General features: G+C 40.6%; 3 protein-coding genes across 9 annotated transcripts in view; 1 reads left to right on the top strand and 2 right to left on the bottom strand.

Annotated features, from left to right (window-relative positions):
* Positions 1–25,583: 25,583 nt before the first annotated feature.
* On the bottom strand, positions 25,584–52,644 carry LOC133648223 (zinc-binding protein A33-like). 2 transcript variants are annotated; one of them, XM_062044098.1, is made up of 7 exons: positions 52,050–52,644; positions 35,073–35,168; positions 30,141–30,374; positions 30,049–30,071; positions 28,530–28,645; positions 26,553–26,968; positions 25,584–25,769 (listed from the first exon to the last, which is right to left on the bottom strand). In XM_062044098.1, the coding sequence occupies exons 1-7, from the start codon at positions 52,578–52,580 to the stop codon at positions 25,752–25,754; spliced, it is 1,434 nt and encodes a 477-aa protein (XP_061900082.1). In that variant the 5' UTR covers positions 52,581–52,644; the 3' UTR covers positions 25,584–25,751. The 2 variants fall into 2 exon arrangements, with proteins under 2 accessions (XP_061900082.1, XP_061900081.1); XM_062044097.1 differs by lacking the exon at positions 25,584–25,769 and having other exon boundaries at positions 25,948–26,968; positions 52,050–52,641.
* A 9,953-nt stretch (positions 52,645–62,597) lies between these two features.
* On the top strand, positions 62,598–67,494 carry LOC133648224 (endonuclease domain-containing 1 protein-like). The gene is made up of 2 exons (XM_062044099.1): positions 62,598–66,426; positions 66,818–67,494. Exons 1-2 carry the CDS (start codon positions 66,091–66,093, stop codon positions 67,421–67,423), a joined length of 942 nt encoding a protein of 313 aa, XP_061900083.1. The 5' UTR covers positions 62,598–66,090; the 3' UTR covers positions 67,424–67,494.
* The window catches only part of si:dkeyp-121d2.7 (zinc finger protein 764), a 10,780-nt gene continuing 5,717 nt past the window's right edge, over positions 67,027–72,089 (bottom strand). For 3 of the 6 annotated variants that reach the window (XM_062044091.1, XM_062044096.1, XM_062044090.1), the window contains 2 exons: positions 69,099–69,213; positions 67,670–69,037 (listed from right to left, as the gene is read on the bottom strand). In XM_062044091.1, coding sequence (XP_061900075.1) covers positions 68,031–69,037; positions 69,099–69,213 — 1,122 coding nt within the window. In that variant the 3' untranslated portion in view covers positions 67,670–68,030. Of the gene's footprint in view, positions 67,046–67,669; positions 69,038–69,098; positions 69,214–72,089 lie in introns of those variants that run through there. The other 3 variants (XM_062044094.1, XM_062044092.1, XM_062044095.1) reach the window with 3 other exon arrangements.

Genomic DNA, 72,089 nt, shown 5'->3' with positions numbered 1-72,089 from the left:
GTGTGCCGTGAGATACAGTCTGGTGTGCCGTGAGATACAGTCTGGTGTGCCGTGAGATACAGTCTGGTGTGCCGTGAGATACAGTCTGGTGTGCCGAGGGAGATGATCTAGTTTCACCTATTTGGGTTACAAATATTTTTTGCAAAGCAGTAATTATAGTCTGCAAATGATGTGTTGTTGTTGAGTGTCGGTGCTGTCTAAAGCTCGGCAGACTTACCACGTTATACTCTTCCATGTCAGTAGGTGGCAGCAGGTAGCTAATTGCTTTGCAGTTGTCGGGAACAGTGTGAAGGTAAAAAGGTGTCTAATACTTAAACCAAAAATAAACAAAAGGTGAGTGCCCCTAAGAAAAGGCATTGAAGTTTAGGGAAGGCTATGCAGAACTAAACTAAAACTGAACTGGCTACAAAGTCAACAAAAACAGAATGCTGGACGACAGCAAAGACTTACTGTGGAGCAAAGACAATGTACATCCCAACATGACATGACAATCAACAATGTCCCCACAAAGAAGGATAAAAACAAGTGAAATATTCTTGATTGTAAAACAAAGTAGATGCGGGAAATATCGCTCAAAGGAAGACATGAAACTGCTACAGGAAAATACCAAAAAAAGAGAAAAAGCCACCAAAATAGGAGCGCAAGACAAGAAGTAAAACACTACAAACAGGAAAACAGCAACAAAGTCCAAATAAGTCAGGGTGTGATGTGACAGTACACCTACTTTGAGACAAGAGCTATAGTGATGGTTATGCTTTAAAGTCATATCCAACAACCACTTTTTACTGCCAACTGAGTTTAGTTGTGTAAAGTTTTCTGCGGGTGGTGTGCCGACGCATTTGTTCAACCCTAAACATGTGCCTTGGCTGAAAAAAGGTTGAAAAACGCTGAAATGGAACATGAGTTGATGTTGATGCCAAAACATGCTCTAGTCTTCCTTTTTCACAAGAAGATGCAGTACAAAAAACATATTCAATAAAAGTTATCCAGATGTATTTTATTGAAGTATTAAATAGTATGTGTTTTCATTTCTAAAATGTTTCAATATAACTATTACAAATGATCGTTGTTTTGGAGAGCAGTAATACAGTTAAAGTAGCAATGATAGTCACACACACACACACACACACACACACACACACACACACACACACACACACACACACACACACACTAGGTGTGGTGAAATGTGTCCTCTGCATTTGACCCATCACCTTGTTCACCCCCTGGGAGGTGAGGGGAGCAGTGGGCAGCAGCGGTGCCGCGCCCGGGAATCATTTTTGGTGATCATATTGTGATGCTACAGCGCTGTGTTTTACGGGGTTTTTTTTAACCAAAAACGCGACTACTGATATCTTTTTGCAGCATGTCCTTAAAAAGAGCAGCAAGCTCTGTCATTCAGAGGATCTTTAACTTTCTTCTTTGCAGTGCATCCGTAAGAATAGCAGGATCTTTGACGACTACGGCTGCAGCTGTCGACTATTTTAGTAATTGAGTAATCCGTTGATGACTTTTGGATGAATCGAGTAAGCGGATAGAAGCCAATTTATAGCCTCAATTGTGTATTTTATGGAAATAGTTGAACTAAACAAAATATTTTCTGTGTGCCAAAACCTTCATTCTTAAAAAAAAAAAAAAACAACTCAATATTAAAATTGCACTTTTATCATGTATGCATTAGTAAAAGTTTAAAAAATATATATCTATTTTTTTCCGCCACACAGATCACAGCACACGCGCCACCGCTCTCATGTTCGCTCTATTGCATGAAACTATGTCCACATATTCAAAGTTCTGTGCTCGCCTTGATTTGAACTTGTTTTTTATTACTTTCACTCATTTAACAATTAATTGAAGAAACATAATATAATACTCCATATGGTTTGAATTTGAACAATTTTCAAACAATTAATTAAAGCAACAAATACAAATCAGAGCTTTTTTCTAATCTAATTAATGGATTTAATTGATTTATTATTGCAGCTCACTGGGTTTTTTTTTTAGCATTAACATATTGCTTGGTAATACTATCATTATTATTGTTATTATCAATTATTAATGAAGTCAAATTGTTAATGTGACATAATAATAGAATAATAGTGGAGGCATTTTTCTGAAAAAATATGTCCCCCAGAGTAATTTAGCGGACTATTAACAGTTTTAATTTGAGCTCTGTGAATTCTGCCTAGCAACAAGCGGTCAATCAAATACCGTATTTTCCGCACCATATTTCGCACCGGATTATAAGGCGCACTGCCAGTGTGTGTGTGGGTTTATTCAGGTCTATTTTCATACAAAAGGCGCACCGGATCATAAGGCGCATGAAAGGAGTCACATTATTATAATGTTTAGTTTCTAAATGTAAAAGACTTCCTTGTGGTCTACATAACATGTAATGCTGCTTCTTGGCTCAAAATGTTGACTAGATGATGTTTTACTCATCATCTTCAAGCCGCTTCAGGATGCGCCGTTTTGTGGGCGGTCTTATTTACGTGCCTCCACTTGGACAGCGTCATTTTGTTGTAGCGGTGTAGCGTGCAAGGACGGGAGTGGAAGAAGTGTCAAAAGATGGCGCTAACTGTTTTAATGACATTCACACTTTACTTCCATCAATAACGGAGCAGCATCTCCTCATCCGGAAACAACAACAACACCCGGAAATGTGTCCCGTGAAAAAGCGTCCAACCGGAACTCTCTAATAACTAAAGTTCTTTGGGTGGATAATGTAAACTCACTATACCGGTATGTTTTAGTGCTTCCATGGTGAGTTTACTGACAGATATAAGTAAGAACTTGACACTACTTTATATTAGAAATGGCAACATGAATGTCACATAACAAGAAGATAGAGAAAAATAAGTTATTTTCATAACTTATGCAGATCCCAAATACACATCAGAAGGTAAGAAAAGTTGCTTTTGCATAATATTGCGAAACAAAGCGGCAGATAATAAGTCTGCTAATGGGTGCTGCTATGCACACACCATAGTAATGCTGGTATCTCTGACTACGCTAGCTGTAATGCTCCAACAATCCATCAAGCGGTGTGGCTTCAAAGCTCACCAAAGTCGTACTAAAAACATTTTGACGTATTTTTGAGCGCCGTGTAATGTTCTTTATTCTCAAAGGAACTGTTCAAGTTTTGGTGTTGTTTACTGGCGTCATATTGCAGTGTCCTGGCCATGACGTTAAAGTGGAGGCTCCTCTATGGGGTCTTGGGCCACTAGGAGGTGAACCCCTTTACCACTGTCACCCCAGGTGGGCCTTGGCAAAGATCTAGTACCTGACTGACCCCCAGCCAGGGATACGGTGAAGACCTCAACGGCGGAGCATAGCAGGCGGAAGACGGTAGACGTAAGAACTACCACAACGGCTGCGATGGCGGAAGAAGGCTGCAGCAGAAAAGGGTCCCCAGTGGTCTTGGACTCCATGCCACTAGACCCTGACCCCATTCTGGCAAGGATGGTGTGGTGACTGTCTGTGCACCAGTCTCCCCACGTAAAACTAAGTCACGCACAGGCATCCTCCATAAAGGGATACACCCTTACCAGGAGGATTGTCAAAGACTCCATCAGCACCACCAGGAAACCATCTTCTAATCAAGTAGAGCTGCTTCTTCCTTCCACTTCCTGCTTCTAATCAAGTACAGCTGCTTCTTCCTTCCACTTCCTGCTTCTAATCAAGTACAGCTGCTTCTTCCTTCCACTTCCTGCGTCTAATCAAGTAGAGCTGCTTCTTCCTTCCACTTCCTGCTTCTAATCAAGTACAGCTGCTTCTTCCTTCCACTTCCTGCTTCTAATCAAGTAGAGCTGCTTCCTCCTTCCACTTCCTGCTTCTAATCAAGTACAGCTGCTTCTTCCTTCCACTTCCTGCTTCTAATCAAGTACAGCTGCTTCTTCCTTCCACTTCCTGCTTCTAATCAAGTACAGCTGCTTCTTCCTTCCACTTCCTGCTTCTAATCAAGTACAGCTGCTTCTTCCTTCCACTTCCTGCTTCTAATCAAGTACAGCTGCTTCTTCCTTCCACTTCCTGCTTCTAATCAAGTACAGCTGCTTCTTCCTTCCACTTCCTGCTTCTAATCAAGTACAGCTGCTTCTTCCTTCCACTTCCTGCTTCTAATCAAGTACAGCTGCTTCTTCCTTCCACTTCCTGCTTCTACTCAAGTACAGCTGCTTCCTCCTTCCACTTCCTGCTTCTAATCAAGTACAGCTGCTTCCTCCTTCCACTTCCTGCTTCTAATCAAGTACAGCTGCTTCTTCCTTCCACTTCCTGCTTCTAATCAAGTACAGCTGCTTCTTCCTTCCACTTCCTGCTTCTAATCAAGTACAGCTGCTTCTTCCTTCCACTTCCTGCTTCTAATCAAGTACAGCTGCTTCCTCCTTCCACTTCCTGCTTCTAATCAAGTACAGCTGCTTCTTCCTTCCACTTCCTGCTTCTAATCAAGTAGAGCTGCTTCCTCCTTCCACTTCCTGCTTCTAATCAAGTAGAGCTGCTTCTTCCTTCCACTTCCTGCTTCTAATCAAGTAGAGCTGCTTCCTCCTTCCACTTCCTGCTTCTAATCAAGTAGAGCTGCTTCCTCCTTCCACTTCCTGCTTCTAATCAAGTACAGCTGCTTCCTCCTTCCACTTCCTGCTTCTAATCAAGTAGAGCTGCTTCTTCCTTCCACTTCCTGCTTCTAATCAAGTAGAGCTGCTTCTTCCTTCCACTTCCTGCTTCTAATCAAGTAGAGCTGCTTCTTCCTTCCACTTCCTGCTTCTAATCAAGTAGAGCTGCTTCTTCCTTCCACTTCCTGCTTCTAATCAAGTACAGCTGCTTCCTCCTTCCACTTCCTGCTTCTAATCAAGTACAGCTGCTTCTTCCTTCCACTTCCTGCTTCTAATCAAGTACAGCTGCTTCTTCCTTCCACTTCCTGCTTCTAATCAAGTACAGCTGCTTCTTCCTTCCACTTCCTGCTTCTAATCAAGTACAGCTGCTTCCTCCTTCCACTTCCTGCTTCTAATCAAGTACAGCTGCTTCTTCCTTCCACTTCCTGCTTCTAATCAAGTAGAGCTGCTTCCTCCTTCCACTTCCTGCTTCTAATCAAGTAGAGCTGCTTCTTCCTTCCACTTCCTGCTTCTAATCAAGTACAGCTGCTTCCTCCTTCCACTTCCTGCTTCTAATCAAGTAGAGCTGCTTCTTCCTTCCACTTCCTGCTTCTAATCAAGTACAGCTGCTTCCTCCTTCCACTTCCTGCTTCTAATCAAGTAGAGCTGCTTCTTCCTTCCACTTCCTGCTTCTAATCAAGTACAGCTGCTTCCTCCTTCCACTTCCTGCTTCTAATCAAGTAGAGCTGCTTCTTCCTTCCACTTCCTGCTTCTAATCAAGTACAGCTGCTTCTTCCTTCCACTTCCTGCTTCTAATCAAGTACAGCTGCTTCCTCCTTCCACTTCCTGCTTCTAATCAAGTAGAGCTGCTTCTTCCTTCCACTTCCTGCTTCTAATCAAGTAGAGCTGCTTCTTCCTTCCACTTCCTGCTTCTAATCAAGTACAGCTGCTTCCTCCTTCCACTTCCTGCTTCTAATCAAGTACAGCTGCTTCTTCCTTCCACTTCCTGCTTCTAATCAAGTACAACTGCTTCCTCCTTCCACTTCCTGCTTCTAATCAAGTACAGCTGCTTCTTCCTTCCACTTCCTGCTTCTAATCAAGTAGAGCTGCTTCTTCCTTCCACTTCCTGCTTCTAATCAAGTACAGCTGCTTCTTCCTTCCACTTCCTGCTTCTAATCAAGTAGAGCTGCTTCTTCCTTCCACTTCCTGCTTCTAATCAAGTAGAGCTGCTTCTTCCTTCCACTTCCTGCTTCTGCAGACTCTCTCCCACTCCCTCGGCATCACTGCCGACGTCAGGCTTGCATGTTCCCGCTGACGTCAGCACGTAATCGTCATCCTCGGGTTGACAAATATCAGAATGACTCACGCAGGCTATCTTCATCTCCCGCCTTGTGGTTTTGTGTTTCTTTGCAGCCGCTCTGCTCTGCTGTGTGAGCCTGTGATGGTGTCCATGTCTCCCAGGATGTGCGATACGGTGCACAAAGGCTGCCGGGGATACGGCGATATCATTGCATCTCTGGCCGCCCGTGCCCGCTATCTGTTACGGATTACACTTTCCTAATGTTTCCTAAAGTAAAGGAGCTTAAATCCTCTCAAACACACGCTATCTCATCCTCAGCGTTGATGCTCCTGCTACTCCCAGCATGCACTCTGGGTAAATAGAAGCTGCGTATTAAATGCAGCTTTCTTCTGCTACTTCCAATGACATGTAGGAGATGCACGTGGTGGACTTCAATGTAGCAACTGAGGCTTCCCAGTAAAGGCAGAGGACTGCAAGCTTGCAGGCTTCAACGCAACAGTAGTGGAGATAAGGGGCACCAGGGGATAATGACCCTCCACATACAGCAGAGGGCGCTACTCCTACCCGTTGTATCCTATTTGGAAAGAGAGCAGCGATTCAGTTCAAATAAAACATGTCAAACTGTTTTTGGCAGTAGTTTTAAGTACTGGAGTTTTCCGACTATAAGACGCACTTCAAATCCTTTCATTTTCTCAAAACTTGACAGTGCGCCTTAGAACCCTTGAAACGCCTTATGGTGGACACAATCACTTTAGTTGTACTTACCCACCTCGAAGCACTTCTATTCAGTACATGGTGGAACGATAAGTGTGACCAGTAGATGGCAGTCACAATAAGAGATAAATGTAGACTGCAATATGATGGCAGTCACACATAAGAGATACGTGTAGACTGCAATGTGATGGCAGTCACACATAAGAGATACGTGTAGACTGCAATATGATGGCAGTCACACATAAGAGATACGTGTAGACTGCAATATGATGGCAGTCACACATAAGAGATACGTGTAGACTGCAATATGATGGCAGTCACACATAAGAGATACGTGTAGACTGCAATATGATGGCAGTCACACATAAGAGATACGTGTAGACTGCAATATGATGGCAGTCACACATAAGAGATACGTGTAGACTGCAATGTGATGGCAGTCACACATAAGAGATACGTGTAGACTGCAATATGATGGCAGTCACACATAAGAGATACGTGTAGACTGCAATATGATGGCAGTCACACATAAGAGATACGTGTAGACTGCAATATGATGGCAGTCACACATAAGAGATACGTGTAGACTGCAATATGATGGCAGTCACACATAAGAGATACGTGTAGACTGCAATATGATGGCAGTCACACATAAGAGATACGTGTAGACTGCAATATGATGGCAGTCACACATAAGAGATACGTGTAGACTGCAATATGATGGCAGTCACACATAAGAGATACGTATAGACTGCAATATGATGGCAGTCACACATAAGAGATACGTGTAGACTGCAATATGATGGCAGTCACACATAAGAGATACATGTAGACTGCAATATGATGGCAGTCACACATAAGAGATACGTGTAGACTGCAATATGAAGGCAGTCACACATAAGAGATACGTGTAGACTGCAATATGATGGCAGTCACACATAAGAGATACGTGTAGACTGCAATATGACGGCAGTCACACATAAGAGATACGTGTAGACTGCAATATGACGGCAGTCACACATAAGAGATACGTGTAGACTGCAATATGACGGCAGTCACACATAAGAGATACGTGTAGACTGCACTATGATGGCAGTCACACATAAGAGATACGTGTAGACTGCAATGTGATGGCAGTCACACATAAGAGATACGTGTAGACTGCAATATGATGGCAGTCACACATAAGAGATACGTGTAGACTGCAATATGATGGCAGTCACACATAAGAGATACGTGTAGACTGCAATATGATGGCAGTCACACATAAGAGATACGTGTAGACTGCAATATGATGGCAGTCACACATAAGAGATACGTGTAGACTGCAATATGATGGCAGTCACACATAAGAGATACGTGTAGACTGCAATGTGATGGCAGTCACACATAAGAGATACGTGTAGACTGCAATATGATGGCAGTCACACATAAGAGATACGTGTAGACTGCAATATGACGGCAGTCACACATAAGAGATACGTGTAGACTGCACTATGATGGCAGTCACACATAAGAGATACGTGTAGACTGCAATGTGATGGCAGTCACACATAAGAGATACGTGTAGACTGCAATATGATGGCAGTCACACATAAGAGATACGTGTAGACTGCAATATGATGGCAGTCACACATAAGAGATACGTGTAGACTGCAATATGATGGCAGTCACACATAAGAGATACGTGTAGACTGCAATATGATGGCAGTCACACATAAGAGATACGTGTAGACTGCAATATGATGGCAGTCACACATAAGAGATACGTGTAGACTGCAATGTGATGGCAGTCACACATAAGAGATACGTGTAGACTGCAATATGATGGCAGTCACACATAAGAGATACGTGTAGACTGCAATGTGATGGCAGTCACACATAAGAGATACGTGTAGACTGCAATATGATGGCAGTCACACATAAGAGATACGTGTAGACTGCAATATGATGGCAGTCACACATAAGAGATACGTGTAGACTGCACTATGATGGCAGTCACACATAAGAGATACGTGTAGACTGCAATATGATGGCAGTCACACATAAGAGATACGTGTAGACTGCAATATGACGGCAGTGACACATAAGAGATACGTGTAGACTGCAATATGATGGCAGTCACACATAAGAGATACGTGTAGACTGCAATATGATGGCAGTCACACATAAGAGATACGTGTAGACTGCACTATGATGGCAGTCACACATAAGAGATACGTGTAGACTGCAATATGACTCAAGTAAACAACACCAAAATTGTATATGTTCCATTGAAAATATAGAACATTACACACGGCGTATCAAAAGTCTATCAAAATGTTTTAGTAGGACTTTGGTAAGCTATAAAGCCACACCACTTGATGGATTGTACTGTGCTTCAACATAGGAGTATTATTATGCTGTGTGTAAGACATATTATCTGGCGTTTTGTTTCACAATATTATGCAAAAGAAACTTTTCTTACCTTCTGGTACCTGCTGATCTGTATTTGGGATCTGCATAAGTCCTGAAAAAATGCACGCGTCCGCCTTTATAGTCTATGCGGACACCGTAGTTGATAAGCTTCTTCTTTTTCTCTATCTTCTTGTTATGTGACATTCATCCTCCACTGTTGCCATTTCTAATATAAAGTAGTGTAAAGTTCCTACTTATATCTGTCAGTAAACTCACCATGAAAGCACTAAAACATACCGGTATAGTGACTTTACATTATTCACCCAAAGAACTTTACTTAATAGAGAGTTCCGGTTGGACGCTTTTTCACGGGACACATTTCTGGTGTTATTGTTGTTGTTGTTGTTTGCGGATGAGGAGATGCTGCTCCGTTATTGATGGAAGTAAAGTGTGAATGTCATTAAAACAGTTAGCGCCATCTTTTGACACTTCTTCCACTCCCGTCCTTGCACGCTACACCGCTACAACAAAGATGACGGGGAGAAGACACTGTCCAAGTGGAGGCACGTAAATAAGAGCGTTTCAGAAAGCGACTTGAAGATGATGAGTAAAACATCATCAATCAACATTTTGACCAACATTTATTTTGTATTTTTTTATTTATGTATTATTTATTTTTTTTGTCATACAAAAATACAATCATGTGTGCTTACAGACTGTATTCCTTGCAGACTGTATTGATATATATATATATATATATATATATATATATATATATGTGTGTGTTTTTTATGTTGATTTAATACAAATAAATTGTTATTTTTTATTTGTATTAAACTGGTGTCCACCATGATCATATCCAGATGGACATTAATATACCACCAGCAAACTTCTCTGCCTTCTTTTCACGCCTACTCAGACTTGTTGTTTGGCTCGCCTCCGCATCGCCAAACTACAGCTTCAAGTATATAGAGGATTTTTTTTGGTGTGTTTTCATATTTTTTCAATATATTTTTATTCTCACTCATATTCATTTAATTCAGCCACAAAAAGAGTGCAGATGTGCGGCTCTAATCAGGTCTATTTTCATACAAAAGGCGCACTGGATTATAAGGCGCATTAAAGGGGTCATATTATGATTTTTTTCTAAATGAAAAACACTATCTTGTGGTCCACATCAGTGTTTTTCAACCACTGTGCCGCAGCACACTAGTGTGCGGTGAGATACAGTCTGGTGTGCCGTGGGAGATGATCTAGTTTCACCTATTTGGGTTCAAAATATTGTTTGCAAAGCAGTAATTATAGTCTGCAAATGATGTGTTGTTGTTGAGCTCGGCAGAGTAACCGTGTAATACTCTTCCATGTCAGTAGGTGGCAGCAAGTAGCTACTTGCTTTGTAGGTGTGGGAAACAGCAGGAGGCAGGGTGCAGGTAAAAAGGTGTCTAACGCTTAAACCAAAAATAAACAAAAGGTGAATGCCCCTAAGAAAAGGCATTGAAGTTTAGGTAAGGCTATGCAGAACTAAATTAAAACTGAACTGGCTACAAAGTAAATAAAAACAGAATGCTGGACAACAGCAAAGACTTACTGTGGAGCAAAGACAATGTACATCCGAACATGACATGACAATCAACAATGTCCCCACAAAGAAGGATAAAAACAAGTGAAATATTCTTGATTGCTAAAACAAAGTAGATGTGGGGAATATCGCTCAAAGGAAGACATGAAACTGCTACAGGAAAATACCAAAAAAAGGGAAAAAGCCACCAAAATAGGAGCACAAGACAAGAAGTAAAACACTACACACAGGAAAACAGCAACAAAGTCCAAATAAGTCAGGGTGTGATGTGACAGGTGGTGACAGTACACCTACTTTGAGACAAGAGCTATAGTGATGGTTATGCTTTAAAGTCATATCCAACAACCACTTTTTACTGTCAACTGAGTTTCATTTTTGAATGATTTGTGCTGGTGGTGTGCCGCCGCATTTTTTCAATGAAAAAAATTACCTTGGCTGAAAAAAGGTTGAAAAACACTGATCTACATAACATGTCATGCTGGTTCTTTGCTCGAAATGTTGCATAGATGATGTTTTACTCATCTTCAAGTAACCAGCCGTCTACTAATAATTAAAGTTCCGTGGATGAATGATGTAAACCCACTACAGTTTTTAGAGCTCTCATGGTGAGTTTACTGACAGATATAAGTAAGAACTTTACACTACTTTATATTACATATGGCAACAGTGAAGGATGAATGTCACATAACAAGATGAATGTCACATAACAAGATGAATGTCACATAACAAGATGAATGTCACATAACAAGATGAATGTCACATAACAAGATGAATGTCCCATAACAAGATGAATGTCACATAACAAGATGAATGTCACATAACAAGATGAATGTCACATAACAAGATGAATGTCACATAACAAGATGAATGTCACATAACAAGATGAATGTCACATAACAAGATGAATGTCACATAACAAGATGAATGTCACATAACAAGATGAACGTCACATAACAAGATGAATGTCACATAACAAGATGAATGTCACATAACAAGATGAATGTCACATAACAAGATGAATGTCCCATAACAAGATGAATGTCACATAACAAGATGAATGTCACATAACAAGATGAATGTCACATAACAAGATGAATGTCACATAACAAGATGAATGTCACATAACAAGATGAATGTCACATAACAAGATGAATGTCACATAACAAGATGAATGTCACATAAGAAGATGAATGTCACATAACAAGATGAATGTCACATAACAAGATGAATGTCACATAACAAGATGAATGTCACATAACAAGATGAATGTCACATAACAAGATGAATGTCACATAACAAGATGAATGTCCCATAACAAGATGAATGTCACATAACAAGATGAATGTCACATAACAAGATGAATGTCACATAACAAGATGAATGTCACATAACAAGATGAATGTCACATAACAAGATGAATGTCACATAACAAGATGAATGTCCCATAACAAGATGAATGTCCCATAACAAGATGAATGTCCCATAACAAGATGAATGTCACATAACAAGATGAATGTCACATAACAAGATGAATGTCACATAACAAGATGAATGTCACATAACAAGATGAATGTCACATAACAAGATGAATGTCACATAACAAGATGAATGTCCCATAACAAGATGAATGTCACATAACAAGATGAATGTCACATAACAAGATGAATGTCACATAACAAGATGAATGTCACATAACAAGATGAATGTCACATAACAAGATGAATGTCACATAACAAGATGAATGTCACATAACAAGATGAATGTCACATAACAAGATGAATGTCACATAACAAGATGAATGTCCCATAACAAGATGAATGTCACATAACAAGATGAATGTCCCATAACAAGATGAATGTCACATAACAAGATGAATGTCCCATAACAAGATGAATGTCACATAACAAGATGAATGTCCCATAACAAGATGAATGTCACATAACAAGATGAATGTCACATAACAAGATGAATGTCACATAACAAGATGAATGTCACATAACAAGATGAATGTCACATAACAAGATGAATGTCACATAAGAAGATGAATGTCACATAACAAGATGAATGTCCCATAACAAGATGAATGTCACATAACAAGATGAATGTCCCATAACAAGATGAATGTCACATAACAAGATGAATGTCACATAACAAGATGAATGTCACATAACAAGATGAATGTCACATAACAAGATGAATGTCCCATAACAAGATGAATGTCACATAACAAGATGAATGTCACATAACAAGATGAATGTCACATAACAAGATGAATGTCACATAACAAGATGAATGTCACATAACAAGAAGATAGAGAAAAAGAAGAAGCTTATCGACTACGGTGTCGGCACAGACTACAATGGCGGACAGGCGCAAGTTTTCAGGATTTATGCAGATCCCAAATACACATCAGCAGGTACCAGAAGGTAAGAAAAGTTGGTTTCCGATATTATTGCAAAACAAAACGCCAGACAATATGTCTGCTAATAGATGCCTGTGGAGGGGGGCGTGGTCAGCGCGCCTCCTGCGGGAAGGGAGTGTGTATGACAGGTGAGTAGATTGCCCAGCTGGGGCAGGTTATCTAATCTCCTTTATCAGCAGCGTCTGAGGCCATGAGGAGAGAGAGGCGCAGGCACGGACGAGCGAGCAGGAGGCCACATTAGAGACTTCCACAGTGCCATTTTGCGGTCCACCATAGTAATACTATAATAATAATAATACTATACCATAGTAATACTGGTATATTTAATGGGCCAACAAGCGGTGTGGCTTCAAAGTCATACTAAAAACATTTTGACATATTTTTGAGTGGCGTGTGTAATATTCTTTATTTTCAATGGAACATTTCAAGTTTTGGTGTTGTTTACTGCCGTCATATTGCAGTCTACACCTACCTCTTGACTGCCATCTACTGGTCACACTTATCATTTTGGCCTTATAGTCCAGAAAATGGTGTACATATATTAAATGTGGCTGGTAAATCATGTTGTTGATGTAGAAGATTTATATTTGCTGCACTTTACAAAAGAGAAATGTTGGATATTTCTCTTCTTGCCTTTTTTGGATTTGACTTTATTAAATGTTTGGCTAGATTTTCAATTAAAAAAAAGAGTTTTCTTTTAAGTAATTTGGAAATGTATCAGAGCTGTTTGTCTATTTTATGGAGAAATGTAGTTAATTGTAGAACTGGCAATGTTGTTTTTATTAAGTATTGATTTTGAATTGAGAATCTATTCTGAATTGAATCATTACCCCCAAGAATCCACTCGTGTGGCACCCAAACAATATGGACCTCGCTCTGATTGTGCTCCTTTGTGATGTTTCAATTATAATTATAAGGTTTGACACACACACACACACACACATACACACACACACACACACACACACACGCACACACATTACCTGTCCAAACACAGAGTCCACGAGAGGCAGCAGGTCAACCGGCGCCGCCTCCTCTCTGACCTTGTCTCTTCTCTGTGGTCCCTCCATCATCTCCTCCACCCACTGCCCGTGGTCGTCGTGGTCGTGGTCGTCGTCGGAGGACACCTGTGGGATGTGGACGCTTCTGTGAGTGGGGCCGGGCTGCGGCGTGGACACCTGGATGTCTTCTCTCTGCTCGCTGGTGCGCTTCCTCCGCTTCTCCACCTTCTTCTTGATGGCGGCCTGTACCTGCAAAGTCAAGTAGTACAAAGGTCCAAAGATCAGATTCACCTAATTCAGGGGTGTCAAAGTGGTTTTCACTGAGGGCCACTTCAAAGTTATGGCTGCCATCAGAGGGCCGCTTTTAACACTGAATAAAGTATGAATTTGCCACTGGATTTCATTAATAATTATATATATATATGTATTTTTTTCCATTTACCATAAAATGTTGTAAAAAATACAACAGTATATTTCACAGTAAAATGTTGTAAATTTTTGTTTTTACTGTAAAATCAACAGTCTACTTAAAAAAAAATGTTTAAATACATATATATATATATATACTGTTTATTGTTTTTAAAGTAGACTGTTGATTTTACAGTAAAATTTTGTAAATTTTAGTTTTTCCCAAAAAAATATATATATATATATATATATATATATATATATATATATATATATATATATATATATATATATATATATATATATATATATATATATATATATATATATATATGTATTTTTTTAAGTAGACTCTTGATTTTACAGTAAAAACAAAAATTTGCTAAATTTTACTGTAAAATATAGTGTTTATTTATATATACATATATATATATTTTTTTTTTTTTTTTTTTTAATTTTTTTTTAAGTAGACTGTTAATTTTACCGTAAAAACAAAAATTTACAAAATGTTACTGTAAAATATAATGTTTTATATATATATATATATATATATATATATATATATATATATATATATATATATATATATATATATATATATATATATATATATATACATTTTTTTTTTTTTTTTTAAGTAGACTGTTGATTTTAGAATAAAAACAACAATTTACAACATTTTACTGTAAAATATAGTGTTTTTTAATTTATTTTTTACAACATTTGACGGTAAATGGAAAAACCATACCACTGTTTTTTGGGAGTTGTTTTACAGAAAAATCTGGCAGCTTAGTTGCCAGAATGTTACTATTAAATTGACATTAGTTTTTACAAGTTCATGGAAAAACAGTACAAGTTCTTTTTTTTATTCTGACAACTTAGCTGCCAGTTTTTCTACCGTAAAAACAAATGTACCGTTTTTCCATTTACAGTAATACACCATTAAAAACAACAATTGTACATTTTACAGTCAAAAACTGGCAGCTCAGTCAACAGAATTTTAATGCAAAAAACAGTAGTAGTTTTTTTTTCAATTTACAGTAATATGCTGTAAAGAACAATGTATAATTTATTGTAATTTGTATTAATTTGATGAGTAGTTTGCTGTAAAGTATTTTTATTTAGACAAAAACATGTTTGGAAAGTATGATAATATTCTATAATATTTGTTGCAATATAGGATACTATTAAAGTTTAAAAGGTATGCAATTTCAAGCAGTACATATATTTTTTCTGTCAAAATAAAAAAAATCAATTAGATTTAGTGAGAAAATATGAAATACTTTATTGACACGTATCATTTCCAGGTGTTGCGGGCCAGATAAAATGATGTGGCGGGCCTTGAGTTTGACACCTGTGACCTAATTGGTAAGCATCATTTTTCAAGTGTACATTCCATGTTTTTTTTATAAATCTGTTGACTAAATTGACTAGAAAGCAACATAATTTAAAATAATTATTTGAACCAAAAAAAATGTGCACAAAATAAATAAATAATTGGGTCATTTTTCTCCTATATTTATAATTTTATCAACTAAATCAAACTGAGGAATATGTGCTCAATACAATGTGTCGTTTCTAAACTTTTATAAATAATAAAAATACTGGTCAGATGAAATTGATACTGATAATGTCTGATATCGTCACCAGTTCATGCTTATTATGCGTATAGTGCAGAACTGTTCATACTGAGAGGTGTTTCTAATATTTTGATGCTTTTTCAAACTTCTCCCAAACATAGTAACAAAACAAAAAATACTACTAAGGTGCAGCCTAAATATGCTTTATTGTGGCATAACAATGTTTGTCACAATAAAGTCCAGCTTTGTTAAAAATGTTGAAACAGTATTGAAATCATTTTCAAAGCAACATCATTCAAATAACTATTTGAATCAAAACAAATGTGCACAAAATAAATAAACAATTGGGTCATTTTTTTCCTGTATGTATAATTTGATCAACTAAATGAAAGCGGGGAATATGTGCCCCGATGCAATGTGTCAGTGTAAACATTTAGGAAAATAAAAATACTGGTCAGATGAAATTGATACTGATAATGTGATATTGTCACCAGTTAATATCTTCATTATGCGTGTAGTGCAGAACTGTTCATACGTCATACTGCCTACGTGGCAAAGTCAAGACCCGCGGGCCAGATCCGAATGATCTATGGCCCCCCGGGATGATATTTGATTAGTATTTTAAAAATGGAGTCCCACGGTAAATCTTTGGTGTCCCACTTTTTTGTACGCGTTTTGAAAACAAGAACTACAAAGCGGAGAGAAAGCAGGATCTGACCAAGTTCCAGACACCTCTTGTTTGAACTGTTTTACGACCTTTTCTTTGAACTGTTTGTAATCAAAGGCGATGGCTGTTTACGACCCCCCGGCCCTTAGAAACAGCTGTTGCTATGTAATCAGGGAAAGTCCAAATAAAAGAGGAGGCGTACAATCTTTCGCCAGAGCGTGTTGAGACATTGTACAAGGGTACAGTGTCCAGGCGTCGCTCCTCAATTCAGCCAAATTTAATTCTGTGTCTGTTTAATTCCTTGCTTCTTTGTCTGTTTAATAGATGTCATCAGTGTTTGAACCTGACAGGATGCATTTACCTGTTTTATCTCACATTCTATATTGTTTTGGAAAAAGGTTGTCATAAACGTTACTTCATTCATTCAAAAAAATAATACAACAGAAAACAAATGTTTCTGCGTATGTAAATGTGTTCAGTCATAAACATTCATTCACTTTCTTCTTTCCTTCATGGATCTAAACATTACCGCCGCCGGTAGTTTTTTCTATATTTTTATTGAAATATTTTCAGAATGTGTTTGTTCTATTTTTGGCCAAAGTAAGACAAAGAAAACAGTCTAAAGTTGTCTTTATTCTTTTACTTTTAATGCCATGATTTGAATAGTCCGGCGCGTGTGTGCACACATTTCCGTCCATGAGCTAAAAGGACTTTGACAACACATACTGAGAGGTGTTTGTAATATGTTGATGCTTTTTGAAACTTCTCCCAAACATAGTAACAAATAAATGATTAGTAAGTGTCAGGTTCAAACACTGATGACATCTATTAAACAAGACACGAAGCAAGGAATTAAACAGAGACAGAATAAAGTTTGGCTCAATTGAGGAGAGCGCGTACACCTGTACCCTCGTACAGTGTTCCACCACGCTCGGACCAAAGATTGTACGCCTCCTCTTTTATTTGGACTTTCGCTGATTACATGACATTAGCTGTTTCTAAGAGACGGGGGTCGTAAACAGCCATTGCCTTTGGTTACAAAACAGTTCAAAGAAAAGGTCCCTGGAGGGGAGTCAGGTCCTGCTTCCTCTCCACTTTGTAGTTCTCGGGTCAAGACAAAATCTTTCTGTGGATTACAATACATCAAAGAAACAGAACGCCTTCATGTTGCTTCCCATCCTACACAGTGGAGTTTTACAAGCCTTCTTCTTGGTGGGATCAAAGACAGCCTTTGTCCTCCCGCCGGGAACTCACGGCAACAACAAGTTTTGTGATAACGGAGATACAATTATTGTGACAGTAAGTAGTGCAGTGAATAATCCGTGACATGCTTATCAACAAACATCTAAAACTCCATCTTGTCTTTCCTTTCAAGTGCAGCCTTGACATGATTTACTGTTGCGTAACAATGTTTGTCACAGGCTTCTTATAACAGCCATTAAACTGTTGAAACATTATTTCAATCATTTTATTAAGGACCTTTTTTTAAATTTATTTTTTTGCATCACACACAAATCTATTTATGTGAAACACCAATCTATTTATCTGAAACACCAATCTATTTATCTGAAACACAAATCTATTTATGTGAAACACAAATCTATTTATGTGAAACACCAATCTATTTATCTGAAACAGAAATCTATTTATCTGAAACACCAATCTATTTATGTGAAACACAAATCTATTTATGTGAAACACAAATCTATTTATGTGAAACACCAATCTTTTTATCTGAAACACCAATCTATTTATCTGAAACACCAATCTATTTATCTGAAACACCAATCTATTTATATGAAACAGAAATCTATTTATCTGAAACACCAATCTATTTATCTGAAACACCAATCTATTTATCTGAAACACCAATCTATTTATGTGAAACACAAATCTATTTATGTGAAACACCAATCTATTTATCTGAAACAGAAATCTATTTATCTGAAACACCAATCTATTTATCTGAAACAGAAATCTATTTATCTGAAACACCAATCTATTTATCTGAAACACCAATCTATTTATCTGAAACACAAATCTATTTATCTGAAACGGTAGTTCTGGTATCTGGTAGTGTTTGCGGTGCATAATGAATGCAGGCGGGATTTAATAACAGCAATGCACAATAAAGAGCAAGCTTAAAAAGTGCACACACACACACACACACACACACACACACACACACACACACACACACACACACACACACACACACACACACCTGTTTGGTGGTGCGCTCGTGTGGCACGCTCATGGCTGTAGCAGCGCCTCCTGCCGCCGCCGACTCTCGAATGATCATGAACATCTTGATGGGACACAGGCGCTCTCTCGCTCTCTCTCTCGCTCGCCCTCCCCCTGCCTGGCTCTGAGCCTCTCTGTTGTGTTGTGTTGTGTTGTGTTGTGTTGTGTTGTGTTGTGTTGTGTTGTGTTGTGTTGTGTTGTGTTGTGTTGTGTTGTGTTGAAACACACACAAATGTTGTGTTTGTGTTGAAAGACACACAAATTGTGTTTGTTGTGTTTGTGTTGAAAGACACACAAATGTGCAGGATGAACCACAAAAAAGGTGACAAAGGTCACTGGATGTCACCTCCTTCAAATGTTGCTCAGTCCAGTACAAATAAAGTCGAGTGTCAAATGTTGTCGGTGCTATTGAGGCATGTTCCAATCCGATCCTGTCCTGGCTGCTGCTGCTGCTGCTGCACCTTCTTTCTTTCAGGGGTTTTTATCATCTGAACTTCCTGCACTCGCTACCTCTCAGCCCTTTAGGTGACACCCTATACCTGTCAGGCTTTACGTCTTACCCTTTTCTACCTGCTCCTTCACTTCCTGCACTCGCTACCTCTCAGCCCTTTAGGTGACACCCTATACCTGTCAGGCTTTACGTCTTACCCTTTTCTACCTGCTCTTCTTTCCAACATGGCCATGTGCGGTTATCTCTCACTCCTCTCAAGGCCTGCCTTTTCTCCTGCCTCTAAACCAGGGGGTCTGCAACCCGTGGCTCTGTAGCGCCGCCCTAGTGGCTCCCTGGAGATTTTTCAAAAATGTATGAAAATGAAAAAATCTGTTTTAATATTGTTTCTTTAAAAGGACAAACATGACACAAACCTTCCTAATTGTTTGAAATCCAACTGTCAATCACAATCACAAATACTTCAATAATCCCCAAATTAAAATGTTCAGCACAATCAAGATCAGACAAACATTACAGGGAGACAGAACAGGATCAAACATTACAGGGAGACAGAACAGGATCAAACATTACAGGGAGACACAACAGGATCAAACATTACAGGGAGACAGAACAAGATCAAACATTACAGGGAGACAGAACAGGATCAAACATTACAGGGAGACAGAACAGGATCAAACATTACAGGGAGACACAACAGGATCAAACATTACAGGGAGACAGAACAGGACCAAACATTACAGGGAGACAGAACAGGATCAAACATTACAGGGAGACAGAACAGGATCAAACATTACAGGGAGACAGAACAGGATCAAACATTACAGGGAGACAGAACAGGATCAAACATTACAGGGAGACAGAACAGGATCAAACATTACAGGGAGACAGAACAAGATCAAACATTACAGGGAGACAGAACAGGATCAAACATTACAGGGAGACAGAACAAGATCAAACATTACAGGGAGACAGAACAGGATCAAACGTTACAGGGAGACAGAACAGGATCAAACGTTACAGGGAGACAGGACAGGATCAAACATTACAGGGAGACAGAACCGGATGACTGATGGGTCTGCCAACTTCTGGCGCCCCTTACAGAAAAGGTGAGATACAGGTAAACAATGAACCAATGAACAAACCTTTTTTTTTTAAATGTAATGTTAAACATGCTTCACTGATGAGAGTATTTGGCGAGCGCCGTTTTGTCCGACTAATTTTGGCGGTCCTTGAACTCATCGTAGTTTGATTACAAGTACAACTTTCTCTGATGCTGCCACAGAAGGACGTGTTTCATGCCACTCCTTCTTTGTCTCGTTTTGTCCACCAAACTTTGTATGCTGTGCACAAAGGTGAACATTGTTGACTTGTGCTAATCAGGTCACTGCAAGTGTGCTAGAAAGTCTGAATCTTAAACAGGAACAAAAGAGAATTTACCACAAGAGTTGTACTTACCCATCATCAAACGGTACAAGGTTGGATTGAGTTGCCATGATTACAGACACTTTTCTCCGGAGAAAAAGAAAGAGCTCCCTCTAGCAGGGACAAAAAGGACAGATCCTGAATCCTGCCCCTGGACTTGGTCTACTTGTCTGTTTCCCTGGTGGTTGTGAGTCCTTCCAACGGGGAGCTGCTGGTTTTGGATCAACATTGTTGGATGTCTTTGCCAAAGAAGACATCTTGTACAATGTCAGTGTGTCTGTCGTCCTCCTTCATGCTTCTCCACCTCCTTCTCTCAGGACAAACAACAACACATGGTACAAAGATCAGAAAGTCCACTACACATGCTAACATGCTATTTAGGCTAGCTGTATGTACATATTATGCCTCGTTTGTAGCTATGTTGGAGTTCATTGACTTATGTGTATTTATGACACATTATCTCTATGTAACATTGGATGCATTTCTCAGAGTTGTTTGTGTGCCATGTTGTTCCAGACCACAGCAAACGTTACCCGGCTTGCAAAGATTGTAATAAATTCCTTAGAAGACCTCCTGCAGTTTTCTTAGACACACTATAACTTCAGCCATTGTGAGACAGTCATTACCAGGAGTTATCTCACCCTCGGAGTAGTCTCTGTTTTACTAATGTTGTAAAAATGTGTAGAATAAATTTTACATTTTAATATTTCCGTCAACGAAGATTTGTGTCAGCCGACACATAGTCATTTTGATAGTAGGCTAATATAGACACTTACATCATGTGTTGCCTTCATTATAACACTTATATAAGACTTTTAAAGTCATTTTGATAGTAGGCTAATATAGACACTTCCATCATGTGTTGCCTTCATTATAATACTTATATAAGACTTTTAAAGTCATTTTGATAGTAGGCTAATATAGACACTTACATAATGTGTTGCCTTCATTATAACACTTATATAAGACTTTTAAAGTCATTTTGATAGTAGGCTAATATAGCTAATATAGACACTTACATCATGTGTTGTCTTCATTATAACACTTATATAAGACTTTTAAAGTCATTTTGATAGTAGGCTAATATAGACACTTACATCATGTGTTGTCTTCATTATAACACTTATATAAGACTTTTAAAGTCATTTTGATAGTAGGCTAATATAGACACTTACATCATGTGTTGTCTTCATTATAATACTTGTATAAGACTTGTAAGTTTTTGTGGCTCCAGACAGATGTTGTTTGTGTATTTGTGGTCCAATATGGCTCCTTCAACATTGTGGGTTGCTGACCTCTGCTCCAAATCCAAATGTTAGGCACAATTTCCTCCGCCACCATCTTGTTCATCATTTCCCCCTGACGGTAATCCTCCTGCTTCTCCTGCTTGTCCCTCCTCTCGCTTCCTCTGTCTGTCCTCAATCCCCTTTTCATATCTGAAATCAAACAAATTGGATTCTTTCCCATTCGTCCAGGTCAGCAATTAATTTAGTGCTGGGTTTATTTGCCTTGAAAATGCGTGACTAGGATGAAAACATTTGAATGCATCGTTCACCTCATGATTCTCCTGCATGCATAATCTCATCCAGCAAGCACCAATAAGCACACAGGTGGGCCTTTCACATCTATTTTTAGGTGAAGCATTCTTTTTTGCTCTCACGCATTATCTCTATATAGGCCAGACCTGGACAAATGAAGGCCGGGGGCCACATGTGGCCCCTGAAGCTTTTCACCTTCACATTCATATTTTGCTGTGTTTGTTGCGTTTGGCTTGATTGTAAAATATGTGTATGGAGAGGGGAGTGACCTTCTTATGTTGTCAATATTCACTGTTTTATCCTTCATAGTTCATATTGTAACATTCTTTATTTTCATGTACATTCTGAGTGTCTCATTCAGTACAAATATTTAAAATTCCATTCTTTTTTTTAAGGTGTTCTGTCAGAACGTTTTTAGCATTCAATCAGACATTATTGTGAGTTCTTGTATTAGTCTTACTAAAAATAGGACCCAAGCACACATACTGTACAGCAGATTGTCACAGTTTACATATATATATGTGTGTGTGTGTGTGTGTGTGTGTGTGTGTGTGTGTGTGTGTGTGTGTGTGTGTGTGTGTGTGTGTGTGTGTGTGTGTGTGTGTGTGTGTGTGTGTGTGTGTATATACAAACCCTGTTTCCATATGAGTTGGGAAATGGTGTTAGATGTAAATATAAACGGAATACAATGATTTGCAAATCCTTTTCAAGCCATATTCAGTTGAATATGCTACAAAGACAACATATTTCATGTTCAAACTCATTAACTTTATTTTTTTGTGCAAATAATAATTAACTTAGAATTTCATGGCATACACACACAATGTATCTCCAAAGTATGCACATACACACACAATCACACAATGTATCTTCAAAGTATGCACATACACACACAATCACACAATGTATCTTCAAAGTATGCACATACACACACAATCACACAATGTATCTTCAAAGTATGCACAGAGCAGTAGACAAAAAGGTGCAAATCCCTGAGGTGCTCAATCTCCTCATTGATTATTGAAGAGGCAGGTGAGGTATATTGATTATTGAAGAGGCAGGTGAGGTATATTGATTATTGAAGAGGCAGGTGAGGTATATTGATTATTGAAGAGGCAGGTGAGGTATATTGATTATTGAAGAGGCAGGTGAGGTATATTGATTATTGAAGAGGCAGGTGAGGTATATTGATTATTGAAGAGGCAGGTGAGGTATATTGATTATTGAAGAGGCAGGTGAGGTATATTGATTATTGAAGAGGCAGGTGAGGTATATTGATTATTGAAGAGGCAGGTGAGGTATATTGATTATTGAAGAGGCAGGTGAGGTATATTGATTATTGAAGAGGCAGGTGAGGTATATTGATTATTGAAGAGGCAGGTGAGGTATATTGATTATTGAAGAGGCAGGTGAGGTATATTCCTGAGGCAGGCAAAGAAAAGAGATCCATTTACAGCAGAAAGATGACGCAATACGTGCTGACGTTCAGAGCTGGAGGTGATATTTTTAGCAGGTCTTCTTTGTATCAGAGCTTACATGAGGGGGAACTACAAGCTCCTGGAAATCATCGTCCTCTGCAGTGGACATTTGTTTCTCAGCCATTTCCCTCTTTTGCACAACACTAATGTCCATTGCAGAGGACAAGTTCAGGTCTCACACCTGGATGGTGCTACAATGTTGGATACAACGATGCCAAAGTATCAAATCATACAGTGCAGCCAGAAAGTATTCACAGCGCTGTCCTTTTTCCATATTTTGTTATGTTACAGCTAGGGATGTCCGATAATGGCTTTTTGCCGATATCCGATATTGTCCAACTCTTTAATTACCGATACCGATATCAACCGATACCGATATCAGCCGATATATGCAGTCATGGAATTAACACATTATTATGCCTCATTTGGACAACCAGGTATGGTGAAGATAAGGTACTTTTTTTAAAAATTAGTAAAATAAGATAAATAAATTAAAAACATTTTCTTGAATAAAAAAAGTAAAAAATATAAAAACAGTTACATAGAAACTAGTAATGAATGAAAATGAGTCAAATGAAGTGTTAAAGGTTAGTACTATTAGTGGAGCAGCAGCACGCACAATCATGTGTGCTTACGGACTGTATCCCTTGCAGACTGTATTGATATATATTGATATATAATGTAGGAAGCAGAATATGAAACAACCCTTTTGTGTGAATGAGTGTAAATGGGGGAGGGAGGTTTTTTGGCTTGGTGCACTAATTGTAAGTGTATCTTGTGTTTTTTATGTGGATTTAATCAAAAAAACAAAAAAAAACGATACCTATAATAAAAAAACCTGATACCGATAATTTCCGATATTACATTTTAACGCATATATCAGCCGATAATATCGGCAGGCCGATATTATCGGACATCTCTAGTTACAGCCTTTTTCCTAAATGAAAGAAATGTTTCTTTTTCCTCAAAATTCTACACACCATACCCCATAATGACAATGTGGAAAAAGTTTTTGGTTTTTTTTAGATATTTCAACAAGTGTATTAAAAAAGAAAAAGTAAGAAACCACATGTACATTAGTATTCAGACCCTTTGATGCAGCAATTACAGCCACAAGTCTTTCAGAATACGATGCCATAAGCTTGGCACACCTATCTTGGGACAGTGTCGCCCATTCCTCTTTGCAGCCATGAGATGTTTGCTGGTATTGAAGTGTGAGCTCTGGCTGCGCCCCTCAAGTGAAGTGTGGGCTCTGGCTGGGCCCCTCAAGTGAAGTGTGGGCTCTGGCTGGGCCCCTCAAGTGAAGTGTGGGCTCTGGCTGGGCCCCTCAAGTGAAGTGTGGGCTCTGGCTGGGCCCCTCAAGTGAAGTGTGGGCTCTGGCTGGGCCCCTCAAGTGAAGTGTGGGCTCTGGCTGGGCCCCTCAAGTGAAGTGTGGGCTCTGGCTGGGCCCCTCAAGTGAGGTGTGGGCTCTGGCTGGGCCCCTCAAGTGAAGTGTGGGCTCTGGCTGGGCCCCTCAAGGACATTTACAGACTTGTCCTGAAGTCATTCCTTGATATCTTGTCCTGCTAAAAGATGGCAGGCTTTTCTTTTTCTTTGTATTCTTGCCTGATTTAGGAGAAGAAATCATTTGTCTTACCTGCACACTGCTTCCGGAGGGTGGGGAAATGATCCGTGCATTGGTATGCGACCCAACCGTAACAATGTGTTTGTTTATGTGGTATAGTAGCGAATATGATTCATTAGTATAGTACCGGTATACCGTACAAGCCTAGAGCACACTGAACAATACCACGATGATCATTTGGGTCAGGATAACAGTGGTACGTACAGTAGTGGTGACACCCAATCATTGAAAATGGAGGAAATAAAAGCTTCCACTTGTGCGGGAAGACTTTGATGGCGAGTGAATGTTGTGCTGGGATGAATAATGACGTCAAGTTGGACTCTCCTCCCCTGACCAATGGCTGTTAGTCCCTCCAGTGTATCTGGGAACAAAGGTGAGGCAGAATCAGCGTCACCTTAGCCGTGACCTGGTATTGTGTTACTGCGTGTTTACCATCCTGCAATAATATCTAATTACACATCAGCACACTTGAAGTCACCCATGAATAATAAATACTTTTATTCAGGTCAAATCTTCTCATAATTTATTAGTTTGTAATGGAAGTGCGACACCGTCAGTCCATCAAAGTGACAAAAAGAAAGACTATCAGCTGATGAAGTGGAAATAGATATTCACTAGGTTTACTCCAGGTTCATTTCAAGGTCACGCCGTGTCCCAATGTTGTCTGTTTTTGGGTTTTTTACACATAAAGAATATGATAAGCATTGTGCTAAATTGCTAGCTTCTTAAAATATAATAATACAACTTATTGAGGAAGTATAGTAAGTCATTTAAGTGTAGAAAGTCAGAAATGTAACTACAGCAGCATTAGTGGGCATTGGCGCCCTCTTGTGGCAAAAGATAGCAATTGCAAAAATCATTCCGCTTCTTTAGGACAGTGACATTTAGCAAAACATTTTTATAATTAATCAAATATATATTACAGCTAACTTTTTGGTCTTTTTTTATGTTACAGGTAAATACTTTTTGCTGAATAAAATAATCCATACGTCTAATGCCAGTGCGGCGTGACGACGGTGAGCGGCTCCCGGTTGTATCCGTTCATAATAGGCCAGGGGTTGAAGTAAGGGAAAACTGGCTCTTTGAATTTGGCATCGTAAAAGGTAAACAGGTGGCTCATGTCCCCGGCGTCATAAAAGCCCACCTCTCCGCGGCCGTAGTCCAAAAAGAGGCCCACCCGCCGAGGAGGCTTGGAGGGATACAACAAGCCGTCCTCCTCCGAGTCCATGCAGGCTTCGTACTCGCACGTGCCGTCTCCGTTGTCCCTCAGCACCACAGTCCAGAAACCGTCCTCGGGGCAAAGGTTGACCTCCTCCTTCCTGTTGACGGAGGCTTGAGCCACGCCGAGACCCCACGCCGTCTTGGAGCCCACCTCCACCTCCCAGTAGTGTCGGCCCGCAGAGAAGGCCTCGGTTCCCAGGACGATGTTGTAGCGGGTGAAGCGCTCCGGGTTGTTGGGCAGGTTAGGCTGAAGTTTGCCCACCTGGACGCTGGTGCCACACGAGGAAACCCACAGGCAGGGGTAGGCCGTGTCCGGGTCCAGGACCACTGCAGTCACAGCTGGGATGGCAGCACAAAACAACAAACTATTATCAGCTTTTTCAAGTGTGGTGAGCGCAGAGTTGGGTGGTCCCCATACCAATATGTTGGTACCGGGACCAAAGTGTGTTTCCATACTTTTCTAAATAAAGGGGACCACAAAAAATGGTATTGTTGTCTTTATTGTAACAACAAATGTTAGTGTACATCAAACATATGTTTATTATTGTACTTTAGTCCTTCAATAAAATAGACAACTTGTCTTTTAGTCGTAAGTAAACAAACAAAGACTCCTAATTAGTCGTATGCAGTAACATATTGTGTCATTTATACACCTATTATTTTCTACACATTATGAGGGACAAACTGTAAAAATGGATTATTAATCTACTTGTTCATTTACTGTTAATATCTGCTTATTTTATGTTTGAACATGTTCTATCTACACTTCTGTTCAAATGTAATAATCACTTATTCTTCTCTTCTTTCATACTTGACATTAGTTGTGGATGATACCACACATTTAGGTATGGATCATGTCGATACCAAGTACTTACAGGATCATACGTTGGTCATAATTTAAGTTCTCATGTGTCCAGGGACATATTTACTGACTTTATAAACATAATATACATTAAAAAAATTTAAAAAATAAAATGTGTGATGCTAAAAAAATATTGATGTAATCATAGTAGTATCGACTAGATACACTACTGTACTTGGTATCATTACAGTGGATGTCAGGTGTAGATCCACCCATGGCATTTGTTGACATTGTGACGGTGGTGAGCTATTGTTTTTTGATTGATTGATTGAGACTTGTATTAGTAGATTGCACAGTGAAGTACATATTCCCTACAATTGACCACTAAATGGTAACACCCCAATAAGTTATTAGTAGATTGCACAGTGAAGTACATATTCCCTACAATTGACCACTAAATGGTAACACCCCAATAAGTTATTAGTAGATTGCACAGTACAGTACATATTCCCTACAATTGACCACTAAATGGTAACACCCCAATAAGTTTTTCCACTTGTTTAAGTCCACGTTAATCAATTCATGGTAAAAAAAAAATCATGGTATCCTCCTACGGTGTGTAGTGAAGCATGTTTAGCTATTCCTCGTCCTGCAGTGATAATGATACTTGTAAGAAACTCACTTTATTTGTCGCCATGGAGGCGAGAATTAGTGATTTGGAAGTAGCTAAAACACTGTGGATGGATGTTAGCCGCTAACTAGCTAGCCATGTGTTAAAGCAGCTCTTCCTGAGGGTGTTTCAGTGTTACAACTTCACCTTTATCTTGACTTTTTACGCCAAAATGCGTCCATTCTCCCTTTTCTGTCTACACACTGTGTCTGCTTGTAAGTACTCTGTGTGTGTGCGCTGCCCAACATGCTCCCCAGCAATGTCACCACGTGACGACAACGACTCACCGTCATGCGCGTTAAAAAAAGGCGGGGAGGGTGGGACCGGTACTTTTTAGAGGCGGTATAGTAGCGAATATGATTGATTAGTATCACGGTACTATACTAGTACCGATATACCGTACAAGTCTAGTGCGTAGGCATTTGTACCTGGCTGGAAAACCTGGCTCATCTTCCTCCAGGTCCTGTACTGCAGAGGTCCAAGAATCTGTCCTGACTGCAGATCCACACTCACCTCTGGGGGGCGCTCAAACAAACTCTCAGCCCTGTAAAGACACAAAGAGTGGCTGAGTCACAACAATTGAGGTACATTCCTATTAATAAAGAAAAGCCAATGATAATCTTATTATTTCACTGTTAGCGTCCTTTACAGCAGGTTTAGTGCAGATTGTTGGACCTGGGGGCCACATTGGACTAAAATAATCTGGCACAATGTGTGTGTGTTGACATATAATAATACAATGGATCTATAATGAATCATTATAATTGAATATTAAGAGTATGTTCAACTTGTTTACTTCCGTGACAACCTCTTTAAAGCTTGTTCATCAATCACAAATAACACACAGCTAAAAATAATCTAACTACTTACAATGGATTGAAATATATATATATACATATGTGTGTGTATATATATACATATGTGTGTGTATATATATGTACAGTATATGTTGTATATATATATATATATATATATATATATATATATATATATATATATATATATATATATTTATATATATGTGTGTATGTATGTATATATATGTATATATATATATATATATATATATATATATATATATATATATATATATATATATATATATATATATATATATATAGTACATTTAAAGGTATTTATTAACTGTCAATTATTCTACAGTTGCAATAAATTTTATTATGTATCTTATGTACTATATCTATATTTCAAAAAATAAAAATAAATTTAAAAAAAAATATATATATATATATATTTACTGTATATCTATAAATATATATATTTAATATATATTACAGTATATAAGATATATAATAAGTTTGATTGCAACTGTAGAATCATTGATAGTTAATAAATGACTACATTTAATTCATACTTCTAATTAAACAGTTTAAAAAAAAATAATTAACAATAACTGACGTGTTACAATATTTGCAACATTAACAAACAAATGATCTGAATAATTAATATTTAACACCAATTTAATATATATTTTTTCTTATCGACCATCATTGAAAATGTGTGTATTTTGTAAATAAACTTAAATAATTGATAGTTAATAAGTACCTACATTTAATTCCTACTTCTAAGTAAACAGAATAGGATTTTTTTCAAAAGAGATAAAGTAATAAGGATGGATGTAAACATAATTTGTCCGGGCAAATAATATATGGTACAATTTTTGTTTTACATTGTGTGGGAGTATAATAAGTGTCATTTTCTCACACAGTTATCATTTAAACATGATTTATTTATTGCCATTTGTAAGTCTGCCCTCTAGCGGCAAGTCAGTCACACTACAAGTAAAGTTGATCATTAAGATAATTAAATGTTTCACGGATTGATTGCTCTTTCCAAAAGTCAGACAAAAATGAGACAAGGTAAATATGAGAGAACTATAAATGAAAAATAATAAGCCACATATTCTTTGACAAGCTGGTACTCACTCACCCTCCAATGAAGTCTTTAATCCCCTAAAATACAAGAAAACTTGCATCATTTTCCATGAGCTCATCATGTTCCTTCATGATGACATCACTCACCTTCAGTTGCTCAGGGTTGTCTTCCTCCATCAGTTTGAGTTGGAGCTGCTCCACCGTGTTCTCCAGCCGACTACTTTGCTGCGTGGCCTCTGTGAGCGCGTCCTCCAGCTGCCTCACTTGCTCCTCTTTCTGCTTCTGCACCTCCTCCTTCACACGCTCCTCCTCCTCCTGGAGGAACTCCCTCAGACCACCAAACTCCGCAGTGATCTGCTCATCCAAATCACCAGCTCGCTCCTGACGGCAAACTTTTTATTACTTTTTTCACCTTCTAAGGACATGATAGCGCACACCTGGGCAAAATACGTCCGGCGGGCCACATGCGGCCCGTTAAGATTTTCAATGCGGCCCGCCGGACGTTCTACATCATGTTTTTTAGACCTTTAACCCCAAAACTGTAGCCGCCATTATGATGTGCAGTGCTGGTTTTACATGAGCGTACGTCTTCAACTATACGAAGTATCTCAGTGGTCCAAATCTGTGCTTGTGGGAGGTTTTATGGGACTTCTTAGGGTCATCTAATCTACGTCACAGCAGCTCAGACCAGGAACAAAGCAGAGTGGGCGGGGCTTGTTTTCAGAGCAGCCAGCCCAAAAGCGTGTGTCAGGAACAGATGCGGAAGCAGATTTTTACGTGATAATATTTCATATTGTAGGTGATTATTACACTTTGCATTCATATTTTGCTGTTTTTTTACATTTTTGTTGTGTTTTGCTTGATTGTAAAAGATGCAAAACTATCGAGGAGATGGTCCGAGAAGTAATAGAGGAGCGACGTTCATATGTTGTTGATATTCAGTGTTTTATTGTTCATAGTTAATATTGTAAATCCCACATAAAAGAGGAGCGACGTTCATATGTTGTTGATATTCAGTGTTTTATTGTTCATAGTTAATATTGTAAATCCCACATAAAAGAGGAGTGATGTTCATATGTTGTTGATATTCAGTGTTTTATTGTTCATAGTTAATATTGTAAATCCCACATAAAAGGAGTGATGTTCATATGTTGTTGATATTCAGTGTTTTATTGTTCATAGTTAATATTGTAAATCCCACATAAAAGAGGAGTGATGTTCATATGTTGTTGATATTCAGTGTTTTATTGTTAATATTGTAAATCCCACTTTCTTTATTTTCATGTACATTTTGGGTCTCCCATTTAGTAAAAAAATGCAAAATTCCATTCTGTTTTTTTGAGGATGTCTATCATAACTTTTTTAGAACTCTATGGGACTTTGTGACTTTTGGTATTAGTGTTCCTGACAAAAAGGGCCCCCAACACACATCCTGTACAGCAGATTGTGTATATATTATTTATACACACATTGGCCCCCCGGACACATTTTCTCTCTCAATGTGGCCCCCAAGTCAAAATATTTGCCCTAATCTCTAAATCCAACATAATCTGTTCTGTGATGCGAGTAAACTTGTCATTTGTTCAAAGAAAGACATTTTCCATAATGAGATGATTATAATTAGAGGGCCATTTTACATCCTTTATTAGCAGTGCAGACATTTCTAAGTTCATTTAGAACACTTGCAACTTTCATTTAAGAGTAAAAATAAGATTACTACAACTAATATGACATTGTAATAACCAATAAAACCCTCAAACCTAACTTTAAGGACAAAGATTAAAGATGAAAATGATTCACATCACACCTACGTCTCTTTTTAACATGATTGTTTGTGTAAAAGTGCATTTCTAAAAGTGTAAAGAAATGTAATGTAAAAACAACCTAATATGATAAAAACAAGTTTCAGTGAATTATGATGAAATGTTTAGGGACAGAACAGAAAGGTCTGCCTACTTCACTTCTCATGTAAAGGTGTGCACCACTTTTCTTGCAAAAATGTCATGAAAACCCAAATAAAAACCCCAAAATGTTCAGAGTAAGCATTTTTTTAAATCCACTAAAGTCCCAAGTGGTCATTTAATGAAAACAAAATAACATCCTAGAAGTATTCTGCTGGAGATCTTTGCCGAGCTGATGGTAGTCCAAACTCACACGTTGTGCTGTTTTTCCCAGTGTGACACCAGTGTGCTGCATTCCCTCCTGATTATACAAAGTAGAGAAGTGTGACACCAGTGTGACACCCTAACCCACGGGTCAGCAACCCGCGGCTCCGGAGCCGCATGCAGCTTGTTGACCACACTGATGCAGCTCAGGTACATACTTGCGTGCCTTACTAGCACTGCAGTAATTGTCCTCTAAAGGACTTACAATCAGCGTGCCAGCCCGGCTACATGTTGCATGTTGTTATTACTTGCACACACAGGAGACAGCAAAGCATACTTAGTCATCAGCCACACAGCTTACACTGACGGTAGCCGTATCAAACAACTTTAACATTGTTACGTTACAAATATGCGCCACACTGTGAACCCACACCAAAAAAGAATGAAAAACACATTTCTGGAGAACATCCCACCGTAACACAACATAAACACAACACAACCATTACCCAGAATCCCATGCACTTGAACTCTTCCGGTCTACATTATACCCCCCCCCCCCCCCACCACCACCAAATCCCCCCACACATCAACCCCTCCCTCTCCGTGCGTTGGTTGAGCGGAAGAGTTAGGGCTGCATGGGATTCTGGGTATTGGCACCGTCAGTGTAAGATGTGTGGCTGCTGATCTAGTACGCCTTGCTGTCGCTTAAGTGAGCAGGTTGAAACTGCATTCTACATGTGGTCGATTAGGTGCACTGTTAGGGCGGACTGTAGAGGGCATCAAAAGCAGTGCCATCACGCTCTGATGTTTGGGAGACTCCTGGCAATAATAAGAGGGATGGCAAGTATGACTCTATCAAGCTCCATTCATTCAAGCTCCACTCTTTCAAAACTCGCGGGCTGCACTAACATCACATTTCCACATTAGAGTTTGTGCTTGTGATTAGAGTGCTTCCATGGTGTGTTGAACCCTTGGTTTTATAAAACTAAGCATTGTATGCGGTGTTTTCTTTTAAAAAAAGTCGTGAAACTTTCCAAAATGGCTCTTTGAGTGGTGAAGGTTGCCGACCCCTGCCCTAGGTAACCCGCAGCTCCGGAGTCACATAGGTCTCATTAACCACCCTGAATAATCCTATTTTCACTCTACTTATTACTAAATTAAGGGTGTGCCCTTATTGCACTGCAGCAATTGTCCTCTATAACATTTTGTAACAGCATGCTAGCCCAGCCACATGTTGCATGTAGCTTTAACTTGCACACGTAGGAGACAGCAAAGCATACTTACTCATCAGCCACACAGCTTACACTGACGGTAGCCGTATCAAACAACTTTAACATTGTTACGTTACAAATATGCGCCACACTGTGAACCCACACCAAAATAGAATGACAAACGCATTTCTGGAGAACATCCCACCGTAACACAACACAACCAATACCCAGAATCCCATGCAGCACTAACTCTTCCGGTCTACATTATACACCCCACTACCACCAAATCCCCCCACACATCACCCCCCCCCTCTGTGCGTCGGTTGAGCGGAAGAGTTAGTGCTGCATGGGATTCTGGGTATTGGCTGTGTTGTGTTTATGTTGTGTTACAGTGCAGATGTTCTCCAGAAATGTGTTTGTCATTCTTTTTTGGTGTGGTTTCACAGTGTGGCGCATATTTGTAACGTAACAGTGTTAAAGTTGTTTTTGTACGACTACCGTCAGTGTAAGATGTGTGGCTGTTGAACTAGTACGCCTTGCTGTCACTTATGTGAGCAAGCTGAAGCTGCATTCTGCATGTGGCAGAGCGGGTACTCTGTTTGGGCAACCTATAGAGGGCGCCAAAAGCAGTGCTATCATGCCCTAATATTCGGGAGCCTCCAGGTAGCAATGAGAGGGTTGGCAAGTTTGAAGTTATCAGGTACCACTCATTGCAAGTCGTGTCCATATTGAAATGCGTGCGGTGCGTGTGTCTGAGACCCCTGGTGTGTCTGAGACTCCTGATTAACAAAACATTTAAGCTTTGTATGTGTGTTTTTCATTTTAAATTTTCAAAAAAATTCTGTCGCTCCTATTATTGTCTTTAATTTGTGAAACTTTCCAAAATGGCTCTTTGAGTGGTGAAGGTTGCCGACTCCTGCCCTAACCCATTCCCTCCTGATTATACAAAGTAGAGAAGTGTGACACCAACGAACACTAAATGTGAAAGCCGCAGAAAGGAAAAGGACAATTAGCTAACTTCCCCTCCAATTTGTTTACTCACATCCTTTCACACAGAAATAGAATTGAAAATGAGTGAATGTGCACTAAAAGTGGCTCAACCACAAACGAGGCTGCATATATTTAGCATTTGTCTTCAAAACACTTACAAAAAAGTGGGACCCTAAAAATGTACTGTGGCACCCCATTTTTATGACTTGATGGGGCCCCTGGGACCCCATTTTGAACGTTCCTAGCGCCAACACTGGTTTTTATACGTATACAATTTAGGTTTTTTTTTAAAGGCACATTTCATGTTAAAACTGCTCGATTTCAATTAATTTCAATGTGAGATGTTTCAAGTGTTCTGCGTTAAGATGATCAAGTGTATTGATAAAAGCACACGGCCTTATCTGATACAACAACCTTGTAAACAAGCTGCTGTCATATCTGTGTTTAACACAGCTCTATTCTGGAGGGCAGTGGAAAAGGCTCTCTGCAGCTTGCTAGGCGTGCGAGCTCTTCTAAATGTGTGTGAGAAAGACAAACATGACATGACGTGTCTGTGCACCACCTCCAGGCGTCATGTCTTAGCAGCCATTTGCATTTTGCAAGGGAGCTCTTGTTCAAAGTGTCTTGTGCTGTGCGATCGCCAGCTATTTCAAACCTTGCGTAATCACAAGTTGCCAGACGACGTGAAGTTAAAGGTGGCCTATTGCAAAAGCACAATTTCTACTTCTGTTTTTTTCTCCCCCAGACATGCACATGAATACAAAGACGCATACCTTGATGAGAAGGATTTTCTCATTGGTTTGTTTTTGGAAAAGTGAGGCATCCTCTGACTGGAGCTGAACTCTCTCCAGAGCCACAGACAGCTGATCCTGCAGTAGGAAAAACAAGATTCTAATCAAAAGATGAGCTCACGGTTTTTTCTGCTCCACCTTAATGGGACTCATAAGACACACGCCCTCCACTTATTGAAGTCTTGGACCCACAAAGTCAAACAAAAGTCCAGTAAAAGCCACTTTTAACCGACTGAGTAGTTTTTAGTGCTCACACTGGCATGGTGAAGTCTTGTTCAAAAACAAACTGTTCCCAAAGGCTGCAAAGAGCAAAACATACATTCCAACCATGCCAGAGTTTATGAAAGTCACCACACAAAGTTGTTACAGCAAAGTTTGTGTAATCACACAAGTAAGACAGCTTTTCATTTGGAGAGCAATACAACACCCCTTTTCATTTGATATAGACAATACTGTATACAAGTCATGGGAGTGTATTCTAGTCAGGTGTTATTGCATGACACCACACTACATGGGAGTGTATTTTAGTCAGGTGTTATTGCATGACACCACACTACATAAGAGTGTATTTTAGTCAGGTGTTATTGCATGACACCACACTACATGGGAGTGTATTTTAGTCAGGTGTTATTGCATGACACCACACTACATGGGAGTGTATTTTAGTCAGGTGTTATTACATGACACCACACTACATGGGAGTGTATTTTAGTCAGGTGTTATTGCATGACACCACACTACATGAGAGTGTATTCTAGTCAGGTGTTATTGCATGACACCACACTACATGGGAGTGTATTTTAGTCAGGTGTTATTGCATGACACCACACTACATGAGAGTGTATTCTAGTCAGGTGTTATTGCATGACACCACACTACATAAGAGTGTATTTTAGTCAGGTGTTATTGCATGACACCACACTACATGGGAGTGTATTTTAGTCAGGTGTTATTGCATGACACCACACTACATGAGAGTGTATTCTAGTCAGGTGTTATTGCATGACACCACACTACATAAGAGTGTATTTTAGTCAGGTGTTATTGCATGACACCACACTACATGGGAGTGTATTTTAGTCAGGTGTTATTGCATGACACCACACTACATGAGAGTGTATTCTAGTCAGGTGTTATTGCATGACACCACACTACATAAGAGTGTATTTTAGTCAGGTGTTATTGCATGACACCACACTACATGAGAGTGTATTTTAGTCAGGTGTTATTGCATGACACCACACTACATGGGAGTGTATTCTAGTCAGGTGTTATTGCATGACACCACACTACATGGGAGTGTATTTTAGTCAGGTGTTATTGCATGACACCACACTACATGGGAGTGTATTTTAGTCAGGTGTTATTGCATGACACCACACTACATGGGAGTGTATTTTAGTCAGGTGTTATTGCATGACACCACACTACATGGGAGTGTATTTTAGTCAGGTGTTATTGCATGACACCACACTACATGAGAGTGTATTTTAGTCAGGTGTTATTGCATGACACCACACTACATGGGAGTGTATTCTAGTCAGGTGTTATTGCATGACACCACACTACATGAGAGTGTATTCTAGTCAGGTGTTATTGCATGACACCACACTACATGGGAGTGTATTTTAGTCAGGTGTTATTGCATGACACCACACTACATGGGAGTGTATTTTAGTCAGGTGTTATTGCATGACACCACACTACATGGGAGTGTATTTTAGTCAGGTGTTATTGCATGACACCACACTACATGAGAGTGTATTCTAGTCAGGTGTTATTGCATGACACCACACTACATGGGAGTGTATTTTAGTCAGGTGTTATTGCATGACACCACACTACATGGGAGTGTATTTTAGTCAGGTGTTATTGCATGACACCACACTACATGGGAGTGTATTTTAGTCAGGTGTTATTGCATGACACCACACTACATGGGAGTGTATTTTAGTCAGGTGTTATTGCATGACACCACACTACATGGGAGTGTATTTTAGTCAGGTGTTATTGCATGACACCACACTACATGGGAGTGTATTCTAGTCAGGTGTTATTGCATGACACCACACTACATGGGAGTGTATTTTAGTCAGGTGTTATTGCATGACACCACACTACATGAGAGTGTATTTTAGTCAGGTGTTATTGCATGACACCACACTACATGGGAGTGTATTTTAGTCAGGTGTTATTGCATGACACCACACTACATGAGAGTGTATTTTAGTCAGGTGTTATTGCATGACACCACACTACATGGGAGTGTATTCTAGTCAGGTGTTATTGCATGACACCACACTACATGGGAGTGTATTTTAGTCAGGTGTTATTGCATGACACCACACTACATGAGAGTGTATTCTAGTCAGGTGTTATTGCATGACACCACACTACATGGGAGTGTATTTTAGTCAGGTGTTATTGCATGACACCACACTACATGGGAGTGTATTTTAGTCAGGTGTTATTGCATGACACCACACTACATAAGAGTGTATTTTAGTCAGGTGTTATTACATGACACCACACTACATGAGAGTGTATTTTAGTCAGGTGTTATTGCATGACACCACACTACATGGGAGTGTATTTTAGTCAGGTGTTATTGCATGACACCACACTACATGGGAGTGTATTTTAGTCAGGTGTTATTGCATGACACCACACTACATGGGAGTGTATTTTAGTCAGGTGTTATTGCATGACACCACACTACATGGGAGTGTATTTTAGTCAGGTGTTATTGCATGACACCACACTACATAAGAGTGTATTTTAGTCAGGTGTTATTACATGACACCACACTACATGGGAGTGTATTTTAGTCAGGTGTTATTGCATGACACCACACTACATGAGAGTGTATTTTAGTCAGGTGTTATTGCATGACACCACACTACATGGGAGTGTATTTTAGTCAGGTGTTATTGCATGACACCACACTACATGGGAGTGTATTTTAGTCAGGTGTTATTACATGACACCACACTACATGAGAGTGTATTTTAGTCAGGTGTTATTGCATGACACCACACTACATGGGAGTGTATTTTAGTCAGGTGTTATTGCATGACACCACACTACATGGGAGTGTATTTTAGTCAGGTGTTATTGCATGACACCACACTACATGGGAGTGTATTTTAGTCAGGTGTTATTGCATGACACCACACTACATGGGAGTGTATTTTAGTCAGGTGTTATTGCATGACACCACACTACATGAGAGTGTATTTTAGTCAGGTGTTATTGCATGACACCACACTACATGGGAGTGTATTTTAGTCAGGTGTTATTGCATGACACCACACTACATGGGAGTGTATTTTAGTCAGGTGTTATTACATGACACCACACTACATGGGAGTGTATTTTAGTCAGGTGTTATTGCATGACACCACACTACATGGGAGTGTATTTTAGTCAGGTGTTATTGCATGACACCACACTACATGGGAGTGTATTTTAGTCAGGTGTTATTGCATGACACCACACTACATAAGAGTGTATTTTAGTCAGGTGTTATTACATGACACCACACTACATGGGAGTGTATTTTAGTCAGGTGTTATTGCATGACACCACACTACATGAGAGTGTATTCTAGTCAGGTGTTATTACATGACACCACACTACATGAGAGTGTATTTTAGTCAGGTGTTATTGCATGACACCACACTACATGGGAGTGTATTTTAGTCAGGTGTTATTGCATGACACCACACTACATGGGAGTGTATTTTAGTCAGGTGTTATTGCATGACACCACACTACATGGGAGTGTATTTTAGTCAGGTGTTATTGCATGACACCACACTACATGGGAGTGTATTTTAGTCAGGTGTTATTGCATGACACCACACTACATAAGAGTGTATTTTAGTCAGGTGTTATTGCATGACACCACACTACATAAGAGTGTATTTTAGTCAGGTGTTATTACATGACACCACACTACATGGGAGTGTATTTTAGTCAGGTGTTATTGCATGACACCACACTACATGGGAGTGTATTTTAGTCAGGTGTTATTGCATGACACCACACTACATGAGAGTGTATTCTAGTCAGGTGTTATTACATGACACCACACTACATGAGAGTGTATTTTAGTCAGGTGTTATTGCATGACACCACACTACATGGGAGTGTATTTTAGTCAGGTGTTATTGCATGACACCACACTACATGGGAGTGTATTTTAGTCAGGTGTTATTGCATGACACCACACTACATGAGAGTGTATTTTAGTCAGGTGTTATTGCATGACACCACACTACATGGGAGTGTATTTTAGTCAGGTGTTATTGCATGACACCACACTACATGGGAGTGTATTTTAGTCAGGTGTTATTGCATGACACCACACTACATGCGAGTGTATTTTAGTCAGGTGTTATTGCATGACACCACACTACATGGGAGTGTATTTTAGTCAGGTGTTATTGCATGACACCACACTACATGAGAGTGTATTTTAGTCAGGTGTTATTGCATGACACCACACTACATGGGAGTGTATTTTAGTCAGGTGTTATTGCATGACACCACACTACATGGGAGTGTATTTTAGTCAGGTGTTATTGCATGACACCACACTACATGGGAGTGTATTTTAGTCAGGTGTTATTGCATGACACCACACTACATGAGAGTGTATTTTAGTCAGGTGTTATTGCATGACACCACACTACATGGGAGTGTATTTTAGTCAGGTGTTATTGCATGACACCACACTACATGAGAGTGTATTTTAGTCAGGTGTTATTGCATGACACCACACTACATGAGAGTGTATTTTAGTCAGGTGTTATTGCATGACACCACACTACATGGGAGTGTATTTTAGTCAGGTGTTATTGCATGACACCACACTACATGGGAGTGTATTTTAGTCAGGTGTTATTGCATGACACCACACTACATGGGAGTGTATTTTAGTCAGGTGTTATTGCATGACACCACACTACATGGGAGTGTATTTTAGTCAGGTGTTATTGCATGACACCACACTACATGGGAGTGTATTTTAGTAAGGTGTTATTGCATGACACCACACTACATGGGAGTGTATTTTAGTCAGGTGTTATTGCATGACACACCAGGGCCCGAGCAAGGATATTAAACCAAGTATTAATACGATTCATTGAGTGTTCACATGGTACAAAAAAAAAGAAGAAGAATAATAAATATCTTCAACCTTTAAAAAAATGGATAATCTAATTCGTCTCCAAGGTCGGGGGTTGGAGTCGCATGCTGGCCATTCTAAGACCGTCATTTCCAGGAATGATCTCACCTTCTGATTTACTAATGGTTTCTAATGTTGTAAGAATGTGTAGAATAAATATTACATTTCAAAATTTCTGTCAACAAAGATTTGCCTCCGCCTGCGACACGTAGTCATTTTGATAGTAGGCTAATATAGCTAATATAGACACTTACATCATGTGTTGCCTTCATTATAACACTTATATAAGACTTTTAAAGTCATTTTTATAGTAGGCTAATATAGCTAATATAGACACTTACATCATGTGTTGCCTTCATTATAACACTTATATAAGACTTTTAAAGTCATTTTGATAGTAGGCTAATATAGCTAATATAGACACTTACATCATGTGTTGTCTTCATTATAACACTTATATAAGACTTTTAAAGTCATTTTGATAGTAGGCTAATATAGCTAATATAGACACTTACATCATGTGTTGCCTTCATTATAACACTTATATAAGACTTTTCATTTTTTGCGGCTCCAGACAGATTTGTTTTTTGTATTTTTGGTCCAATATGACTCTTTCAATGTTTTGGGTTGCTGACCCCTGTCCTCGGTGAACCATAAATGACTTTACTATTTAATTACGATAACTTTAATTATTGTGTGTATGTCTAATAGTGATGTATTTAATATTTGTTTACTTCCTTATTGTACATTAATTTATTTATTCACTGTTCTGTTACAAATGGAGAACAAACACATGGGACAAAACTGCTTTGATACGAAAAGGGGTAGGATTAAATAAGCTCTGCTTCTTCCTACTCCTTTTCGGACAGTGAAACAACTGGAAATATGTGATGTATTATGTTGTAATTGTATTGTATGTTTGAAATGAACTGAAATACTTCATATATTTCCATTGCACGGACATATGCTAAATAATTAAAGACAACGAGCCCTTTTGTCAAGACAATGTGTGCCATACTTAGTAGCTACTTAACTACAGGAAATAACTATATAAAAAGGTCATTGTGGGAGATGTCCTAAACTTTGCCCACCAAATGCCGCACACTGAAAAGTCAAAAGCATGCAGGGGTCATTTTGATATGTTTTTATTTTGTTAAAAAAAAAAAAAAAGTTTAAGAAAAGACAAAACGTTTTGTCAGTTGTCTGTTAAAATGACAAAGTGTTAGTATCAATATTTAAGTTTTTTATCATTTCATAGTCTTTTTACTTGTATTTTTCCTGTTTTATGTTTTGATTTTATCCCGACAATATTCTGTGAACACGCCTGTCCTAAACTATTTGATTATTACAATTAACTTAACATTAATATTAATTACTAATTAATTATTATTAATTACATATTATTAACATTAATACAACATTAATAAATCAGCTAAATATCTAGTTGGCTATGTAAATACAATAAACAAAAAGGTGGCTATATAGGTGGCCAGATGTAAATACAATAACTAGATGACGACATATATTTGTGTAAATCAGGGGGGTCAAACTCTTTTTAGCTCAGAGGCCGCAGGGAGGAAAATCTATTCCCAAGTGGGCTGTAATCATGGCACGATAACTTAAAAATAAAGACAACTCCAGGTAGTTTTCTTTGGCCAAAAAAGCACATTATGAAAACGTACAAATCACAAATAATCCTCTGGACAAAACACTTCAAGTTTGTTGAAAATTCTGAAGAAATTGGTGCAGCTTGAAAAACACAACGAGCTTAGACTTCAGTCTCAGTGTTTCTACGAAGCCAGGATGAAACTTGAAGTCTTTCTGGGATTGAATCCGGTGCTAACTCAACAAACCACAAGAAACGGAGGTCAAAACTATTCAAAAGGGTTAAGTTCACTTTTCTTGTGTTTGACAGACATTTTGGGGCGAGGAGGGTGACGAATAACTTTGTGTTCAAAGTGGAAGACATAAAACGACAGGTTTGAAGTTTCATGTGGGTGAAAAACCTGTTTGCGGGCCTGATCCCGCCCTGATGACACCCCTGGTGTAAATGCAATACAAATACACCTTTGTCTCCACCAGGCTAGACTACTGCAACTCACTCGTTGTGGGGATCCCCAGCAAGAAGATCCAGAAGCTGCACTACTTACACAATAGTGCTGCTAGGACACCTAACCCCAGCAAGAAGATCCAGAAGCTGCACTACTTACACAATAGTGCTGCTAGGACACCTAACCCCAGCAAGAAGATCCAGAAGCTGCAGTACTTACACAATAGTGCTGCTAGGACACCTAACCCCAGCAAGAAGATCCAGAAGCTGTAGTACTTACACAATAGTGCTGCTAGAACACGTAACCCCAGCAAGAAGATCCAGAAGCTGCACTACTTACACAATAGTGCTGCTAGGACACCTAACCCCAGCAAGAAGATCCAGAAGCTGCATTACTTACACAATAGTGCTGCTAGGACACCTAACCCCAGCAAGAAGATCCAGAAGCTGTAGTACTTACACAATAGTGCTGCTAGGACACCTAACCCCAGCAAGAAGATCCAGAAGCTGTAGTACTTACACAATAGTGCTGCTAGAACACCTAACCCCAGCAAGAAGATCCAGAAGCTGCACTACTTACACAATAGTGCTGCTAGGACACCTAACCCCAGCAAGAAGATCCAGAAGCTGCAGTACTTACACAATAGTGCTGCTAGGACACCTAACCCCAGCAAGAAGATCCAGAAGCTGCACTACTTACAGAATAGTGCTGCTAGGACACCTAACCCCAGCAAGAAGATCCAGAAGCTGCATTACTTACACAATAGTGCTGCTAGGACACCTAACCCCAGCAAGAAGATCCAGAAGCTGCACTACTTACACAATAGTGCTGCTAGGACACCTAACCCCAGCAAGAAGATCCAGAAGCTGCACTACTTACACAATAGTGCTGCTAGGACACCTAACCCCAGCAAGAAGATCCAGAAGCTGCAGTACTTACACAATAGTGCTGCTAGGACACCTAACCCCAGCAAGAAGATCCAGAAGCTGTAGTACTTACACAATAGTGCTGCTAGGACACCTAACCCCAGTAAGAAGATCCAGAAGCTGCAGTACTTACACAATAGTGCTGCTAGGACACCTAACCCCAGCAAGAAGATCCAGAAGCTGCATTACTTACACAATAGTGCTGCTAGGACACCTAACCCCAGCAAGAAGATCCAGAAGCTGCATTACTTACACAATAGTGCTGCTAGGACACCTAACCCCAGCAAGAAGATCCAGAAGCTGCACTACTTACACAATAGTGCTGCTAGGACACCTAACCCCAGCAAGAAGATCCAGAAGCTGTAGTACTTACACAATAGTGCTGCTAGGACACCTAACCCCAGCAAGAAGATCCAGAAGCTGCACTACTTACACAATAGTGCTGCTAGGACACCTAACCCCAGCAAGAAGATCCAGAAGCTGCACTACTTACACAATAGTGCTGCTAGGACACCTAACCCCAGCAAGAAGATCCAGAAGCTGCACTACTTACACAATAGTGCTGCTAGGACACCTAACCCCAGCAAGAAGATCCAGAAGCTGCACTACTTACACAATAGTGCTGCTAGGACACCTAACCCCAGCAAGAAGATCCAGAAGCTGCATTACTTACACAATAGTGCTGCTAGGACACCTAACCCCAGCAAGAAGATCCAGAAGCTGCACTACTTACACAATAGTGCTGCTAGGACACCTAACCCCAGCAAGAAGATCCAGAAGCTGCATTACTTACACAATAGTGCTGCTAGGACACCTAACCCCAGCAAGAAGATCCAGAAGCTGCAGTACTTACACAATAGTGCTGCTAGGACACCTAACCCCAGCAAGAAGATCCAGAAGCTGTAGTACTTACACAATAGTGCTGCTAGGACACCTAACCCCAGCAAGAAGATCCAGAAGCTGTAGTACTTACACAATAGTGCTGCTAGGACACCTAACCCCAGTAAGAAGATCCAGAAGCTGCAGTACTTACACAATAGTGCTGCTAGGACACCTAACCCCAGCAAGAAGATCCAGAAGCTGTAGTACTTACACAATAGTGCTGCTAGAACACGTAACCCCAGCAAGAAGATCCAGAAGCTGCACTACTTACACAATAGTGCTGCTAGGACACCTAACCCCAGCAAGAAGATCCAGAAGCTGTAGTACTTACACAATAGTGCTGCTAGAACACGTAACCCCAGCAAGAAGATCCAGAAGCTGCACTACTTACACAATAGTGCTGCTAGGACACCTAACCCCAGCAAGAAGATCCAGAAGCTGTAGTACTTACACAATAGTGCTGCTAGAACACGTAACCCCAGCAAGAAGATCCAGAAGCTGCACTACTTACACAATAGTGCTGCTAGGACACCTAACCCCAGCAAGAAGATCCAGAAGCTGCATTACTTACACAATAGTGCTGCTAGGACACCTAACCCCAGCAAGAAGATCCAGAAGCTGCACTACTTACACAATAGTGCTGCTAGGACACCTAACCCCAGCAAGAAGATCCAGAAGCTGTAGTACTTACACAATAGTGCTGCTAGGACACCTAACCCCAGCAAGAAGATCCAGAAGCTGCAGTACTTACACAATAGTGCTGCTAGGACACCTAACCCCAGCAAGAAGATCCAGAAGCTGTAGTACTTACACAATAGTGCTGCTAGAACACGTAACCCCAGCAAGAAGATCCAGAAGCTGCACTACTTACACAATAGTGCTGCTAGGACACCTAACCCCAGCAAGAAGATCCAGAAGCTGTAGTACTTACACAATAGTGCTGCTAGAACACGTAACCCCAGCAAGAAGATCCAGAAGCTGCACTACTTACACAATAGTGCTGCTAGGACACCTAACCCCAGCAAGAAGATCCAGAAGCTGTAGTACTTACACAATAGTGCTGCTAGAACACGTAACCCCAGCAAGAAGATCCAGAAGCTGCACTACTTACACAATAGTGCTGCTAGGACACCTAACCCCAGCAAGAAGATCCAGAAGCTGCATTACTTACACAATAGTGCTGCTAGGACACCTAACCCCAGCAAGAAGATCCAGAAGCTGCACTACTTACACAATAGTGCTGCTAGGACACCTAACCCCAGCAAGAAGATCCAGAAGCTGTAGTACTTACACAATAGTGCTGCTAGGACACCTAACCCCAGCAAGAAGATCCAGAAGCTGTAGTACTTACACAATAGTGCTGCTAGGACACCTAACCCCAGCAAGAAGATCCAGAAGCTGTAGTACTTACACAATAGTGCTGCTAGGACACCTAACCCCAGCAAGAAGATCCAGAAGCTGTAGTACTTACACAATAGTGCTGCTAGGACACCTAACCCCAGCAAGAAGATCCAGAAGCTGCACTACTTACACAATAGTGCTGCTAGGACACCTAACCCCAGCAAGAAGATCCAGAAGCTGCACTACTTACACAATAGTGCTGCTAGGACACCTAACCCCAGCAAGAAGATCCAGAAGCTGTAGTACTTACACAATAGTGCTGCTAGGACACCTAACCCCAGCAAGAAGATCCAGAAGCTGCACTACTTACACAATAGTGCTGCTAGGACACCTAACCCCAGCAAGAAGATCCAGAAGCTGCACTACTTACACAATAGTGCTGCTAGGACACCTAACCCCAGCAAGAAGATCCAGAAGCTGCATTACTTACACAATAGTGCTGCTAGGACACCTAACCCCAGCAAGAAGATCCAGAAGCTGCACTACTTACACAATAGTGCTGCTAGGACACCTAACCCCAGCAAGAAGATCCAGAAGCTGCATTACTTACACAATAGTGCTGCTAGGACACCTAACCCCAGCAAGAAGATCCAGAAGCTGCAGTACTTACACAATAGTGCTGCTAGGACACCTAACCCCAGCAAGAAGATCCAGAAGCTGTAGTACTTACACAATAGTGCTGCTAGAACACGTAACCCCAGCAAGAAGATCCAGAAGCTGCACTACTTACACAATAGTGCTGCTAGGACACCTAACCCCAGCAAGAAGATCCAGAAGCTGTAGTACTTACACAATAGTGCTGCTAGAACACGTAACCCCAGCAAGAAGATCCAGAAGCTGCACTACTTACACAATAGTGCTGCTAGGACACCTAACCCCAGCAAGAAGATCCAGAAGCTGTAGTACTTACACAATAGTGCTGCTAGAACACGTAACCCCAGCAAGAAGATCCAGAAGCTGCACTACTTACACAATAGTGCTGCTAGGACACCTAACCCCAGCAAGAAGATCCAGAAGCTGCATTACTTACACAATAGTGCTGCTAGGACACCTAACCCCAGCAAGAAGATCCAGAAGCTGCACTACTTACACAATAGTGCTGCTAGGACACCTAACCCCAGCAAGAAGATCCAGAAGCTGTAGTACTTACACAATAGTGCTGCTAGGACACCTAACCCCAGCAAGAAGATCCAGAAGCTGTAGTACTTACACAATAGTGCTGCTAGGACACCTAACCCCAGCAAGAAGATCCAGAAGCTGCATTACTTACACAATAGTGCTGCTAGGACACCTAACCCCAGCAAGAAGATCCAGAAGCTGCACTACTTACACAATAGTGCTGCTAGGACACCTAACCCCAGCAAGAAGATCCAGAAGCTGCACTACTTACACAATAGTGCTGCTAGGACACCTAACCCCAGCAAGAAGATCCAGAAGCTGTAGTACTTACACAATAGTGCTGCTAGGACACCTAACCCCAGCAAGAAGATCCAGAAGCTGCACTACTTACACAATAGTGCTGCTAGGACACCTAACCCCAGCAAGAAGATCCAGAAGCTGCACTACTTACACAATAGTGCTGCTAGGACACCTAACCCCAGCAAGAAGATCCAGAAGCTGCACTACTTACACAATAGTGCTGCTAGGACACCTAACCCCAGCAAGAAGATCCAGAAGCTGCATTACTTACACAATAGTGCTGCTAGGACACCTAACCCCAGCAAGAAGATCCAGAAGCTGCAGTACTTACACAATAGTGCTGCTAGGACACCTAACCCCAGCAAGAAGATCCAGAAGCTGTAGTACTTACACAATAGTGCTGCTAGGACACCTAACCCCAGCAAGAAGATCCAGAAGCTGTAGTACTTACACAATAGTGCTGCTAGGACACCTAACCCCAGCAAGAAGATCCAGAAGCTGTAGTACTTACACAATAGTGCTGCTAGGACACCTAACCCCAGCAAGAAGATCCAGAAGCTGCACTACTTACACAATAGTGCTGCTAGGACACCTAACCCCAGCAAGAAGATCCAGAAGCTGTAGTACTTACACAATAGTGCTGCTAGGACACCTAACCCCAGCAAGAAGATCCAGAAGCTGTAGTACTTACACAATAGTGCTGCTAGGACACCTAACCCCAGCAAGAAGATCCAGAAGCTGTAGTACTTACACAATAGTGCTGCTAGGACACCTAACCCCAGCAAGAAGATCCAGAAGCTGCACTACTTACACAATAGTGCTGCTAGGACACCTAACCCCAGCAAGAAGATCCAGAAGCTGCACTACTTACACAATAGTGCTGCTAGGACACCTAACCCCAGCAAGAAGATCCAGAAGCTGTAGTACATACACAATAGTGCTGCTAGGACACCTAACCCCAGCAAGAAGATCCAGAAGCTGCACTACTTACACAATAGTGCTGCTAGGACACCTAACCCCAGCAAGAAGATCCAGAAGCTGCACTACTTACACAATAGTGCTGCTAGGACACCTAACCCCAGCAAGAAGATCCAGAAGCTGTAGTACATACACAATAGTGCTGCTAGGACACCTAACCCCAGCAAGAAGATCCAGAAGCTGCACTACTTACACAATAGTGCTGCTAGGACACCTAACCCCAGCAAGAAGATCCAGAAGCTGCACTACTTACACAATAGTGCTGCTAGGACACCTAACCCCAGCAAGAAGATCCAGAAGCTGCACTACTTACACAATAGTGCTGCTAGGACACCTAACCCCAGCAAGAAGATCCAGAAGCTGCATTACTTACACAATAGTGCTGCTAGGACACCTAACCCCAGCAAGAAGATCCAGAAGCTGCACTACTTACACAATAGTGCTGCTAGGACACCTAACCCCAGCAAGAAGATCCAGAAGCTGCATTACTTACACAATAGTGCTGCTAGGACACCTAACCCCAGCAAGAAGATCCAGAAGCTGCAGTACTTACACAATAGTGCTGCTAGGACACCTAACCCCAGCAAGAAGATCCAGAAGCTGCACTACTTACACAATAGTGCTGCTAGGACACCTAACCCCAGCAAGAAGATCCAGAAGCTGCATTACTTACACAATAGTGCTGCTAGGACACCTAACCCCAGCAAGAAGATCCAGAAGCTGCATTACTTACACAATAGTGCTGCTAGGACACCTAACCCCAGCAAGAAGATCCAGAAGCTGCAGTACTTACACAATAGTGCTGCTAGGACACCTAACCCCAGCAAGAAGATCCAGAAGCTGCAGTACTTACACAATAGTGCTGCTAGGACACCTAACCCCAGCAAGAAGATCCAGAAGCTGCACTACTTACACAATAGTGCTGCTAGGACACCTAACCCCAGCAAGAAGATCCAGAAGCTGCATTACTTACACAATAGTGCTGCTAGGACACCTAACCCCAGCAAGAAGATCCAGAAGCTGCATTACTTACACAATAGTGCTGCTAGGACACCTAACCCCAGCAAGAAGATCCAGAAGCTGCAGTACTTACACAATAGTGCTGCTAGGACACCTAACCCCAGCAAGAAGATCCAGAAGCTGTAGTACTTACACAATAGTGCTGCTAGGACACCTAACCCCAGCAAGAAGATCCAGAAGCTGTAGTACTTACACAATAGTGCTGCTAGGACACCTAACCCCAGCAAGAAGATCCAGAAGCTGTAGTACTTACACAATAGTGCTGCTAGGACACCTAACCCCAGCAAGAAGATCCAGAAGCTGTAGTACTTACACAATAGTGCTGCTAGGACACCTAACCCCAGCAAGAAGATCCAGAAGCTGCACTACTTACACAATAGTGCTGCTAGGACACCTAACCCCAGCAAGAAGATCCAGAAGCTGTAGTACTTACACAATAGTGCTGCTAGGACACCTAACCCCAGCAAGAAGATCCAGAAGCTGTAGTACTTACACAATAGTGCTGCTAGGACACCTAACCCCAGCAAGAAGATCCAGAAGCTGTAGTACTTACACAATAGTGCTGCTAGGACACCTAACCCCAGCAAGAAGATCCAGAAGCTGCATTACTTACACAATAGTGCTGCTAGGACACCTAACCCCAGCAAGAAGATCCAGAAGCTGCACTACTTACACAATAGTGCTGCTAGGACACCTAACCCCAGCAAGAAGATCCAGAAGCTGTAGTACTTACACAATAGTGCTGCTAGGACACCTAACCCCAGCAAGAAGATCCAGAAGCTGCACTACTTACACAATAGTGCTGCTAGGACACCTAACCCCAGCAAGAAGATCCAGAAGCTGCACTACTTACACAATAGTGCTGCTAGGACACCTAACCCCAGCAAGAAGATCCAGAAGCTGCACTACTTACACAATAGTGCTGCTAGGACACCTAACCCCAGCAAGAAGATCCAGAAGCTGCACTACTTACACAATAGTGCTGCTAGGACACCTAACCCCAGCAAGAAGATCCAGAAGCTGTAGTACTTACACAATAGTGCTGCTAGGATCCTGATGAGAGTGTGGAAATACGACCACATCACACCAACTCTCAAATCCCTTCACTGGCTTCCTGTTCCACTCAGGATTGAATACAAAGTCTCAATACTAACCCACAGAACTGCTCACCCCCAAATCCTCCACACGACACCTCCGCTCCGGACAGGCTAACCTCCTCCAACCTCCGAGGACACAGCTGTGAGTTATATTTATATAGCGCTTTTCTCTAGTGACTCAAAGCGCTTTACATAGTAAAAAGCCAGTATCTAAGTTGCATTTAAACTGTCATGTCTGTGTTGGTCATGTTTTTGTTTGGTTTTTGGACACTTTTTAGTTTCACTCCCTTGCTTTGTCACCATAGTAACCATTAGTTTCACCTGGTTCACATCCTCATGTCACGCACCTGTCTCACGTTTTCACATTTTGAGTCACGCACCTGCTGTCACTAATCATGTTTAAGCTCCCAGTTGCCATCACCTTCTCCACACTTGATGATAACTCTGTCACCCGTGCTTCCATAGTCCATGCTGATCTTCTCATGACAAGTAAGTTTTTGTTTAATGTTTATAGTTTTTGTGCCCGCGTGCAAGTTTTTTGTTTTCATAGCCAAGTTGTTTTACCTCCGCTGTGAGCGCCTTTTGTTTATACCGTTTTGAGCTTAGTTAGTGTAAAATAAAATCATGTCCTTACCTCCACGCCATGTCCGCTTCAGTTTTGAGCTTAGTTAGTGTAAAATAAAATCATGTCCTTACCTCCACGCCATGTCCGCTTCAGTTTTGAGCTTAGTTAGTGTAAAATAAGATCATGTCCTTACCTCCACGCCATGTTTGCTTCAGTTCCTTTGCATGTCGGGAAAGCAACACCCGCAGGAAACTACCCCATAGTCCATGTCCTGACATAAAGCAGTGTGGGTGGCACTGGGAGCAGGTGGGTAAAGTGTCTTGCCCAAGGACACAACGGCAGACACTAGGATGGCGGAAGCGGGAATCAAACCTGGAACCCTCAAGTTGCTGGCATGGCCACTTTACCAACCGAGCTATGCCGCCCCAAGCTCCGAACTATGGGAGACAGGGCTTTATGCTCCGCAGCTCCCAGTCTGTGGAACGCTCTCCCTGACCACCTGAGGGCACCACAGACTGTGGATGCTTTTAAAAAAGGCTTACAAACCCTTTTTTAAAAAGCCTTTTTTTTTAGATATATGCATGCTAGTTCTAGCTATTAGGCTGTTCTAGTTTTTATTTTTATTTATATTTATTATATTTTTATTTTTGTAACACACTGTAGCACTTTGAGGTTGTTTGCTCAATGTAAAGTGCTTTTTTACAAATAAAATCTTATTATTATTATTATTATTATTATTACAAAGATGACTTAGGTCCTCCGAGGACAAAGCTCCAAACTATGGGAGACTGGGCTCTCTGCTCCGCTGCTCCCAGTCTGTGGAACGCTCTCCCTGACCACCTGAGGGCACCACAGACTGTGGATGCTTTTAAAAAAAGGCTTAAAACCCTTCTTTTTTTTAAAAAACATGTTTTTAGATATGTGTGCTAGTTCTAGCTAGTAGGCTGTTCTAGTTTTTATTTTTATTTATTATATTTTTATTTTTGTAACACACTGTAGCACTTTGAGGTTGTTTGCTCAATGTAAAGTGCTTTTTTACAAATAAAATCTTATTATTATTATTATTACAAAGATGACTTAGGTCCTCCGAGGACAAAGCTCCAAACTATGGGAGACCGGGCTCTCTGCTCCGCCGCTCCCAGTCTGTGGAACGCTCTCCCTGACCACCTGAGGGCACCACAGACTGCGGATGCTTTTAAAAAAGGCTTAAAAACAAACATGTTTTTAGATATATGTGTGCTAGTTCTAGCTATTAGGTTGTTCTAGTTTTTATTTTTTTAAATTATATTTTTATTTTTGTAATACACTGTAGCACTTTGAGGTAGTTTGCTCAATGTAAAGTGCTTTTTTACAAATAAAATCTATTATTATTAAGATGACTTAGGTGGCCAGATATATGCCTGTGTAAATACAAGAAGTAAAGAGGTACCTTGTAGTTCTCAAAGGCCTCGTTGATCGGGATGACGTTGTGCGTCTTGTGGTCCCTCGACATGCCGCAAACCAGACAGATGGGCAGCTGGTCGTCCTCGCAGTAAAGTTTCAGTTTCTCCTCATGCTCCTCGCACACGTCCGGCCCATAAAGCCGCGGCCAGAGTCCGATGGAAGAAGCCACGCTGCCCATGCTCGAGCCGGCCTCCCGCTCCTCCAGCTCCTCGGCCACACCATCCGGGTCATCGCAGCCGGGCGGCAGCGCGACCCCGGCGGCGTCCATGGCCCGGCCTCGACGAACACTATCCACCACGTTGCGCAGGAGCGAGTTGGGTCGCAGTTTACGGCCGCAAGTCTTGCGGCACTTGGGACAAGAAGCGAGTTCGTCCGCCTTGGCCTCCCAGCAATGGACGATGCACACCTGGCAGAAATGGTGGCCGCACTCCAAGATGACCGGCTCAAGGAAGAGCTCCAAGCACACCGGACAGGTGAGTTCTAACTGGAGTTCTTCAAGAGCGCCGGCCTCCGCCATTGTGCTCCGGTGCGCTCATAGTCCTGGCACACAAGAAGCGACTCGACTTTGACGTCTTCCACTCCTCGCTAAAGGGGGCGTGGCCTCAGATGGAGACATTTTCCTGTCTTTCACGAGCAAATACCGGAAGAAGACGTGCTGCAACAGGCTTAGCGACAAAACACACCGAATAGCAGAGGTGTGGACTCGAGTCACGTGACTTGGACTCGAGTCATGAATTTGATGACTTTAGACTGGACTTGACAAAATGTAAAGAGACTTGCAACTCGACTTGGACTTTAACATCAATGACTTGTAACTTCACTTGGACTTTAACATCAATGACTTGTGACTTCACTTGGACTTGAGCCTTTTGACTTGACAAGACTTGCTGCTTTCCCTAAAACCCACAGCTTAAAAAGTTATTTGGGAGCGCTCCGTATCTTTTATTTTGTACGTGTGTGTGTGTGTGTGTGTGTTGTGTGTGTGTGTGTGTGTGTGTGTGTGTGTGTGTGTGTGTGTGCGTGTGTGTGTGTGCGTGTGTGTGCGTGTGTGTGTGTCCGCGTGTTGTTCCTGTCAGCTGATGTGCTCTCAGTACAACAGCCAATCAAATGACATCTACGTTGTTTTCATCACACAGCATTCAGCCAATCAAATTGCAGGACAACCAATGAACAAGAGTTGTCAAACAACGCGTAGGGATGGGCGATACCACACTTTTAGGATTCGATACGATACCGATACTTTTTCTTGCATTTTCATCGATACCGATACCATTAATTTCTTATTGGCAATTTTTGTCAGTCAAAAATATTATTACTATTATTATTCAAGACAAACCACAAGACAAATACAGACCATTTATACCACATGTATTATGGTCAATATATAATAAAAGTACAATTAAAATAAATAATATAAATATGAAAAATAAATTACATATTATATATAATAATAATTATATATAATAATAATTAGATATTAGGGCTTTCCAATTAACTGTCAAATCCGAATTGCAAGAAGCTGCAGTTATTTTTTAAAGTTTGTGATATAATTAGCAATTAATGAAATATGAAATAGGCTAATGTTTTCAAAATGTAAGAAATCATGTCACAGATTAAAACCAAAATCACATTCAATCATATATTCAAGATTTTCTTGGAAAAAAATAAAACTGTAATGCAAAGATGAAGAATCTCCAAATTGTATCTCTTTCTTATCTTGTTTTAAATACTCAAGCAATTTTCAACTAACAGTAAATTCCCCTGTGTGGAAATTATTTGAATTTAGGATAATCATTTAAACAAAAATATTCAGTAAACATTACTAAAAAAAAACAAAAACAATGCCTGTTTTAAGTCAACAATTGGACAACACTGGATATGCCTGCATGGCTGCATCGCTGTCGGCTGGCTGTGTGTGTGTGTGTGTGTGTGTGTGTGTGTGTGTGTGTGTGTGTGTGTGTGTGTGTGTGTGTGTGTGTGTGTGTGTGTGTGTGTGTGTGTGTTGCACGTTGACCACGCTCATTGGCTGTCTCCTGTCACGTGACTGGGCCAGCTCTATACTCTGCCAGGTACAGGTGTGTCCCAGCACATAGGAAGTTAAGTAAGTCATCAAAAACATCTGAAAGTGATGCTTGCACCCCCCACACGCCCTTTTTTGCTTTATATCCATACTTTTTTCAGAAAAGTGATGCCAAATGAGTAGCGTGTGAGTATCGATATATCGATACCACAGGATTGATACGCACATCCCTAACAACGCGCCAGTGAGAAAAAGTGATACCAAAGTTGGTTTCGTTCGGGTATAAAAACTACGACTTGGTCAACAAAAAACGAATTGCCGTATGCAAATCACGCAGTTGGAATATTACAGACGGAGACGCAACAACTTCCAACTTCGTTCGACATTTGAAGTTGCCCAAAGAAGGGTAAGTTTTGAATGTAAGATAACGTTTATTGGGTAAGTAACATGACTTTTATTTGCTGTGTAGTTCAATCAGTGAGGCTGTAAACTCACTGCTAACGTTATAACCATAGACATCTTCTAAGGGTAAGCAGCATGGAGCGCTACTGCCTACTGGCGCAGACGAGACGCGGGGCCGCCATCTTGGAGTGGTGATCAGTGCAATTCATTTGGCAGGAGCAATGAACTGTCAGCGCATTTCATTCGTTTATCAATAACAATAAACGCTCCAAAAGGAGGGAGAAACTATGGCCATAAAACTTCTTCACTGTCTCTTGTCTAGAAAAATAGTTAACAAAGTAAAAGTCCTCAAAAAATTGAGGACTTCTGAAAGTGCGCGTCCTTTCTGATTTCAATGCGTAAAAAGACACAAAAAGTGTGTTAACGCCAACACTGTGACTCTTTTGATGGCTCTCAAAAAGTGTGTTAACGCCAACACTGTGACTCTTTTGATGGCTCTCAAAAAGTGTTAACGCCAACACTGTGACTCTTTTGATGGCTCTCAAAAAGTGTGTTAACGCCAACACTGTGACTCTTTTGATGGCTCTCAAAAAGTGTGTTAACGCCAACACTGTGACTCTTTTGATGGCTCTCAAAAAGTGTGTTAACGCCAACACTGTGACTCTTTTGATGGCTCTCAAAAAGTGTGTTAACACCAACACTGTGACTCTTTTGATGGCTCTCAAAAAGTGTGTTAACACCAACACTGTGACTCTTTTGATGGCTCTCAAAAAGTGTGTTAACGCCAACACTGTGACTCTTTTGATGGCTCTCAAAAAGTGTGTTAACGCCAACACTGTGACTCTTTTGATGGCTCTCAAAAAGTGTGTTAACACCAACACTGTGACTCTTTTGATGGCTCTCAAAAAGTGTGTTAACACCAACACTGTGACTCTTTTGATGGCTCTCAAAAAGTGTGTTAACGCCAACACTGTGACTCTTTTGATGGCTCTCAAAAAGTGTGTTAACACCAACACTGTGACTCTTTTGATGGCTCTCAAAAAGTGTGTTAACGCCAACACTGTGACTCTTTTGATGGCTCTCAAAAAGTGTGTTAACGCCAACACTGTGACTCTTTTGATGGCTCTCAAAAAGTGTGTTAACACCAACACTGTGACTCTTTTGATGGCTCTCAAAAAGTGTGTTAACACCAACACTGTGACTCTTTTGATGGCTCTCAAAAAGTGTGTTAACGCCAACACTGTGACTCTTTTGATGGCTCTCAAAAAGTGTGTTAACGCCAACACTGTGACTCTTTTGATGGCTCTCAAAAAGTGTGTTAACGCCAACACTGTGACTCTTTTGATGGCTCTCAAAAAGTGTGTTAACGCCAACACTGTGACTCTTTTGATGGCTCTCAAAAAGTGTGTTAACGCCAACACTGTGACTCTTTTGATGGCTCTCAAAAAGTGTGTTAACGCCAACACTGTGACTCTTTTGATGGCTCTCAAAAAGTGTGTTAACGCCAACACTGTGACTCTTTTGATGGCTCTCAAAAAGTGTGTTAACACCAACACTGTGACTCTTTTGATGGCTCTCAAAAAGTGTGTTAACACCAACACTGTGACTCTTTTGATGGCTCTCAAAAAGTGTGTTAACGCCAACACTGTGACTCTTTTGATGGCTCTCAAAAAGTGTGTTAACACCAACACTGTGACTCTTTTGATGGCTCTCAAAAAGTGTGTTAACGCCAACACTGTGACTCTTTTGATGGCTCTCAAAAAGTGTGTTAACACCAACACTGTGACTCTTTTGATGGCTCTCAAAAAGTGTTAACGCCAACACTGTGACTCTTTTGATGGCTCTCAAAAAGTGTGTTAACGCCAACACTGTGACTCTTTTGATGGCTCTCAAAAAGTGTGTTACCGCCAACACTGTGACTCTTTTGATGGCTCTCAAAAAGTGTGTTACCGCCAACACTGTGACTCTTTTGATGGCTCTCAAAAAGTGTGTTAACGCCAACACTGTGACTCTTTTGATGGCTCTCAAAAAGTGTGTTAACGCCAACACTGTGACTCTTTTGACGGCTCTCAAAAAGTGTGTTAACGCCAACACTGTGACTCTTTTGATGGCTCTCAAAAAGTGCGTTAACGCCAACACTGTGACTCTTTTGATGGCTCTCAAAAAGTGTGTTAACGCCAACACTGTGACTCTTTTGACGGCTCTCAAAAAGTGTGTTAACGCCAACACTGTGACTCTTTTGATGGCTCTCAAAAAGTGTGTTAACGCCAACACTGTGACTCTTTTGATGGCTCTCAAAAAGTGCGTTAACGCCAACACTGTGACTCTTTTGATGGCTCTCAAAAAGTGTGTTACCGCCAACACTGTGACTCTTTTGATGGCTCTCAAAAAGTGTGTTAACGCCAACACTGTGACTCTTTTGATGGCTCTCAAAAAGTGTTAACGCCAACACTGTGACTCTTTTGATGGCTCTCAAAAAGTGTGTTAACGCCAACACTGTGACTCTTTTGATGGCTCTCAGATCAATCCTAGCTGCCATTGCTTAACACCATAAGTAATGAATCATTCCGCTGGTAATCACGGTGTTAAATATTCCGCTGGTAATCACGGTGTTAAATATAACGTTCAAAATATAAAACATTCTCATGCATTTTAATCCATCCATCCGTTTGCTACCGCACCTGTTCAAGAAGTTGTATTAATGGTAAGAAGGATTTTTATTTATTATTGGTTAGCTTCAGAATAACTTAGACTTAGACTTCCTTTTATTGTCATTCAAATTTGAACTTTACAGTACAGATAAGAACAACATTTGGTTGCATTAGCTCATGGTAGTGCAGGATAAAAGAGCAATAAGGTGCAGATATAAATAAATAGATTACTGTACAGATAAATATATTGCACTTTTGCATATGCATCCACGTTTATGGATGTATGTTATATTGTCTTTATATTCCAGCCACTTAATCCATTTTTGGGGGGAATTGAGGGGATTATTTTAATGCGTTCAAGAGTCTTACAGCCTGAGGGAAGAAGCTGTTACAGAACCTGGAGGTTCTGCTGCGGAGGCTGCGGAACCTCTTTCTAGAGTCCAGCAGTGAAAACAGTCCTTTGTGGGGGTGGGAGGAGTCTCTGCAGATTTTCTGAGCCCTGGTCAGGCAGCGGCTTTTTGCAATCTCCTGGATAGGAGGAAGAGGAGTCCTGATGATCTTTCCCGCCGTCCTCACCACTCTCTGGAGAGACTTCCAGTCTGAGGCCCTGCACATGCACGCAGTACTTGGTAAATACTTTCATTCGGGGGCCACATTGAGAGACAAAAAAGTGTCTGGGGGGCCAATGTGTATGTGTGTATAAATGATATATATATACAAATTTAGCTGTAAAAATCTGCTGTACAGTTTGTGTGTTTGGGTCCCTTTTTTTTTAGGAACACTAATACCAAAAGTCACAATGTCCGAAAAAGTTATGACAGACCACCTCAAAATAACGGAATGGAATTGTACAGTTTTTTACTGAATGGGACACCCAAATTGTACGTGAAAATAAAGAAAGTGGGATTTACAATATTAAAGTCCTACTGAAAGCCACTACTAGCGACCACGCAGTCTGATAGTTTATATATCAATGATGACATCTTAACATTGCAACACATGCCAATACGGCCGGGTTAGATTAGTAAAGTGACATTTTAAATATCCGGCGAAATATCCTGCTGAAAACGTCTCGGTACGATGACGTTTGCACGTGACGTCACGGATTGTAGCGGACATTTTGGGACAGCATTGTGGCCAGCTATTAAGTCGTCTGTTTTCATGGCAAAATTCCACAGTATTCTGGACATCTGTGTTGGTGAATCTTTTGCAATTTGTTTAATGAACAATGAAGACAGCAAAGAAGAAAGCTGTAGGTGGGAATCGGTGTATTAGCGGCCGGCTGCAGCAACACAAACACGTAGCGGCTACGTCGTAGCCGGTGTTACATTGTTTACATTCCCAAACGATGACAGTCAAGCTTTACCATTGGCCTGTGGAGAACTGGGAGAACAGAGACTCTTACCAGGAGGACTTTGAGTTGGATACGCATGCTTGTGGAGAACTGGGACAACAGAGACTCTTACCAGGAGGACTTTGAGTTGGATACACGGTACCGTGAGTACGCAGCTGCGGCTTCCAAACATTTGATGGCTTGCCCGTACGTGCGTGCCGCTATGTGCATGTCACGTACGTAACTTTGGGGAAATATATGTGCTGTATGAACTTTGCGGAGGTGAACGCTACTTTGGGCTGTGGGATTGAGTGTGTTGTGCGGGTGTTTGATTTGTATTGGTGGGTTATATGGACGGGAGGGTGGAGGTGTTTGTTATGTGGCATATTAAATATATTGGTGGGTTATATGGACGGGAGGGTGGAGGTGTTTGTTATGTGGCATATTAAATATATTGGTGGGTTATATGGACGGGAGGGTGGAGGTGTTTGTTATGTGGCATATTAAATATAAGCCTGGTTGTGTTGTGGCTAATAGAGTATATATATGTCTTGTGTTTATTTACTCTTGTAGTCATTCCCAGCTGAATATCAGGTCCCACCCGCCTCTCACAGCAACATCCCTATCTGAATCGCTTCCACTGCCCTCTAGTCCTTCACTCTCACTTTCCTCATCCATGAATCTTTCATCCTCGCTCAAATTAATGGGGAAATCGGTCCGAATGGCTCTCGCTGCTGGCGTCCATGATTGTAAACAATGTGCAGATGTGAGGAGCTCCACAACCTGTGACGTCACGCTACTTCCGCTACAGGCAAGGCTTTTTTATCAGAGACCAAAAGTTGCCAACTTTATCGTCGATGTTCTCTACTAAATCCTTTCAGCAAAAATATGGCAATATCGCGAAATGATCAAGTATGACACATAGAATGGATCTGCTATCCCCGTTTAAATAAGAACATGTCATTTCAGTAGGCCTTCAACTATGAACAATAAAACACTGAATATTAACAACATATGAACATCTTTTACTTCTTAGACCAGCTCCTTGATAAACATATTTTACAATCAAGCAAAACACAACAAAAATGTAAAAAAAAAAAAGTGTAAAACACCTACAATATGATATATTATCACTTTTATGCAGAAATTTGTTGTACAAATGTGCTTCCGCATCTGTTCCTGACACATGCGTTTGGGGCTGGCTGCTCTGAAAACAAGCCCCGCCCACTCTGCTTTGTTCCTGGTCCGAGCTGCTGTGACCTAGATTACCCTAATTACTCGTACAACACCCAAAAGCGCAGATTTCAACTATTGAAATCCTTTCGATAGTTTTGATGTTAAAGGTCTAAAAAAAATGTTGTAGGGCCAGATTGAACATTTTAATGGGCCGCATGTGGCCCGCGGGCCGTATTTTGCCCAGACAAACAGCTCATTAATGTTAAAGCTAAAGACACAGAACGACGTGTTCCTAGCAGGGATTACTAAAATTACTTAGCCAGTTCTAAATACTGTAAGTAGATGGACAAATAGGTTGATGATACATTTTATTTTTGTGGGATAGGATAGGACTTTATTGTCATTGCACAAGTGCAACAAAACTATGTTTTCAGCACAAAGCCGTTGAAGATGAGACAAACAAACAGTGTACAGGGTTACAGAACAGGAACGCTGATGGGTCGCCACAAGGCGCCCCGTAAAGATGGGAAAAAGGTAAAACGCTGGGGAAGAAGATGAGTAAAAAAATACAATCTAGACTGGGCTCCTAAGGGGGTCTACTCTGGAGTGGGGAAAAACCTCCATGCCATGCACACATAAACATGTTACATATAATCACAACAACTCGCAACAGGGTGGGGGTTGGGACCCTGGAGGTCGACTGCTGCTATGAAGCGCTGCCAGCCGTCCATCACCCCGAAGGGGAATCAATCGGTGGAGAAGGCGTGGGGTGGGGGACGGGGGTGTGTGTGTATGTGCCCATTGTCTTGGGTGTGTTGATGTAGTGTCCATAGGCCTGGGGCCGTTCTGCATGCAAGCAAAAGTTCGACTCCAGGTGTCGTTGAGGAGGGAGGGAGGTCAAAAGCGTCCATCATTGAGGAGTCCTCGGGGGATGTTTTCAGAACACCCTGCTCCTGTTGTTGCAGCGTCAAGGCCATTCGAGAGAGTCAAATCGTAGATTAGGGTGTTTGTTTTCCCGTGAGCAGACATTACAATGGCTTGTCTGTTCTATTTGTCCATGATGGCTCTCATATCCAATTTTTCCCTATAAACCAGCTTTTCCATGATGGGATCCATCTTGCGATTCAGTTCAGAAATCACCCGTCTGTGATCCCACAGCCCGGCCCAATCCTTCCATTCCGACGAACAGCCTTTGGGCTCTTTGAGTGGCTGCCATCGTCTTATGAATTTGACGATACACCAGAGCAATGCCCAGCCCAATCAGCAGGTGCCCCGCCCCGCGATCATGGTTCCAAATAGGTAGATGTCTTCCACGTCCTCAATGGAAAGGACTGAGAGGCAAATGATTCTCCATTTATCCCAGGAATCTCTCAGCAATGGTTCCATCAGGGCAGCCAGGCTCCCCAGAACCTCTTTTCCTCGTCCAAAAGATTTTGTCAATTGAGTCGAGAGTCCAGCTGATCATTTCCATGTCTGATATTTAGATTTGGAGGACAGTGCTAGCTTTTCTGAAAAGAAAACATCATCTAGGGCTCCATAGCTGGCTATCTTATCTTTAAACACAACACTATAGTTCATCTAGTCCTAGAATAGTTACATTATCAAACCCATCTGCAAAGAACCAAAAGGTCAAATGGAGTGTTCATCAGGAGAAGGAAAAACAAAACCTCTTCCTCATATACGTATATACTGTATATGAAACAAGACTAATAAATGCAGACTCACTGACATTTAGTGGCGGGAACATCTTACTCAGTAGCTTATTGTTTGAAACTGGCACACATCTTGGTTCTTCCCAGGTTATGTAATCACCAGGAAATGCCGAGTGTTCCTGATATTATCATGAATCATTTGCATGTCTCTGGTGCATCACATTGTGTTTATCTAATATTACTACATACACGCTCACCATACCAGAGCTGCAATGCCCAAATTATGACAAAGAAGGACAGAAAATCCCACTTTGTTCTTTATTTCATAAAAAAGTGTCAACATGACAGCAGCTGAAGAAGAAAAAGGGCTGGCACTGAAACAACGTGTGACTTTACTTCAGCTGACGCTAGCACATCTCCTTTTGTCACGCTCTACTCCTTCCACACATCACGGCCTGGTTTCACATATCCTTTTTAATTTGTCAATCCTGTAAATGAGCCTGAAAAGGATTTCCCACCCTTAAATGACAAAAGAACAGAAAACAAAAGCCAATGTTTAGGTTTCCCCCAAAAAGGGAAGTTTGGATAGACTGAATGTAATATGAAGAGAAAAGGAAATATGACACATAGGGATGATGTTTGATAAGAAATTATCAATTTCGAGCCCTTTATCGAATTCTCTTATCGAACCGATTCCTTATTGAATCCAGATAGGTTGTTGTATATGGAAAAAAACACAATATTTGGTTTAACAAAAGCTCACTTTTATTTTATAAGAAAAAAATACAATAAAATAAAAAAATAAATATTGACTGTTACCCCCCTAAAAAAATTTTTTAAAAATAATATTGACTGTGATATTGACCCAAATTATATTAAGTGGGATTTTTCATAAAAACAAATATATACAGTAACACAAAAACAACCTGTCTCTGTGATCACTATAGGTGTATAAATAATAATATAGTGTTAAATAAAATCAGTCCCTTGGGCACAAAACTGAAAATAATACAGCTCTCCAAAAAGTGCACTTCTGCTGCTATTGGAACATACTAACTACACACACTATGACACTAAGAACACCACAGTCATCAATCAACAATTCTTCCCCCCTTACATGAGAGTGAAGCCTGGCAATAATTGCATATTGCCTGTCCTGCCCTCACTATACGTGTTGAGCTTATACAGCTTGGCAGACAGCTAACAAACAATCCAAAGCACATTCATCCATTTAGGCTCTTTATTGTTGTTGATCTTGCTTTGTCTTTTCCTATATTTACTTTTGTCTTGCACTGGACTGTTATTTTTTTTTAAACTGAAATACACACAATGACAAATGTATAAGCTATGTGATTCAATTAATGTAATACACAATATGTAAATATTAGCTTCACACAAATATACAGTACTATCATCAAACAAATACTTCTGAGTGTTTAAACTATTTCGATGGTGGAAATATACGATTGGCAGACATTTTAAGTCCTCAAAACATCCATTGAAACAGTGCACAAAAATAGTTTTTCATATTAGTATCAAACTTAACCACTTTCCACCTTAATATTGAGTTACATAAACAAGTTAAACAGTTTACTTACAGACTTATCTTTTCCAAGGCTTGTAAGAGCTAACACAACTTGTCTACTTCTCAATTGTCTCAACCCGGAAGTGCCCAAACTAATGACGCATAGTATTTTCATATGGCCACAAGGTGTCAGTAAGAGTCTACAATCAAACTAATGACGCGTAGTATTTTCATATGGCCACAAGGTGTCAGTAAGAGTCTACAATCAAACTAAAGACGCGTAGTATTTTCGTATGGCCACAAGGTGTCAGTAAGAGTCTACAATCAAACTAATGACGCGTAGTATTTTCATATGGCCACAAGGTGTCAGTAAGAGTCTACAATCAAATGGGCATAACATTGCAGGTCCCACAGGCCATTTCCTGTACGTGGGAAGGGATTCGTTCCCAGGGATTCGAATAAAGAACCAACTCTTTTTCTTTACTAGAGTGGCCTCGATAACGGGAACCGGTTCTCAAAAAGGGATTCGAGTCCATGGAATTGGTTCTTTTCTTATCGAACAACCGGGAGAACCAATTTCGAACATCATCCCTAATGACACAGTACATAGAAAGACAAGGGACAAAGGGATTGCATTCTGCAATTAGGTTGGGAATAATAATCAATTAGTCAATTAAGACTGTAGTCAATGTGGAACTGATTGTTAATTAACGGCGTCTTGAAACAAACGCTGAAGAATGGGGTACACCACATGGCTGCTCTAGTCTAGTTTGGTGTCAACAAACATAAAACAGAATAAGTAAAGTTGAGCTACGTACATCCCTAGATTGACATAAAAAACAATAATTATCCTTAATTTCAACTGTTGTCTACCAAGGAAATGGAGTGAAATTCCCATGGCTATTCAGGTTTAGTTTTTGTTATGTTTTGTGGAAAAGATTACAGGCTTTTAGGCTTGATATGTATACCTTTATATTGAAAGTTTATTTCTGAGGTTGGTAATGCATGTATTTATTAGTTTATTTGATAGAGACAACTACATCCATTTCACATGGCATATACAGTGCATCCGGAAAGTACTTCCACATTTTGTTATTTGTTACATCCTTATAACAAAAGGAATTAAATTCCTTTTTGTTCCCCAAATTGTACACACAATACCCCACAATGACAATGTGAGATACTTTTAGTTTTTTAGAAATGTTTGCCAATATTTAGAAAAACAATACCAAAGAAATCACAGGTACGTAAGTATTCACAGCCTTTGCCATGAAGCCCAAAAGTGGCCCCTGGGGCATCCTTTTTCAACTAATCATCCTTGAGATGTTCCTACAGCTTATTTGGAGTGCACCTGTGGTAAATTCAGTTGGCTGGACATGATTTGGAAAGGCCCACACCTGTCGATATATAAGCTCCCACATTTGACAGTGCGTGGCACAGTACAAACCAAGAATGAAGTAATTGTCTGTTGACCTTCAAGACAATATTGGGGAAGATCTGTGGAAAGGTACAGAAAAATATCTGCTGCCTTGAAGGTCCCAATGAGCACAGTGGCCTCCATCATCCGTAAATGGAGCAAGTTTGGAACCATCAGGACTTTTCCTCCAGCTGGTCAACCAGCGATCAGGAGAGAAGAGCCCTAGTCAGGGAGGTGACCAAGAACCCGATGGTCACTCTGTCAGAGCTACATCATTCCTCTGTGGAGAGAGGAGAACCTTCCAGAAGGACAACCATTTCTGCAGCAAACCACCAGTCGGGCCTGTATGGTAAGGTGCCCAGTATGGTAAGGTGCCCAGACGGAAACCATTCATTCATTAAAAAAGCTTGCCAAAATGCATCCAAAAGACTCTCAGACCATGAGAAACATTTCTCTGGTCTAATGAGACAAAGATTGAACTTTTTGGTGTGAATGCCAGGCATCATGTTTGGAGGAAACCAGACACCGCTCATCACCAGGCCAATACCATCCCTACAGTAAGCCTTGGTGGTGGCAGCATCACGGTGCGGGGATGGTTTTCAGCGGCAGGAACTGGGAGACTATGAATGCAGCAATGTATAGAGACATCCTAAATGAAAAGCTGCTCGAGAGCGCTCTTTAACTCAGACTGGGGAAACAGGACAACGACCCTAAGCACACAGCCAAGATATCAAAGGAATGACTTCAGGACAAGTCTGTAAATGTCCTTGATAGGCCCAGCCAGAACCCAGCCGGAGCCCAGCCAGAACCCAGCCGGAGCCCAGCCAGAACCCAGCCAGAGCCCAGCCGAAGCCCAGACTTGAATCCCATTGAACATCTCTGAAAAGATCTGAAAATGGCTGTGCACCGATGCTTGGAGCTTGAGAGGTGCTGCAAAGAGGAATGGGCAAAGATAGGTGTGTCAAGCTTATGGCATCTTATTCAAAAAGACTTGCTGTTAAAGGTGCATCAACAAAGTGTTGAGCAAAGGCTGTGAATTTTTACAGTATGTACAATATTTATTTGTTTTTTATTTTTAATACATTTACACACACAAAAGAATGTATTCCATTTTGGAATAAGGCTGTAACAGAACAAAATGTGGAAAAAGTGAAGCGCTGTGAATACTTTTCGGATTAACTGTATTCTAGCACTTGTAGCCAAAGCTCATTTGCAATGGTCGTCCCAAGAAGAGAGAAATAAAAACAACACTTACTCATAAACAATAAAGCAGTTAAACTACACTCAAGAAGGGCATAAAATATATCGGAGTGAATATTTAATGGTCACGTGACTAACTTCCTTTGAAATGACATTTTGGTTTTATATCCAAAGTGACCTTGGTGTGAGTTCAGGACTCAAGGAGTTGCACAGGTTAGAACCACGGACAGAAAAGGCTGGCTGTCCAAAATATGTTTTTCTCAGGTGCACTTTAACGTTTCCACTGTACTGTACTGTACCACAAGCTTGCTGAGAGCGGAAGGGTCTTGCTTGTAGTAGTTGTAGTTTTAAAACAATATTTAAGACTAAAAACATGTCATGTCTGCAGAACCAGCCAATGGTGTGTTGAAATAGGTTTCCTTTTGACAATCTGCAGTGTTTGGTTGTAAATCATTCTCAACAATTTGACTGTTGTGGATGTCCCCTGTGACCAGGATGTTAAACAATAACTGATGACAATATAAGATGCACATTGGGGATATTCTATAGTTTCCCAGAAGACATGCTGACTACTGGTCAAGAGGGGAAGTTTGCAAATCATAGTAGGCAGGATTAAAACTGTCATGCGGAGTTTCTGTTACCAACATATAAATGGAAAACCCAGCGGCCCTCGAGTGTTTTTCTCCAGCAAACTTCAAGATGCATTCCTCCATAGGAAGTATTTTTCTTCTGCTTTGCTGCTTTGATGGTCTGGTCCTCGGTGAGCTCCACCAGGACTTTTCCGAGTGCCTCGATTTCTTCTATAAGGGAACACCACCGCAGGGTATCGACTCAGTGGGATACCAACCAATATGTCAGCGCTTTAACAACCAGTACCGCTTTGCCAGCATGTACCACCGTCAGAGTCGTGCACCTTTGTATTCTGCGTACATTATCAGCTCGGCAAATGGGAAACGGCCAAAATCAACATGGATGTATGAACCACAGGTAAGGTCAAATGTCATTTTTTCATCACATTGTATTTCTTGTCGGACAGTGTTGACCCATTTTTAATTCATTTAAGATACAGAGGGAAGTGTTTAATAAGTCAACACTGGTTATGTCTAAGTCGACCAACTCATCAAGTTCTAGGCCTCTGTGTTGTTATTACTAGAAAGCCATGTTGGGAAAATTATTTGGAAAAAAGGTATTTAGTTATACGTGTAAGTCTTAATTTATTTTTCCAGAAACATTCTTAAATTGTCGACAAAATGACTCACTTATGAATGTAGTCAGTTACTCTCTCTAGATCTATGTGTAATACAGGGCACTGACTAAATTGGTGAATTGTTTGTTTCTTTTACGTATTACCGAAATAACATAACTGTTTCTGTTTCAGTTGGCATTCTCCCGTGCAAGCCCCGAAATGAAACCATTCAATTCCACAGTGGATCAGAATGTGATGGAGAGTCAAGCAGCGCCTCAGGATTACACTCATTCCAACTACACCAGAGGCCATCTCACTCCCAGCATGCACCACAATACCAAAGACGACCGCGCCGCCACATTCACCCTGACCAACATTGTTCCTCAGCGGAATGGTTCCAACTCTGGTCCCTGGAGATCCCTGGAGGAGGAAGTGAAGAGAAAGTTTGAGAGGTTCTGTGAGGGTCCAATGTACGTGATCACAGGGGCCATGCCTTATGCAGACGGAGCTCACTGGATCAATAACAGAGTGTCGGTTCCCGAGTACATGTGGTCCGCCTACTGCTGCCCCTCCTATAAGGCCAAGCTTCCCCGGGATGTGCGGCCCACCTTCCCTGCGTACGCAGCTGTGGGCAGGAATGATGGTGACAGCGGAGAGGAGTTTGTGCCAGTTAACCCCAAAGCCAGGGCCTCAGTGCGTGGATACGATGTGAGGAAGATGCCTCTGGACATCCTGGAGGGGATTCTGGCACAAAGGCTAGCCATGCCCATTAGTTTGTTTGATGGCCGGTGTCAGTAACTGTCACCACTCTCATCAAGTCTGTTATCTTTAAACACTTCATTTAATCAACAATCATTTTGTCTGTATCAATCTTCTCATTTTGTGTATGAATATGTTCTTGATCTGACAATAAATCTAGATTGCAAAGAACCAAATTGTCGTTTTTTCATCAAAAAGACTAATTTCATTAGAAGTTCACTAAAAGTACTCTGTAGTTTTAGCGCCCTCTTGTGTCTTGTTCTAAAATAACTAGATTAACATGAGAAAAATGAACTGAAATGTTTATTTCTTGATGCTGACCATAGACAAATGTACAATTGCTGTCATTGGGGAAAAAAACAATGATTTCATTTTTCAAGAGTGATTAGTATTAATACAAACATACAAATGTACAATTTGTCTTTATAAATAATTATAGGCTTAATACAAAGAATATCTCCAGTCAAAATGGCAGACGAGTTGACTCATCATCTAGTTTATAGTTCCTTTCAGTCTGTTCATGTCAGGTGTTTCTTAGAGGATTCAAAGCACAGACAAATGCCAGACATGTTAGTCGCCTAAATTCTACCACCTTCATTTAAAAAGCTGCTCTTACCATTCCAGTTCTCTGAGATATTTGAAGTGTCTAAAAACATTGGTGACTTTTCAGCTGCTCCACATCTCGGAAGTTGCCCCCACAGGCGGAGCACTGCAGCGTGGCCTTCTCCCCGTTGTGGATCAACTGGTGTCTCTTCAAGTACTCCACTCGACTGAAACGCTTCCCGCACGCGTCGCACCCGTAAGGACGTTCGCCCGTGTGGATCCTCTGGTGCCTTTCCAGGTTCCCGAGGCGACTGAAGCTCCGCCCGCACAACGGGCACTGGTGCGGCCTCTCGCCCGTGTGCACCAGGTGATGGCGTTCCAACGAGCGCGAATGGGTAAAACGTTTCCCGCAAATCTCGCAGCAGTGAGGCCGCTCGGCCGCGCAGGCACACTCGTGGTTCTTGAGCGCCCACGCGTGGCTGAATGTGTTCCCGCAGTGGGCGCAAGGGAAGATACTCTCCTCTCCGCCGCTGCTCTCTAAGTGAGCGCCGCCTAGTGGACAGGGGTGCTCCTCCATCTCAGCCTCTGTGGTGAACCCACCACCGCACTGAGGACAGAAGTGGAGCAGGTCGCCACCGCCATCCTCTTCCCCCGCGCTCTCGCCGACACTTCCTGGAGCAGGTGGATGTGGGAGGTGCTCTGACTTCCCCTGCTCGACTCCATCCTCCCCATTTGGAGCCGAGTCGTTCTCTCTCGTCTTCTTGCACCTGCCCGACTTCAGCTCCACGGACCTCACGCGGTCCTTTGCCCAGCCTGGTCCTATCTGGTCCTCTCGCTGCAGGGTAGGCGGCTGTGGCTCCACCTCTCCCTCCTGCTCCATTCCATCAAGTCCGATGTACTTGGGAGGCAAGCTAATCTTGCTGCCCAACACCACCTCAGAAGCAGGACTTATTACGGCTCCCTGCTCCCGGCCTATCTCTGCTCTCAGAGCCGACTCCAAGCCCCTCAGTTCATCCATTGTCATACCGCTCTCTGATGGCTCCTCAGAGCCCCAGCTGTCGTCCTCTTTCTTTGTGGAGGCAAGGCTCAGGGGACGATCGGAGAGGTCTCCTAAGACAAATAATTAGATTAGTGTTCCTTTAAATTTGTGCACATTTGCTGGGATTTTTACCTTCACTTAGGGCTCTGGAACTGTTGCGGGGGTTGAGGTTAGGGCGCTCTATCTTCAGAGCCTCCTTGATTAGCCTGAGAGAGGCTGGCTGATATCCGTCGACTGAAGGAAACTGCTGAAAGAAGCAAAGTGGATCATTGTCAGCCAGTTTCTATGCAACATCAAATTAAAACATGAATTTATTGACACATACAGTACAGGCCAAGAGTTTGGACACACCTTCTCATTCAATGGGTTTTCTTTATTTTCATGACTATTTACGTTGTAGATCGGGGGTCTGCAACCCGCGGCTCCTTAGCGCCTGGAGCTTTTCAAAAATGTATGAAAATAGAGAAAAGATATATATTTTTGTTTTAATATGGTTTCTGTAGGAGGACAAAGCTGACACAAACCTCCCTAATTGTTAGGAATCCCAGTGTTTATATTAAACATAATTTTATGATGAGAGTATTTGGCGAGTGCCGTTTTGTCCTACTAATTTTGGCAGTCCTTGAACTCACCGGAGTTTGTTTACGTCAGGGGTCACCAACCTTTTTGAAAGCAAGAGCTACTTCTTGGGTACTGATTAATGCGAAGGGCTACCAGTTTGATACACACTTAAATAAATTGCCAGAAATAGCCAATTTGCTCAATTTACCTTTAACTCTATGTTATTATTAATAATTAATGATATTTACACTTAATTGAACGGTTTAAAAGAGGAGAAAACACGAAAAAAATGACAATTCAATTTTAAAAAATAGTTTATCTTCAATTTCGACTCTTTAAAATTCAACCGAAAAAAAGAAGAGTAAAACTAGCTAATTCGAATCCTTTTGAAAAAATTAAAAAAATAATTTATGGAACATCATTAGTAAGTTTTCCTGATTAAGATTAATTTTAGAATTTTGATGACATGTTTTAAATAGGTTAAAATCCAATCTGCACTTTGTTAGAATATATAACAAATTGGATCAAGCTATATTTCTAACAAAGACAAATCATTATTTCTTCTAGATTTTCCAGAACAAAAATGTTAAAAGAAATTCAAAAGACTTTGAAATAAGATTCAAATTTGATTCTACAGATTTTCTAGATTTGCCAGAACAATTTTTTTGAATTCTAATCATAAGTTTGAAGAAAAATTTCACAAATATTCTTCGTTGAAAAAAACAGAAGCTAAAATGAAGAATTAAATTAAAATGTATTTATTATTCTTTACAATAAAAAAATTAATTTACTTGAATTTTGATTTAAATTGTCAGTAAAGAAGAGGAAGGAATTTAAAAGATAAAAAGGTATCTGTGTTTAAAAATCCTAAAATCATTTTTAAGGTTGTATTTTTTCTCTAAAATTGTCTTTTTGAAAGTTATAAGAAGCAAAGTAAAAAAATTAATGGATTTATTTAAACAAGTGAAGACCAAGTCTTTAAAATATTTTCTTGGATTTTCAAATTCCATTTGAGTTTTGTCTCTCTTAGAATTAAAAATGTCGAGCAAAGCGAGACCACCTCGCTAGTAAATAAATACAATTTAAAAAATAGAGGCAGCTCACTGGTAAGTGCTGCTATTTGAGCTATTTTTAGAACAGGCCAGCGGGCTACTCATCTGGTCCTTGCGGGCTACCTGGTGCCCGCGGGCACCGCGTTGGTGACCCCTGGTTTACGTCTATAACTTTCTCAGACGATGCCAGAGAAAGATTTGTTTTATGCCAATCCTTTTGTCTCATTTTGTCCACCAAACGTTTTATGCTGTGTGTGAATGCACAAAGGTGAGCTTTGTTGATGTTATTGATTTGTGTGGAGTGCTAATCAGGCATATTTGGTTACTGCATGACTGCAAGCTCATCGATGCTAACATGCTATGTACATATTAGATCATTATGCCTCACTTGTAGCTATATTTGAGCTCATTTCATTTCCTATGTCCTCTGTGTATTTCATTTATATTTGCATGTCTCATGACACATTATCTCTATGTAATATTAGCTGCATTTCTCATAGTTGTTTGTGTGCCATGTTGTTCCAGACCACAGCAAACATTACCCATCTTGCATAGATTGTAATAAATCCATTAGAAGAAGACAGCCTGCCATTTCCTTTAACTTGGACACACTTTTATACATTTGGCCATTCTAAGACCGTCATATCTAGGAGTTATTTCACCCCCCGAGAAGCCTCCGTTTTACTAATGTTTTCCAATGTTGTAAAAATGGGTAGAATAAATATTACATTTCAACATTTCTGTCAACAAAGATTTGTGTCAGCCTGCGACACATAGTCATTGTGATAGTAGGCTATTATAGGTAATATAGACACTTATATCATGTCTTGCCTTCATTATATTACTTATAGAAGGCTTTTATTTTTTTGCGGCTCTAGACAGATTTTTTATTTATTTTTTGGTCTGATATGGCTCTTTCAACGTCTTGGGTTGCTGACCCCTGTTGTAGATTGTCACATCACAACTATGAATGAACACATGTGGAGTTATGTACTTAACAACAAAAGGTGAAAGAACTGAAAACATGTTTTATATTCTAGTTTCTTCAAAATAGCCACCCTTTGCTCGGATTACGGCTTTGCACACCCTTGGCATTCTCTCCATGAGCTTCAAGAGGCAGTCACCTGAACAGGTGTGCTTGAAGCTCATGGAGAGAATGCCAAGAGTGTGCAAAGCTGTAATCAGAGCAAAGGGTGGCTATTTTGAAGAAACTAGAATACTAAACATCCATTTTCTACCACTTATTCCCTTCGGGGTCGCTGGAGCCTATCTCAGCTACAACATGTTTTCAGTTCTTTCACCTTTTGTTGTTAAGTCCATAACTCCTCATGTGTTCATTCATAGTTGTGATGTGACAATCTACAATGTAAATAGTCATGAAAATAAAGAAAACACATTGAATGAGAAGGTGTGTCCAAACTTTTGGCCTGTACTGTATGTCTTGTCTACTATTATATATGTTTGTATAACTTTTATATTATAATTGCCTCTCTTCACTGATTGGCTGGGA

Source organism: Entelurus aequoreus, linkage group LG04 (assembly GCF_033978785.1).
Source record: "Entelurus aequoreus isolate RoL-2023_Sb linkage group LG04, RoL_Eaeq_v1.1, whole genome shotgun sequence".
NCBI lineage: Eukaryota > Metazoa > Chordata > Actinopteri > Syngnathiformes > Syngnathidae > Entelurus > Entelurus aequoreus.
The sequence above is the reverse complement of the archived record's forward strand: the minus strand, read 5'-3'. Positions and strand labels throughout refer to the sequence as shown.

Bases quoted from the DNA above. Each gene is read 5' to 3' on its own strand.
- LOC133648223 (XM_062044097.1), bottom strand. From the start codon at position 52,580: ATGGCGGAGGCCGGCGCTCTTGAAGAACTCCAGTTAGAACTCACCTGT. The intron at 28,646-30,048 runs GTGAGTGAGTAC...GTGTCTTTACAG, and splicing joins ATTAAAGACTTCATTGGAGG to GGCTGAGAGTTTGTTTGAGC. The intron at 26,969-28,529 runs GTACAAATGCCT...CTGCCATCCCAG, and splicing joins GAGCCAGGTTTTCCAGCCAG to CTGTGACTGCAGTGGTCCTG.
- LOC133648224 (XM_062044099.1), top strand. From the start codon at position 66,091: ATGGAAAACCCAGCGGCCCTCGAGTGTTTTTCTCCAGCAAACTTCAAG. The intron at 66,427-66,817 runs GTAAGGTCAAAT...TTTCTGTTTCAG, and splicing joins CATGGATGTATGAACCACAG to TTGGCATTCTCCCGTGCAAG.